At 46.1% G+C, this 72089-nt stretch overlaps 1 long non-coding RNA gene across 3 annotated transcripts; it reads right to left on the minus strand.

The window, feature by feature from the left end:
- Nucleotides 1-28783: 28783 nt before the first annotated feature.
- LOC144333611 (uncharacterized) lies at nt 28784-42188 on the minus strand. Of its 3 annotated transcripts, XR_013402499.1 has the most exons (5): nt 41711-42188; nt 38704-38914; nt 37502-37610; nt 31728-31825; nt 28784-30324 (listed from the first exon to the last, which is right to left on the minus strand). It is a non-coding gene; the product is annotated as an uncharacterized LOC144333611 (long non-coding RNA). The 3 variants fall into 3 exon arrangements; XR_013402498.1 differs by lacking the exon at nt 41711-42188 and having other exon boundaries at nt 38704-39001; XR_013402500.1 differs by lacking the exons at nt 37502-37610; nt 41711-42188 and having other exon boundaries at nt 31728-31850; nt 38704-39001.
- Between the last annotated feature and the right edge of the window lie 29901 nt (nt 42189-72089).

Raw genomic sequence — 72089 nt, forward strand, 5'->3', positions numbered from 1 at the left:
AGATGGGAAAGCTGCAGAGATTCTGCCTCCACCTAAGATTTCACAAGCTCTCCCTCCTTGAGCAATTGATTTTCTTCCCAGCATCCCTACCTTGGTTTAAATTAACACTACTTCACCGTACCAGTTGATCATTGAACCATTTTTTTTTTTCATACTTTGCTACATTTGTAAGAAATCAAGTGGTCCACTGGGGTCTGGAGGTCCACTGTGAGGTCTCAGCAGTAAAGTTACAGGACTCAAGAGAATGGCCCCTTTCATCAGCCTTGTGGTGCTGCTGTCTTGAGCAGTGATGTCTGTTGTGACCCCCTGCAGAGCTGCCTGTTGCGTGGCTCTCTTTGGATCTCTCTCCGCTCTGTCCCATACTCTGTCTTTCTTTTTGTCTTCTATGTTATTAATAGTTATTATTGTTTTTCTTGATTAACCTTCTCTTTCTTTACTCATCTCCATGAGTGAAGGTTTATGGAGACTTTCCTCATTTGTTCTTTGATTTTTACTATGTCTGTTCCATTTTCTTCACCTGTATAGGGGAAAAGGTGCTCTGCATTGGTCACTCCTGCAAAAGGGGAGAGCTATTTTTGTTATTTAAAGTCCTTGGCTTGGTGCCTCCTTTTGAATATTTTTAATGTAGTTTTAACATGTCCTAGTTCTTCACGGCATTTTGAAAAGGGAGAGAGTCTCCTTTCCCCTTAATGATTCCTATTTATTGTTTTAATTTCTTCCTGTTTCAGTAGGAATTTGCATATTCCCTATTTGATCTTGCCAAGTTTCCGAGATTTTGAGAATTCCATTTCGATCGGGAAAGAGAATCTTGGTCATCACCCCACTCCCATGAACCATGTGTCTTTGGGTCACTTAGCTCTGTGTACCTCAGTTTTTCCACTTACAGCAAAAACATACTTTCCCTAAAGGCAAAGTGCTGGATAAGATAACTTCTCAAGCATCTCTACTGCTTTAATATATGATTTTATTTTATGTGGCAAATTTTAAGGATGCAGGAGGGTCAAGGCTCAGTAGTTACATGTGTGAGCAATGGAACCAATCTAGATAATGCATATGAAAGGTATTTGAAATTGTAAAGTGCTGCACAGGTTTTTTTGTTTTAATCCCAATAATGTGACATAAACTTACTAAAAGAAGAGAGAGAAATGGGCTAATAAGAGGCACAGGATATGTACGAACTAGAGGTTGTTACAAAACAAAAACCATCCCTTTTCTGATCATTGCAAAATTAACATATGTACATTTATCTTTTTCTTTTTAATGGCTATATAATATTCAACTTTACGAATATGTATGTATATATTCATATATGTATACTCAACTTTGTGGATATGTGTGTATATATACATATATGTATACTCAGCTTTACGGATATATGTGTATTTACAGATATATGTATATTCAACTTTACATATATACACAAAGGAGAATATTATATAGCCATTAAAAAGAAAAAGTAAAGCTACATGTGTTAACTTTGCAATGGGTTCCTGATACAATGTTATGGGAGAAAGTGGAGTGCCAGACAGGAAGCATAGCTTGATTCATTCGTTGATGATTTGTTCTCCTATCTACATATCTACAAAATCATTCTCCTGTATAGATATAATCGTTCTCCTATCAATGAGATAATTAAGTTGCTTTCACTTTTTTCTTATAAATGGTACCACAATGAACATTCTTGCACATATATATATTCATGCAATTATTTCTGTAGCATATTCCCAGAGGTAGTATTGCTGGCTTCTAGGATTTGCTCACTCATAGTTTAATAGCAATGAATCCTAAATCCTTTCATCCATATGTTACTTTTCATTTTTAACATCTGTCCCTCTTCCCCATGATGACTGAATTTCTCTCTCTTCCTTTAAAATATGACATTGCTCTAAAATATTTACATTCTTACTTTGATGCGGAAATTCTATTTCTGGAAATTTATCTTATAGATATAATTAAGGATAAGTACAAAGATTAGCTATATTTATTATTAATAATAAAACAATATAAGCAGTAGTAACATTACTATTATTAAATATCATAGTATTATGATGACACCATGTAAATCTACAAGTACATTATTACTTGACAATGTTGTCCTTATTACTATGTACCTATTATATTCCAGGCATTGTATAAAGTGTTTTAAATACATTATTTTACTTAATTCTAACGATAGGTTTTGGTGTAAGTACTATTAGTAAAACCCAATGCCATGGATTAGGAAAAAGGCTTAAAGAGATTAACTTTCCTGGAGATATACAGTCAATAAAGAGGAAACCTGGGGACTGAACTGAGATAGTTTGGCAGCAGAACACACAGGTTTAGCCAATGCACTAACTCCATATATATGTAAGTGAACCCAGTTCCTTCTATGTGCATGGAAGAGTTAGGAGAGCGTTTGGAAGATTGCCTTTAGGTTCACAGGTTTGAGAATATTTTTAATTATCTTTTTGGCTTGTTTATTTCTTCTGATTTTTTTCTATAATGATAACATGTTACTTTTTAATAATAAATTAAAGCAAAGGCTTGAAAAATAATGAGATCCAGTTTGACCAGAGTTTGTTTACATATTGCAGAAAGACATTTGATTATTGAAATTGTTTTGAGGCCGGGCGCGGTGGCTCAAGCCTGTAATCCCAGCACTTTGGGAGGCCGAGACAGGTGGATCACGAGGTCAGGAGATCGAGACCATCCTGGCTAACATGGTGAAACCCCGTCTCTACTAAAAAATAAAAAAAAAAAAAACTAGCCGGGCGAGGTGGCGGGCGCCTGTAGTCCCAGCTACTCGGGAGGCTGAGGCAGGAGAATGGCGTGAACCCGGGAGGCGGAGCTTGCAGTGAGCTGAGATCCGGCCACCACACTCCAGCCTGGGTGACAGAGCGAGACTCCATCTCAAAAAAAAAAAAAAAAAAAAAAAGAAATTGTTTTGAATTCTTCCAAAATTTATTCTACATATTTGATATTTTAGCTTGTTTCAGATTTTATCTGTAAATTTACATAAAATAATCAGCTTTTGGGGGGAAAGTCATGAATATTTGCGAATTCATTCTCCTGCTTTTTCCTGTTTCTCTTTCACCTTTGTTCATCTTCCCACCAACCTCCCACTGCTTTTGAAAATTCACATTCCTTTCCGTACTGTATTGCCATTTATGAGCTGTTGGGCTCTGATATACCTTTGGACTATCAGCCCTGTCTCCTGACCCTGCAGAGTTCTATGGAACCCTTTTGTTCACTTGTTAGGAAGGTAATTTTAACAACTTGACATATTTAGCTAGGGCTTTACAGTTTAAAAGTGCTTTCACATGCATACTCTTATTTGATTTCCCCATATTTTCCTTTACAGGAAGCAGGGATAATCTTATTAACCCCATTTTACAGAGGAGAAAACAGCTTTACTAAGTTTCCCTTCACCAAGGCTACACAGCTAGCAAGTGCAAGGCTGAGAGCAAATCCCAGACCTCTGCTTTCCAAGTCCAGTAGTCCTTCCTTCCATTCTCTCATACCACCTCTGAACAGTTATCAAAGGCCACCAGATAGAGGACAACTATTCCCCAGACCCAAAGACTTCTATCTTAAATAGGTGGGCAGATCCTTTTAATATCCAAAATAGGACCCAGGCAGTGAAACCAATCAAGGTAGCATTGGGTTAGGAGGCCAGCCTTTTCCCAGACGTGGAGCAGGCACAGAGCTATCCATGGTCCTGAGATCGCCTGCCCTGAGCCCGTGCTGACCACTGCAGCCACCGCCCATCTGACTTGCTCTTTACTTGTCCACTACTGCATAACTTAGTCTTTTGAATCTCACTGACTGTTCTGTCTCGTGTGACTTCTCTTTTTTTCTTGGTTATTATTTCAGTGGGTTTCAGGATCAGTGGTGTCTCTTGGTCCAAAGTTTTACGTATGCTCTATAAAAACTTTACCCTGCATGATTGCCATCCTTAAAGCAAACAGTAAACTCAGTTCCTTGAGAAATAGTGACTGTCTCTATTCATCCCCAGCTTTGAAAAGTGAAAATCAACCTATGTCCAGTTTTTCTTTCTAGCCTTCTGCATACTTATGCACTTGTTTCCTGTGTATCTGGCTTAAGTCCTGCTTTACCAATACTTTGTTAACATCTTTTTCCCTCCAAGTCTTTTTTTCCCCCTCTTACCTTTGCCTTCTTTGTCTCTTTCCTGTTTCTTGGGCTGTATGCAATACATTATTTCTATTGCCACTTACCTATTTCTGAGGTTTTTAATTCCAACAATAGTTAACAAATATGTTCCTTAGCTTTGATTTGTCTTAGTTTCTCTGGCTCAGGGTTTCTCAAAGAATGTCTCAGAGTATATACGAATCAAAATCCCCCATGGCATTTAAATTTCTGGATTCCATCTCTGAGCAGTTCTTCTGCTTTAACTGGGGCCCTTTTCCATCTGATTTCCCTTCTTACGGACTTGGAGACTCCTGTTCCAATGAAGCATTGGCCAGCACATGAGAAAGTGGATCTGAGCTGTGCCTCTCCAAACCCTCACATTACCATCGCTATCAGCGTCTGTTCCTGCTTCACAGCCCTCTGCTTCCCACTGGACTGCGTGTGGTTTGTGACTGTCGTATGCTCTTGTATGTAGGCCCTCCAGCTCCTCCTTCCCTCCTCTTCATCTTCCACCTCAACCCTGCTTTTTCTTTATTTCTCTTTTTGGATAGCCTGCTTGAATTTCTCTAGTGTTTCCTATAGCTCTAGTATCTAGCTTGAATATCCCTGGTAGTCCTATAGTATATTCTTACTCTTCTCTTTTTTCTCATTTTTTTGGGGAAACATGTGCTTTCATCTCAGGAAGTGCCATTTATAAGGTAAAGCTGGTCTAGCTCTTATGATAAAATTGTGGGGAAAGTAAAATATGTATCATAATTTCTTTTTACAGATAAGGAAACTGAGATCTGGAAAACTTAAAGTTCAAGATCACTGACAGAGGTGGTACTAGAATCCTGGTCTGAAGACTTTTATATAGCAATTTAATTCCACAAATACTTCTTGAGTTTCTTCTCTATGCAAGGCACTGAATCAGGCACTAGAGAAGCAATATGGAGAAAAACTTCCCTCTCTGGTTTTATGAAGCTTCCAGGAGTCATTAGGAAGTTAAGAGATGCCCAAATGACACAGTACCAGGTGCTGTGTTCAGTACTTCAAGCTCTAATACATTTACCCATGAAATATAATGAGATCCAAGAGGAAGGAGGGAATACCTGAATGCTTTTAACTAAGGGGTAGGGAGAGATGGCACAAAGATGAATTACTGGGCATGTGAAGTTTGAGATGGGCATCAGAAAATGTGTAAAATTTCCAGTGGAAATACACTGCATGTTTGGAGAATACCCTAGGGATTTCAGGCTTCAGGGCTGAGATATTTGAAAATAAGTAGGTTTAGGAAGGTAACTTGGGGCTGCATCATACAAAGACTTTAATGTCAAGCTAACGGAGGTGGGTGATGTCTAAAACTCTTATCATTCACACTATTGCCTTCACACATGCATGGGATAAATGCAGAATCCTAAGTATCACTTTATAAATAATGGCACAAATTCAGGCACAATGGAGAATGCACCAAAATGACAAGACCAGCACAAGAACTCCAGAGCAGCGTGGTGACAGCACTTCTGAACATCAAATGGGGAACCAACCCTCAGAGTTGCTCAGGAGGGGACAATCCTTTATCTCATAAAGCTGACATCTGCTACTCAGGGCTTGTATTGGCTTCCCCTGAGTGTTCTACACCTGAAATATAGTGTTTACAGCTGCATCTTGAGGTCTTTGTCGTATCTTTCACATTGTGATAACAGTGAATACAAATTCCCATAAATGCTTTAAGCCACTTTAAAGAAATGGGGGAGTGTGGAGTAAGACAACATTTAAATACCAAGCAAAGAACTAACTTTTCTAAAGGATATAGTAAGCAGTGTGTGGCTAAAAATAGCCACCTGTTCCAGGTCAGATCCCAAATTGAAGAGCTCTTCACATACCAGATTCAAAAAGCATCTGTCACCAGTAGCCATGGCAACAGCCATCCCCGAACAAATGTAGAGAGATGTTTTTGGAATAGGGCTGGGAAAGGAAGTGGCCATGACAGTCTCCGCAGAAGGGGTGAGCCCTTCTGCTCCCTTCCTGGCTGAAGCTTCATCTTACTTTCCCATGTCCCAGGCCTTCTAATTTTCTACAGTCATTGGTTCTTGTTTTCTTCAAAGAAGCAGTTTATAGAGTTGGTTAGTGCCTATTTAATGGGCTGGACAGGGAGAGGAGACGGGAGGTAGGATCGGACATCCCACTGGCACTACAGAGATGGGATGGGAGGCCAGGCTACTTGAGGGGATTGGGGGAGGATGGGAACTTCTGAAGAAGGGGTTGGTGTGTGCTGTATTATTTTGCTGTTCTCATGTTTTCCTTGTCAATGATCCTCTTAAAATGTGTTTGTCACTTCATGTTGCAATATTAAATCCTGTATGTCTGGGTTTTTTGTTTGGTTTTGTTTTAATTGCTTTTAAGGAGTTTGTAAACTCCTCGAGGGCAGGTAGTCCTCTTCCTGGTTTTCCCCATAGCACTGAGAAACTCCTCCAATCTGTCATAGTGTTGCTTGCATGACACTGCACTATGAAATCTTCTTAGGGCTCGGAATGCCTACCCAAAAGCTGTATTTAGCCTCCCACCTGTCAAATCCTGGAGTCCCCAGTTTTGAAAAGTGGTTGAAATGTGTTAAGTAGTTGTGTTGTCCTTGAAGACATTTGTAATCTATGAATGAGATGACTCTGAATTAATGTGCACAATAAGCTCTCTTCAGTGTATGAATAAATGTAAACGAATAAACATGCTTGTGATGAAGTTGGTGATGAGGGCAGTTATGTGAGGATTAAGGAAAAGCCAGAATCTTCTGAGTGTGTCCTCCATAAAGTTTAATAAGGAAGACATCTGGCCACTGGAGAAAGAAGACTGAGAGCAGACTTCTCATCCAAAGAGGGGTCAGCTAGACTTTCTAAAGACAAAGTCAAGATTTCTTGGGCATTCTTGAGATCTTCAGTAGATGAAATCTGAACACTATCTGGGTTTCTTTAGGAAGAGCTCTTCTTAAGCACATAGCTCTAGATCTTGGTTATTTCCATGGTATTCTCCTCATTTTTTCTTGCTTACCTGATGAAGAAGATAATCTATTTATTAAGCACCTATACCCATGTGTCCTTCATGGTGCATGAAGTCCTAGGCTTAGCGGGTGCATGGGACCATTTGGTCACTCATTCATTCATTCATTCATTCATTCAACAAATCTGTCCTGAGGGCTACTGTGTGCCAGGAATTGTGCTGGGTGCTACATAGTCTCTGTCCCATGGACCTTACTTTTGGATAAGAATAGGAAATTTTTGGCCGGGCGCGGTGGCTCAAGCCTGTAATCCCAGCACTTTGGGAGGCCGAGACGGGCGGATCACGAGGTCAGGAGATCGAGACCATCCTGGCTAACACGGTGAAACCCCTTCTCTACTAAAAAATACAAAAAACTAGCCGGGCGAGGTGATGGGCGCCTGTAGTCCCAGCTACTCGGGAGGCTGAGGCAGGAGAATGGCGGGAACCCGGGAGGCGGAGCTTGCAGTGAGCTGAGATCTGGCCACTGCAGTCCAGCCTGGGCGACAGAGCCAGACTCCGTCTCAAAAAAAAAAAAAAAAAAAAAAAAGAATAGGAAATTTTTATTGTTATAATGGTTCTTGATGATGGTGATGATGATAACCATCCCAGCTATAGCACAGGCAGTTCTGGTTAGTGCATAAGTGTATTAACTATTTTCTATATTCTTGATTCTTTATTTTCTGTATTCCTGATGCTCTGGTGTGTAGAGCCTTGCTGATCCTGGAGAGACTGTTCCTCCAGAGCTAGCTAATTTCTAGATGTAGCACACCTTTTATACGCAAACCAACCAATCCAGACCCCATACCTGCCAATGCCTCCTTTATGCAGTTCTCAGTTTGAGCTACTATCCCCCTGCGATAATCGCCCCAGTCTTAGGAACCACGCAACTAGAGGCAGTCCCTCCACCCTGAGACCCCACGGAAACTATTTTATCTAGCCAATGCTAGACTTGTCTAGCTTGCTTACCCTGTCTCACCCATTCCTTCATGCAAAACTACAATAAAGCGGGCTGAGTGCGGTGGCTCACACCTGTAATCCCAGCACTTTGGGAGGCCGAGGGGGGGGCAGATCACAAGGTCAGGAGTTCGAGACCAGCCTAACCAACATGGTGAAACCCTGTCTCTACTAAAAAAAAAAAATTAGCCAAGCATGGTGGTGTGCACCTGTAATCCCAGCTACTCAGGAGGCTGAGTCAGGAGAATCACTTGAACCCAGGGGATGGAGGTTGCAGTGAGCCAAGATCGCACCACTGCACTCCAGCCTGGTCAATAGCAAGCAAGACTTTGTCTCAAAAAAAAAAAAAAAAAAAAAAACTACAATAAAGCTCTTGTCCATGCTTTCCCCTCACTTTCTTTGCCTTCTGACCTCATGTGGCTCTACATGGCCTGGCATGCACCTTCCTCTTGGGAACTGTGAGTAACAACATATCTTTTCAATAGCAGTCATCTTCTGATCTGTTGGCCTAATAATAATAATAATACAGATGCTTCTCAACTTACGATGTAGTTATGTCCCAATAGACCCATTGTAGGTTGAAAATATCATAAATAGAAAAAGCGTTTAATGCACATAACTTACTGAACCTCATAGCCTAGCCTAGCCTACCTGAAACATGCTCAGAACACTTACATCAGCCTACAGTAGGGCAAAATTATCTAACACCAAACCTATTTTATAATAAAGTGGTGAATATCTCATGTAATTTATTGAATACTGTATTGAAAGGGAAAACCAGAATGGTTGGATGGGTACTTGAAGTACAGTTTCTGCTGAAAGTGAGTCGCTTTTGTACCATTGTAAAGTAAAAAAGTTAAGTCAAGCCATTGTAAGTTGAGGAGCATCAGTAATAATAACAACTACATTTTAAAACAATAGGAGCTCAAGCTCTAGAGTCAGATCTCCTGGATTCAAGCTCATCTCCACCATTTAATGGTTATGGAGCATAGCCTTAGTTTTTCATCTCTAAAATAGAAACTATAATATCTAACTCATTGGGCTGTTAGGAGGATTGAATGATATAATTCATATAAAGGACTTAACTCAAAGTAACTGCCATAGGTAAATGCTAAATAAATGTGAGATCTCTCTCTTTCTCTCTCTAGGAAACAGAATGTGAGGCCTATGCCTTTTAAAAATTATTTATTTATTTTTGGAAACAGGGTCTTGCTCTTTCACTCAGGCTGGAGTGCAGTGGTGTGATCACAGCCCATTGCAGCCTTGACCTCCTGGCCTCAAGTGATCCTCTAATTTCAGCCTCCTAAGTAGCTGTAACTACAGATGCTCACCACCGTGCCAAGGTAATTTTTAAACATTTTAAAATTTTGCATAGAGATAAGGTCCTGCTTTGTTACCCAGGCTGGTCTCAAATGCATGGCCTCAAGTGATCCTCCTGAGTTGGCCCCCCAAAGTGCTGGGATTATAGGCATGAGCCCTCACACCTAGCTTACCCAGGCCTTTTTGAAACCTATAATCAAATGGAATTTTCTAACAGTCCTCATATTCATGATCTTATTTGGTACTTATAGCTCTTTGTAGGGTGGTGGCGGGTGGTAACTGTTTTATAGACAAGGAAATTGGCACTAAAAGAGTACTAGCTAGACAATGGAAAAGGCTGGATTGGGATGCAGCTCTCATGACAACTCATTCTTTCCACCTGGCTTTTCTACTGAGAGGCCAGATGTGGAGTGGATAAGGATTTGGCAATCAGACAGACCAGGTTTAAATGCCAGCCCTGCCACTTATTAACCTTGCACACACTGAGAAAAGTTGGAGGTCTCTGAGCTTTCATTTTCTCAACTGCTGAAAATGAAAATAATTTTTCATATGTTACTTAATTGAGGCTTTTAAAAAAAGATTTTAACCAAAGTTGGTTAGAGTATGGTAAAATAGCCCTCTCATATACGGGGAACTCTCGTTTTCTTATGAGGAGTATTTAAAATACAGAAAAAGCTTTATGCACAGGGTTGTTCATCACAATACTATCGAAGAAATGCAATTGGGAGAAAACAACATGTTCGATAGCAGCAAAATAGAAAAATAAATTGCAATATAGCCACACGATCAGGTAATATATAGCCATTAAAAATGACATTTACAAAGTTTATAACACACTGCGTTTATCGTTAGATCAATAAATCATGCCTTGTCTTCCTCTTTGAGGTTGTTTCATTTTAATCAAAGTTACACATGGATTGAAAAGACAAGTAGTTCAACAACACTTGTTAGAAAAAACAATAGTTCCCCTAGTCGCCTGTCTCCAGACGCAATAATAGTCTTTAACTCCTTCTGCTAAATATTTGGTATTTTCTTTTATGTATCCAAAATAATAAGACTTTATTGTTACTTCTTGATTTTTTTTTTTGACACCCGGAAAAATGGACCAGAAAGAGAGTAGGTTTCTGCCTCTGTTCTTTTCCGGATTTTCGTCATGCAGTGAATCGATCAGTAATGCCGGAAGAATCTCTCCCACAGTATCTGTATCTGTTCCTAGGGGTGGAGCACATATTCTCTCTCCACCATACAAAATGTACAAGGAAGAGACAAGCATTTTTCTGCTAAGCTTTGAAGCGTATGAAGCAGCATAGGAGAGATGTTTCCGGTCTAATATTGAGTGGAAAACGTAGCCAATGTGATTTCAATTAGGGTCACATGGCTAAAGGGCCAGGAGGAAACCAGCAACTGCTGTATTAGCAGTGATTCCTAAGGAGTAGAATTATGGGTAATCTTTTACTCCCCGCCACCACTCCATATTTCTATAATAATCATTCCGTTCTTTTATCATAGGTAAAATATTTAGTTCTAAAAAGCTGATGCAAATCCTATTTACTTTCCACAGTTGTTGTAAGGCCACCCCCGTAAAGAGCCTACTCCATATCAATTAGGTACCTTAGAGGTGGCAGCTTCCTTTCCTCCTTCGGCGCTGACCATCCCTGTGGCCTCTGCTCCTTGTAGAATGATGATGAGGTGAACATGTGCGGTTGGACCCAGGAGTGAATCATCAGGGTGCTATTGAACTGACATTGGTATTTGATTCTTCAGCAGTGTCACATTAGAGAACCTGCAAAGACATTAGGATCCATGATGAGGGTGGCCAGACCAGAGCTGGGCGCAGCTAACAGGAAATCTCAGCCTCTCACACCCAGGGCCACTCCCATCTACTGATGAGCCAATTCTACCCCGACCCAGCTGGGAAGGAAAAAACGGGTCCTGGGCAGACACGGCAGCTCATGCCTGTAATCCCAGCGCTTTGGGAGGCCAAGGTGGGTGGATCACCTGAGGTCAAGAGTTCAAGACCATCCTGGCCAACATCGTGAAACCCTGTCTAGCGATGCAAAAATTAGCTGGGCGTGGTGGTGGGTGCCTGTAGTCCCAGCTACTTGGGAGGCTGAGGCAGGAGAATTGCTTGAACCTGGGAGGTGGAAGCTGCAGTGAGCCGAGATCGCGCCACTGCACTCCAGCCTGGGCGACAGTGAGACTCCGTCTCAAACAAACAAACAAAACAAACGAACAAACAAAACTGGTCCTGGCAGGAGAAATGTGGAGGCAGGTGAAGGGCTGAGGCTTGTGGGGACAGGGATGGCTGAGAGTGGGGTGCACCAGAAGGGGTATGAAAGAAGGTAATACTAAGGAAGCTAAGTCTCCCAGTTTAGGCTCCCCTAGAAGCAAACTCCGAAGCAAGGATTCAAGAGCAAGTAGTTGATTTGGCAAGTGCAGAGGCATGAGGAAGTGGAACAGGGACGGGAAAACCAATAAAGAATTTATACCTATTGGCCCAGTGTAACTTAATAGCGCCCTAGGTTACCAAGCAGTTACTCCTGTGTGCAACCGGAACATAATCGTATGGGGAAATTCTGAGAAATTACATCAAACACACACCTCACAGCCATCCCATCTTAGGGGTGCAGTTGCCAGGCTATTTGTATACCTATCCTTTTCATCGATGAGTGAAGGCTGCTCCCAGGAGATGTCAATTCCCTGCCATTACAGCCTGGTGTGCACTTAGAGAGAACAGCTTTCTGTGGTTTCTCAAACACTCCTCAAGTGAATAGAGGCAGCTCCTGGCAGTCAGAAAACTCTAGGATCACACTGAATTGGTAAGGCCCGAGGGTGGGGCCCCACCACCTACCCCTGGGTCGAGGGTATCGTATCATTTCCCAGCTGGTGGGTCAGTAAAAGTTAGTTATCTTTGAGAGTGACCATGTAATTTATTATCAGAACTATGACACTTTTAAAAGTGAAGGGGACACTATTAACAATTATGCTGGGACAACAGGTATGAATGGGGATGGTTCCAGGCACGCCATGTGGATGGTCACTCCACCTCTCTGGATACCCTCCCTATGTAGGCCTGTAAACTTCCTCCCTCTTGCTTTTGTGTTAACAAGTTCTATAGTGATTAAAATAACTGAGGGAAAGGGCAGCCAGAGTCCTATCTGTGTGGTTGGATATATAACAAAGACTATGGAAGATGTAAGGGGTTCATTCATTCATTCATTTACTCACTCATCAAACACTAAATATCTACTCTGTTCCAGGCACTGTCCTAGACTTGCAGGCCACAGGGATGCTGCCCTAGGCAGCATCTAGTCAAGCAGATGAGACAAATGTAGAATCCAATAAATTACGATATAGTACTTAACTGCAATGCAAATGTTTTCCTAAATTATATATGGAACACAATGATAGCACTAAGAAAAGGGAGAGAAAGAAAACGTGTGGTGGGGGACTGTCAGGAAAGACTCTCTGGGGAAGGTGAAATGTGTGCTTAGAAGGATTAAAAACAGTTTCTCCAAGAGCAAGAAGGGGAAGAGTTTCTAGGCAGAGGTAATGGTATGTTTATAGGCAAGGATGAACAAAATGAATATTTAATTGAACACCTACTATGCACCAGCATTGTTCCAGACCATGGGGAATTACTGATGACAAGACTCCTATTTTCAAATAATTGTACACCAATGATCATTGAATGGATAAACAAAATGTAGCATATACATGGTATAAAATATTACTTAATATAAAAAAGAATAAAATTTTGATACATGCTACAACATGGATGAACCTTGAAAACATTATGCTAAATGAAATAAGCCAGTCATAAAAGAACAATATTGTATGATTTTATTTGTATGAATTACTGAGAATAGGCAAACTCATAAAGACAGAAAGTAAAAGAGGGATTACCAAGGGTGGAGAGAAGGGACTGGGGAGTTATTATTTAATGGGTACACAGTTTCTGTCGGGATGATGAAAATGTTCTAGAAATGGATAGTGGTGATGATTGCACAATAATGTGAATGCACTTAACGCCACTGAATTGTACATTTAAAAATGGCTAAAATGGTCAACTTCATGTCATGTATATTTTACCGCAATTTTTAAAAATTCCTATTTTGGTAGAGCCTACATTTTGGAAGAGGAGACAGACAATAATAAATGAACAGATAATAGACCAAGAAAATTCTAGATTATGGTAAGTACAATGAAGGAAAAAGACAGAGGGATAAGATGGAGGGACTAGGGGAGTTTATTTTGGGGCCCTCAACATGTGTTTATCAACAGCAGCTTGGTACCCCTAGAGAATTAAGACTAAGAGAAGAATGCTGGGAGACAGGGCTAGAAAAGTAGTTGGAGGCCAGGATCCACATTACGGAGAATCTTGTATATTAAGATGCTTAGGCTTTATCCTGAGAACCAATGAAGAAAGGCAGTCATGTGGTTAGCTTTGGCCACAGTGCACAGGAAGCATTGGTGGGTGAAGCCAGATGCAGAAACACATGTGTAGGAGGTTGTTTCTGCTATTCTGCTCTGTGGAGGAAGGCCTCAACTTGGGTGGTGGCAGAGGACAAGAGAGGTGGAGAAGTATTTCCCAAGGCCTGGGAATTGGTCAAATGTGGAAATCGAGGGGCAGGAAGGAATCCAGGTTTCTAGCTTGGGAGACTGGGTGGATAGTGATATATCAGCTAAGCTAAGGATCAGAGCTGAAAGAAAAGATGGCAAGTTTGAGATTTAATATGTTGAGTTTGAAGGGTTTGGGGAAGCTGTTGATAGAGGACTCTGGAATGTAGGAATGACCGGCATCAGAAATATAGATTGTAAAGCCAGTGCAGTGGCTCACACCTGCAATCCCAGTACTTTGGGAAGCCAAGGTGGGAGAATTGCTTGAGCTCAGGAGTTTAAGACCAGCCTGGGCAACATAGGAAGCCCCCATATCTATCAAAAAAAAAAAAAAAATAGCAAGCATGGTGATGTGCACCTGCAGTCCCAGCTAGTTGGGAGGTTGAGGCAGGATGATTGCTTGAGCCTGGGAGACAGACATTGCAATGAACCAAGATTGTACCACTGCACTCCAGCCTGGGCAACAGAGTGAGACCCTGCTTCTTTATATATAATGGAATCACATACACTGAAGAAGGTTTAAAAATCACAAGGATAGCTGACAATTTCTCAGATGTGAGTACAGCGTGAGAAAAGGCCAGAATCAGGACCCTGGGATACATCTAATGGAAAACAACGGAGATGCAGGGGAAAAGAGAAAAATGATCAGCAAGGCAGGTCACCAGGAGACAGAAGTAGTCAACAGGCAATCGCTGTCCTATTGAGCAGTCAGGAGGTCGTCCAAGATCTTTGCCAGTGCAGATTCCACGAGGTTTCAGCTTAAACATGCCTTGCTCCAGAAATTCTTTCCTGGCCCATGAAAGGATAGGCTGAGGCTACTAAGTGCTTCCATGTTGCCGGAACTCCTGGTCCTGGCAGTGATCAATCTCCATTGTAATAATCGTGAGGCTAGGACTGTCTTCCCCACTAGGCTGTGGGCTCTGTGAGGACATCCCAGGCTAGTTGCTTTCACCATTGCTTCCCTGGTGCTCCACACAGTACCTGACATGCCATAGAGGCTCAGTGCTCTGGTAGATGAGTGCATACATGAAGGCATGATTTAGTTAATTATTTTGGGGGGGGTGTGTGTGTGGTGTGTATGTAAGGAGAATTGAGGGTATGTGTTACTGGAATTCGCAGGGACAAGTAGCAGAGCTCTGTCAGCTGACAGTTCCCCTTGTCCCAGCTTTAACTTTTCTCTCTAGCTTGGGAAATGGCAAAGCCAGCAATCCGTCTGTCCCTGTGCTGCTCCGAAGATACTGCGCGTCAACCTGTGGTGTCCCTGTGGCAGCACGGGCAGCTTCATGCGGGACACGAAGGGGGCCACTAGCTTGTTCTTTGTCCTGGCCCCGCAGAAGTTTTGGACAGCCCGCCAGGGGCTGAGCCCACGCAGCTGCAGTGCTGAGACACAGAGAGGCTGTCACAGGAGGTTTTGGGGTGAGCTCACGCTGCCAAACCTGGAGTGGGGCCTCCAGCTCCCCTCTGGCACCGTTTGTGTCTTCCTGCCTCCTCCCAAACCACTCATCCCAGCTGGGTCATGAAGAAGAGAACAGTATAGCCATATATTTATAGTCTCTGTGAATCACTGGTGACTAATTTTTCCCATTTTGTCACCCCAAATAGTTTTCTCTTTAGGCTTCCAGTGAAGGCACACCACCAACCAATCATTTCCATGAAAATGTACATTTTTATTTTAAAAAATTCCTCTCTTAACACAGAACAGAATGTTCACAAATGCAAACGTTTAACTGAACAATGACCAGCTTTCTTTCTTTAAAAGTGACCTTTTTATCTGCACCTAGTTCAGTAGTGGCAGAGAACTTTCTCCACTGAATCTCTGGACTAGGAGGACATTCTGAGGCTCTATGGTCTATCTTCTTACACTCAGGGAAGATTTAAAAAATGAAAAAAAAAAAAAGGCCATGTGCAGTAGCTCACACCTGTAATCCTAGCACTTTGGGAGGCCAAGGTGGGCGGATCACCTGAGGTCAGGAGTTCAAGACCAGCCTGGCCAATATGGTGAAACCCTGTTTCTACTAAAAATACAAAAATTAGCCAGGCTTGCTGTTGGGTGCCTGTAATCCTAGCTACTTGGGAGGCTGAGGCAGGAGAATCACTTAAACTGGGAAGGCAGAGGCTGCAGTGAACCGAGATCGTGCCACTGCACTCCAGCCTGGGTGACACAGCAAGACTCCATCAAAAGAAAAAAAAAAATTTCCCAGGGTGAAAAGTATCACCGCTATTTTCCTATTTTCCTCTGTGTTTGTTGGCTGGATCTCCTTAGCAAAGAAATGGTCTTTCAGTATTTTGGTTACATATCATTATGTTCCATTTAGCAAACCCAGCTTACAAAAAGGAGGCTGGGGCGGCCAGTTTCCAATGCCCCAGTGCCTGTGACAAGTTCTTATTTAATACTAATTGCTCCCTGTAAAACTTGGCCTCTTGAATTTTGTTTTTCCATGATCAGCATTCTTTACGTCTCCAACCAAAAGGCTCCATCACTCATGTATAACTCGGATAACTTATTGCATTGCCTGTGAGGAATTTCTTTTTTTTTTTTTTTTTTTTTTTTGAGACGGAGTCTCGCTCTGTCGCCCAGGCTGGAGTGCAGTGGCGCGATCTCGGCTCACTGCAAGCTCCGCCTCCCGGGTTCACACCATTCTCCTGCCTCAGCCTCCCGAGTAGCTGGGACTACAGGCGCCCACAACCGCGCCCGGCTAATTTTTTGTATTTTTAGTAGAGACGGGGTTTCACCGTGGTCTCGATCTCCTGACCTTGTGATCCGCCCGCCTCGGCCTCCCAAAGTGCTGGGATTACAGGCGTGAGCCCCCGCGCCCGGCGAGGAATTTCTTTCTATGGCATGTTTCTAGAAAACTCATTCAACTCCTAAATAAAACAATGGAAGGATGGATGGGATGGGACCAGGAGAAGGATCTGGAGAGAAGATGTGGGGTAAAAGGAGAAAATATCTAAGGATGGTGTTTAATCAGAAAACAAGATTTTCAGTTAGCACTTCTAAATTGCTGAGAAGCCGGGTGAGGTGGCTCATACCTGTAATCCCAGCACTTTGGGAGGCCGAAGCAGGCGGATCATGAAGTCAAGAGATTGAGACCATCCTGGCCGATACGGTGAAACTCTGTCTCTACTAAAAATACAAAAATTAGCTGGGTGAGGTAGTGGACGCCTGTAACCCCAGCTACAGCTAAGGCAAAAGAATCGCTTGATCCCAAGAGGTGGAGGTTGCAGTGAGCTGAGATCTTACCACTCCAATCTAGCCTGGGCGACAGAGTGAGACTCCATCAAAAAAAATTAATAATAATAATTGCTGAGAAATGAATTGACAAAGCTGTTTAGTATGGAAGAGAGTGTTCGGTTTTAGAGATGGCCCATGTGTGCGTAAGGAGGTGACAGAAAGTGTGCTGAGAAGGTGCAGCCAGCTAAGTGGTAGGACCAGGCAGGGGGAGGTGGGAGAGAGAGCGGCTGGAAGGAAGCAGAGTCAGGAGGCCATTGGGCATCTGAAGCGCAGACAGGATGGGTTCTGGGAAGCCCTGGTTTCCCCTGACGTGGCTGTGGCCCAACCAAGCTCAAGGCTCACATCCTGCACCTTTCCCCAAATTACTCCAGCGAGGGCTGGCTGCCTTTCTCAACTCCCATTGCGTGAATGTGTTTGTGCAATAATTTAAGCTGGCAACCCACAGCCATTTGAGGCATGCAATGTCATTTTACCCTTGAGAGCTCAAACCTGCTACTTTGGGTTTCATTCAGTTTGTTATTCCCAGAAGCAAATGACTTTTCACCTCTGGATCTCCACCCAAAGCATGTTTGGACCATGGACCCAGGCAGGCTTCAAGGAGCCAGATTTTCCTGCCTGCCAATTGAGGTTTGCCAGTGCTGATTTTACACATTCCTATTAGTTTTTAATGAGTATTTTGTTTTAGTTATAAAATAGCAACTGCAGAGCCATAAACTTACAGATCACGTGGTTGGAAGTGCATGCTTTAATTTTCAAAGGGTCTCTATGTAGAATGAGGTTCCTAACCCTTTATTAACTCCTATCTTTGGTCAACTACTACACAAGAATTAATTGAGGGCTTACTTTATTCAAAGCCCCAAGCTAGATACTGTATTCATCTGTTTTAACACTGCTGATAAAGACATACCCAAGACTGGATAATTTATAAAGAAAAGGGAGTTTAATGGATTCACAGTTCCATGTGGCTGGGGAGGCCTGCCAATCATAGTGGAAGGCAAAAGGCACATCTTACATGGTGGCAGGGAAGAGAGAATGAGCACCAAAGGAAAGTACAAAGGGTTTCCCCTTATAAAACCATCAGATCTCATGAGACTGATTCACTACCAGGGAACAATATGGGGAAAACCGCCCCCATGATTCAATGATGTCCCACCAGTTCCCTCCCACAACATGTGGGCATTATGGGAGCTACAATCCCAGATGAGATTTGGGTGCGGACACAGGAAAACCATATCAGATGCTATAGAAAGACTGAAAAAAATCCAACCCTCCTCTCAGGATTCGACACAGGAAAGGATTGAAGAAGTGAGTACCAACCGGTTGACTGCATCAAACCAGATGTACCCTCCCACCTGTTGCTGGTACTCTATTAATAACCTTCCTAGCCTCATTTTCCTTCACCCTGTTGCCCTCTGTTCTCCAACTATCAGAAACTGAGAAGTTTCTTTTTTTTTTTTTTTTTTTTTTTGAGACAGAGTCTCACACTTTCACCCAGGCTGGAGTGCAGTGGCGTGATCTTGGCTAACTGCAAGCTCCGCCTCCCGGGTTCACGCCATTCTCCTGCCTCAGCCTCCCGCGTAGCTGGGACTACAGGCGCCTGCCACCACACCCAGCTAATTTTTTGCATTTTTAGTAGAACTAGGGTTTCACCGTGTTAACCAGGATGATCTCGATCTCCTGACCTCGTGATCCGCTCACCTCAGTCTCCCAAAATTCTGGGACTGCAGACATGAGCCACCACGCCCGGCCCAGAAACAGAAGTTTCTAAAGAAAGTTGGGATGGGCCATGAAGAATAAGACCTTCAAGTCCAGGTGAGGGATTTGTGTTTTGTACTTACTATAGAGCCTTTGGATTATTTGATTTTGTGAGGTTTGTTTGTTTGTTTGTTTGTTTGGACACTATCAATTCCATATTATTGTCAAAGGCATTTCAGAACCTAGGACTAGCTCTGACCCCTTGACCAGCACTTTCCAGGGTCTTTGATACTGGAAGTGTTAACAGATGTGTGATTTTTTTTTCCCCAGTCAGGCAAAAAAGGGTAGTAGTCTCAAAGGAACCACATAACAAAGACACCAAATACTTGACTTTTGAGGCCCAAGGCCTCAATCCAGGTGTGAAACAGGAGTGATGGAAAAACTACCTACTGGGTACTGTGCTCACTAGCTGGGTGACAGATCATTTGTACCCCTAACCTCAGCATCACACAATAAACCCATGTAACAAACCTACACATGGAGCCTGAATCTAAAATAAAACTTGAAATTATTTTGAAAAGATGTGATATATAAAATCTTTACTTAATAGTTCTCCCTGTCCCCTGCCCCACCCCAGACCAATAGCCTCTAAGCTGGAGGAGAGGAAGAGAGTTTAGGGAATGAGATGCATCTTGGGAGGCCTGAGCCCTGTTTCCTTTTGGGTCCTGGCATGGAGGAGATGACAGAATACACCTATAAGGATGGGGTTCAGGCAGGTGAGGACCATGTCTCACTTCCCTGGGAAAGCCCTGAGTGGTGCTGAGCCTCGGAGGGTCCTCTGGCCACCACGGTGTGGCAGCTACAGAGCGGAAGTAGAATGTGGCATGCCTAGGCAGAGAACGCCTGGCCCCCACCCTCCTCCTACCCCTCCTTCTCACCCCGAGCATCCAGGTGTACGTGGCTCTTCCAGGGGCTGGAGGTGAGCATGGAGAGACACCTCCAGGAAGCTGCCAGCCTGCAAAGGGGCTTTCAGCAGGAATGGGGGCAGGGAGCAGAGAGCATGCTGCCGCAGGGATCATCTGCCAGGGATTGAACAAAGGCAGCCCCTGTAATGGCTTGGAAAGGGAACGTGTTTAAGGACCAGACAGGAACATGCTACATCTCAAAAAAAGAACTCGGGGCAGATTGAGCAGAGACGTAGCCTCCCTTTTCCATGGATGCTCCAGATCCCACCCTTGGCATCAACTCCAGGGAGTAAGAATGAAAATCTTAAATTTAATAGAATTAGAATACTGAAATGATTGAGAACATGACTTAAGGGACTGTTTTACTTGGAAGTAACTACACTAGTTTTTCTGCATCAGCCAAAATAAGAGCTTGAAATGAAAAATAAGACCAATTACAGAAAAATAAAGAAAATGGCCTTGAACATAGAGGAGCCTCCTGACTAGGGAAATCAAACCCTTGCATTGATCAGGGGTTTGGGGGTTCTCTGCCTACACATGCCACACTCCACTTCTGCTGCCATACCATGGTGGCCAAGAGGACCCTCTTTCAGCCTGTACCCCATCCCATCAACTGAAACATGCTGAACTGTGCTCCTATTTACAGAACTGTGAGCCTTGTAAGAAAGCCAGGAACTGGCCAGGCACGGTGGCTCACACCTGTAGTCCCACCACTTTGGGAGGCCAAGGTGGGTGGATCACGAGGTCAGGAGTTTGAGACCAGCCTGGGCAACATGGTGAAACCCTGTGTCTACTAAAAATACAAAAATTAGCAGGGTGTGGTGGCATACGCCTGTAATTCCAGCTACTCGAGAGGCTGAGGCAGGAGAATTGCTTGAACCCGGGAGGCGGAGGTTGCAGTGAGCTAAGATCGCACCACTGCACTCCAGTCTGGACGACAGAGCGAGACTCCATCTCAGAGAAAAAAAAAAAAAAAGAAAGCCAGGAATTTGTAGCCTAAAAATAATAAAGCTAAAAGGGACTTTAATGATTGTTTGATCCAACTTCTTCATTTTAACAATGAAGAAACCAGGGCCTGAGAAGGAACGTGACTTGCTCAGGGTCCCAACACAACTGAATGACGGAGCTGAGAGAATCTGGTTCCTCAGGTGTTCTCACCACCAGCTCTTTTCCCACACCAGCTCCGGTCCCTCCTGGACCCCCAAGTGCACAAATCTCTCCATGGACGAAGGACTTGGTCTTGCCCCATAGCCATCAATCACTGACAGCCCTCTCTGAGCTCAGGCATAAGCCCAGGCCTCCAGCAGGAAGGCAGCTGTCCAGTCTCCCGGGCTGGACCTGTGATCCAGAGCAGATGGCGCCGAATACAGGGAGCAGCGGAGTGAGGGACATCACTGGGGAGCTGCCCAGCATGTAGTCTTATGGGTGACCCTCCTACAGTGTGACCTCTTGGCCCCGGAACAAAGCACTTCTCCAACACACTATGGATCATGGCTTGTGGGGGACGACATGACACATGCCAAAGATTCTTTCCAAGCCACAATTGCTTTGGAGCCATGGCAGAAAGTCTCTGTCTGCTGGGGACTAAGAGCTCCCCACAGGCCGTGCGGAAAGGAAGGAAAGTCTCAGACCTCACTAAGCTGGGACCACTGGCTGCCAGGAGACCACCCCAAACATCAGAACTCAAGAGAACAAGAGGTCAAGCCTCCCTGCCCTAAAGGCAACACCAAATTAATGAGCAACTTTACAAAGCGGGCAAACACCAGTGTGGAGTTTACTCTGTCAGCCCTGTGCCAAGAGTTTTGCTTACTGTTCTCATTTAATCCTCACAATCTAGTAGGCAAGTATTATTATCTTTTTAAAAAGAGATGATATAAATAAAGTTCAGAAAGGTTAAGTGACTTGCTAAGGCTACACAGTCTTTAAGGGGAGGACCTAGGATTAGAACCCAAGTGTGTCTCACTCACTGGACACCGTGGCCTTTCAAGACTTTGTGTGTCTTCAGCTGCAGAGTAGCCCTTGGTCATGCTTCAGAGCCTCTGTGAGTCTTTCTCCCAGGAATCTCTCTCTTAGTTCTTTCCACCAGAATCTGGGGTGCAGAGAGGGAATAGAAACAGCCTCACCCATTCCCTTGCAACTTAGGGGTTGAGAGCCAGGACACCCGGGCACTTGCCTTCCCCTCTGCTGACCGGGCACTTGCCTTCCCCTCTGCTGACCACATCTCTGAGCAGCCACTTCTTTCTTGAGAAGGCTGTTTTCTGGACAGTAACTGGAACTGGTTCTGAGGATCTCCCACATTCCCTTAGGGGTGTTTTAAGTTAGGAGCACAGCAGCCCTATATTAGGAATGACACTGAAGGCTGATCTATGAGCTCTTAAAGCAACAAATAAAACCTACAGTGGGCCAGTCTCAGTGACTCATGCCTGTAATCCCAGCACTTTGGAAGGCTGAGGCAGGAGGATCGCTTGAGCCCAGGAGGTGGAGGCTGCAGTGAGCCGTGATTGTGCCACTGAAGCCTGCCTCAAAACAACAACAGCAACAACATCCACAGTAAAGTTAATCTCACACAGGGTTCAATGACAAGCACAATCATGGAGCTATATAGAAATTAGACCTAAATGATGAATAGTCCCTGAATGCGAGTATACCATTACTCAGCCAAAATGTTAGTTTCTCTATTCTCATTTGGTAGATTCTTTAGTTATAATCTGTCATCAGGGATGAAAGTTTTCTCGGGTCATTATGAACAGTTTTATCATCATTCTACTCCCCAACCCATATACCCACATGCACACTGATTCCCAGACATATTAAAGACGGAGGTTTGCGCTTCTGCTCACAGGGACCCTACCAACCCCTACTGTGGTCCAGGCACAAGGTTCCTGGTGTTTTCTCATATGTTTGTTGATGGTTCTAGTTTCTTCTGCACCTACTTACTCTCACCACACACTCTCTCTCTCTCTCACACACACATATGCGCACATACACATGTGCATGCATGCACACATGCACATATGCACACGGGCCCAAGCATGCCTTCTTACATGAGCAGAATCCTCGAGACACGCTCTATTTCCCAGTCAAGATTCGTGTGCTGGGTGGGCCCCGGGTGCAGGAACTGGGATCCTGAGGCTGTAAAGGGTCTGTTCCCAGGGTCTTCCTCCGTTTGGGCCCTCAGCTATGTCTCCTCCTACTCCTGGCAGGGTTAAGGTGTCCCGCAGTGACTAAGAGGGGCTCAGAGGCCACCAGCCCTTGCTCAGCACTGGCGGCCTGACTCAGAGCAGTGTGTGGTCCCCGCTACATCCTGTTGTGAAGGATGCTGTTCCCTGTTTCAGAGGCTCCTGCTCTAATCCCCGGGCAGACAAAGGAAGTCAGTAAAGGGAAACAGCCGTGGGGTTTGTAGAAAAGCCCGCCCTGGCCTCCTTCCTGAGTGACGGCTTTCCTGGGCCTCTGTCAGCCCCCAGGAGCAGCGTGTGCTGTTGAGGAGCCGTTCTGGTCAATACCGGAGATCAAAGGAAAGGTAATTTCAGCAGCACTAAAAATAGGCCCTGCGGTTATTTCAGAGCTGTTTTGCTAGCAGCGCAGGAGCAAATCTTGGATTTTGCTCAAACTTCCTGTCCATCCCACGGCCTCTTCCTCCGCTATGCTTACTCCTCAGTCTAGTGGTGTTCAGAGGTTTTTGACTATGGCCCACGGTCATTTTCCGTTTCTACTTTGTCCACACATAGAAGCATACACACACACTGAGAAGTGCCATCAACCATGACTGGCTGGAACAGTGTGCAATGCACTCTCTTTTCTATTCTATTCTATTTCTTTTTTTTGGTAAACTCATTATGATCCACTAAGTGAATTCAATGACCCACTGCTGAGTAGCACCCACAGTTTGAAAAAACATTAATCAATCTATTCTTCCTTTTTTATTTTCTTTGATGCCATCACTACTCAGTTATGTGGCTTTGAGCCTTTATAGAGCCTTTGTGTTTTTCATCCAAAGAAAGAGGGTTGGTCAATAGTCCCTGTGTTAGGCTGTTTTCACATTGCTATGGAAGAATACCTGAGACTGGGTAATTTATAAAGAAAAGAGGTTTAATCAGTTCATGGTTCTGCAAGCTTTATAGGAAGCAAGGTGCTGGCCTCGGCTTGGCTTCCAGAAGCTTACAATCATGGTGGCAGGCAAAGGGGGAGTCAGCACATCACATGTCCAGAGCAAGAGCAAGAGAGAGGGAGGCACTATACACTTTTAAACAGCCCCATCTCTAGAGGACTCACTCACTCTGGTGTGAGGACAGCAGCAAGGGGATGCTGCTAAACCATTCATGAGAAACCCCGCCCCATGATCCAACCACCTTCCACCAGGCCCCACCTCCGATACTGGGGATCACAATTCACCATGAAATTTGGGCGAGGACGCAAGTACAAGCTGGATCAATCCCTTTGACTCTCAGAAGTTGTGTGGTTCTGGCTCCTTCCTTTAAAAAGAATCACCTGTAGCATTTCCCAGGCCAGCCCAATCTGGGATTGAGAACAAAGGGGAGACTGTTGCCTTCCTTCTACTGGTCTGGCTTTAACACTGTGGTAGAAAGATGAGCTTTGGAGGTGGACATATAAAACCCCAGCTCCCCACAGATGGGCTGTGGGAGTTCCTTAACTTCTCAGTACCTCGGTTTTGTTACCTGTACGGACATTGATGCTATCTCATAGGGCTGCTGTGGGGGTTAAACATGACAAAGGCAGTGAAATCCTAACCACAATCTTTGGCTTGCAGCAAGCGCTTAAATTATAGTGGCCATTGCCATTACTGTAATTATTTAAATGAAAAGAAAAGTCATTCAAAGATGTGTCCAGTTTGAAAAGTCCTGGTGGTCAAAATACCTGCCTAGTTGCCAACTCTTTCCTTCTTTTGCCTCTTCAAAAAGCCGTCTTTGCCAAGTGTGACAACCTCCAGTGCCACAGAAAGGCCAGGTAGGATCCCCTGGGCCAGCCGTCTCCACCTAGCTGGCCTGTTCTAGTGGGAATTATCTAAACCTCTTTGGAAGTCGCTGGTATTTTCCACCTGTACAACCTCTGGGGCAGTGAATGGCACTTATTATAGAGCACCATGTAGCTTCTCCAACAGGATCCCTCTTCCTGCACCCTTTCATTCTCTCATCTTAGCTGCCAAGTGAGGAAAAATTTACCATTCCAGCTTTTCCTTCTCCTCTCTTCCTCTCCCCTGCCCTCTCCTCCCCTCTTCTCTTCCCTCGACCACTACTCTCCTCTCCTCCCACTTCCCTCCCTTTCCTGCCCCTCCCCTCTTTTCCCTTCCTCTCTCCTCCCCATTTCCTCTCCTCTCCTCTCTTCCCCCTTCTCCTCTCCCATTCATTTGGGGAGGATGTCCCCTTCCCTCTCAGACTTGCTAAACTTCTTTCCTGAAAAACTTTATCAACAGCACCTCCTTCATTTGGAGTGTTACGTTTTGCAGAGAATTTCTGCTTTGGTTTTCCTTGGTTCCCACGAGGACCCTGTGGTTTGGTAGGGTAGGTAGGATGCTAATTTTACAGATGAGAAAAATGACTTGCTCGGGGTCACTCAGCTATTAGATGCCATAGGCTCACAGCTTCTCCTGCTGGAGTCAATGATTTCCCCTGCACACCCGATCTTAGCTCACTGCAACCTCCGCCTCCTGCATTCAAATGATCCTCCTGCCTCAGCCTCCTGAGTAGCTGGGACTATAGGCATGTGCCACCATGCCTGGCTAATATTTATTCTTTTTTTTTTTTTTGTATTTTTAGTAGAGATGACATTTCACCATGTTGGCTAGGCTGGTCTTGAACTCCTGACCTCAAGTGACCCACTCGCCTTGACCTCCCAAAGTGCTGGGATTACAGGTGTGAGCTGCTGCTCCCGCCCTACACCTGTTTATTTAATAAAGTCTTGAGGACAGCCCTTGACCTGAGAAAGGGCTTGTGGCAGCAATTAGACAAGGAACCAGGTAGCTGGGAAATGGGACAATTGTAGATGATCAAACTTCACTCACAGGTGTAAATTGTTTTTGTGGGCTATTACCAAAAATTACGTACAATAAGCGTTGAAAAATTGTGACTCATTCTGATCTGCATTATAATTTCTAATCATTGCATTTGTTCATTAACTTATTTTTGTCTTTTTCCCTTACCAAAATATATGCTCCATCTGGGCAAGGGCTACATTCGCTTTAGTCATCATTGTGTTCCCAACATCTAGCACAGTGTCTGGCACCGTAAACATTTGCTGCTTGAAAAAAGTACTTGTTGGTTACATGACTCAATGTGCCACCTGTGGAGAGACTGGGCTGGTGACCTCTATCTCTATTTATGTGGCTTACTTAATGTATGTGTTCTTTGACCTGGATGATATGGATGCCATGTCTTATGCACACAAGTGAATGGGAAAAGTGAAGTAATTATACTGGTAATTCGAGCAGAATGGACCACCCACTCCAACCTCAATTATCTTATTTTAAGTGGAAGTAGTTTAAAACCCGAAGAACAGGAATAATTACCTACTTTCTCCATTGCACTTTATTCTTGCAGTCCTAGCTACAGACGGATGTGGAAATGCTGCCCTATTAAGCGAGACCTACAGCAGACACACAGCAGCCAGGCACACGCTGCACAAGTAAACACACACACACACACGTGCACACATGCAAATATACATATGCAAGAGTGAGAAGCGTAACAGGAGTTTAAGAGAGAGCCAGAAAGCGACATTGAGGAGGCTTACTTTCCACAAGGAGAAATCATCCATGCCTGGCTTTCTGTAGCACCCAATTTCTTTTCCCTGAGTGTGCATTGCTGGAGCCAGGGAAATTGCTCCTTGACCTTGGCAAACCTGGTTCAGCTCTGAGCCGGACCATCATGGGCAGAAAGGACTGGGCTGGGAGACATAGTTCTAAAGAAGGTACATTCTTCAAATCTGGATTTAAAAAAAGAACAGAAACAATTGTAGCCTAAGCCAAGAACTTTGGCTTTGTCACGTCGATAGTATTTAAAGATGTTATTTGGCCGAGCTGTGAGCTCTGCAAATGAAAAACAACTTGGCCGTCTCTTCTCTCCCTTCTCTCCTCTCCCTGTTAGCTTCCCATCTATCCCTGGATCTCCACTGAAGCTTCCCTCCTGCACGGAGCCTAAAGGCACCTTGTCTTGGGAGAATCACGTGTACATTTGATACCAACTTAGTCCACAGTCTGTCTTCCTTTGTGCTGTTTGCATCTGAGGCATTTGGAATGTTTCAGTCATCCACTGGTCTCCTAAGCAAAATGGCACTGGGGTGGGGGCAGAGTGGCTTCCTGTCATTTCAAGGAAGAGGAAATGGAGGCCCAAAGAAGGAAGGAAGGAAGATAAGGAGACACCCAGTATTTCCCGAGTGTCTCCCATGTGCTAAGCAGCCACTAGCTAGTTGTTTATGTGATGATATATTTGCAGTTCAGACCGCCCTGTGAGATGGGTACAACAGGTAGAAATAGTTTCATTTTACAGATAAGAAAATGGAAGCAGAGAGCGGTTAAGTGATTTACTTAAGGCCATATGTTTAGTAAGTGGCCAGATCTTTTGGATTCCAAAGCTCATGTCCCTTCAACCATGTAAAGGGAAGTGCTTTGTTCCGGGTTGGTGAGTCACTTGAGGTACAAAGCGACCTGTCTTCCTCCTTCATTTGTTCTTGCTTCTGAGCTTTTGCTGACAGTGTTCCCTCAGCCTTCTGTCAACATTCTAACCAGCTCTCAGGCCTGGTTTGTCTCTTCCTCCTTTGTGAAGCTTTCCTCAAATCCCCCAGCCAGAATCCGTCGCTTCCCTCTGTGTCCTCACAGGGTGTCTGTTGGTTAACACCTGTGCGTTTGTCAGGAGCTGACCTGTGGTATGGTGGCTAAGGGGTGTAGGTGGCACTTACCAATGTGGGGGCATTTGGTTCAGCCTGGCACCAGCTTGAGAAGGCACAGAGTGGAGATGAGGCACCGGGGGCACAGGGAAAAGGGGAATCTTCTTTACTCTGCTGTTCGCCAGGACATGCCAAACTCAGAGGCTGCAAACCCTGCCTTCCCCTGGATTTGGCTAACCTGAGGCCAGCCCACATAACACTCAGATTCCAGAAGGCTTCCTTTATCCTGTTGGGAAGTCAGTGGTGTGGAAAGCATTGGGGGTGGGGGGCATGGAGAGGGAAATAAGCTTTGAGCTCCCCCAAAGCAGGGTGTAGGTCTGCATCAGAAGTGGTTGTGGGGTGAATGAATAAGTAATTCAAAGATTCAGTGTTGCTACTCTCAGGAAGCCACCATGCTTGGTCCTGGGTTGAGAGAGCCATGGGGAGAAGATCCTGTAAATGTGACTCCCTGACTCCCCCTGGTTTCAGCCCAGGCATCACTGTGTGACTCGGGCACTGGCTGGTCTTCCAGGACCTCCCTGGGCTGAGTCCAGCTTTTTGCTCACTCTGGGCTGTATCTGAGGGTGCAGGAGAGCTAAGGCCCTTGTACCCCTGCCTCCTGCCTTGCCCTAGGATGATTCCACATCCTCCTCTTTTCTGTTGCATTCTCCCTGGTGCAACTCTGTAACTTGCTACTGGGATAATATACAGAGACCAGACCAGTGAGTAGGCCTGGGTCTTAGTCCTTCTCTCAACCTGGGTGAGGCCTAACAGCCACAGGAAAGATGTGCCTAAGCCTGGAACCCATGGCTATCCTCAACTATCAGCTAATTTGAACCTCTGTAACAAAACGCGAGTGTGTGTGATTGTGCATACGCGTGAGTGTCTGCCTGTGTGCATCTACACAGGTGATTTCTCAGGCTCGGGGTATCTAGAGACACCTGGGTGTATTTGGACAGACTTGAAGTGCTCTTCATTTTATAAATAGGGAAACAGTTTATTTCAGTTCATAGAAGTTGACATCTCCACCTGATACATGGGATATATGTGTGGCAAACCCCATGATTGCCAAGGAAGGGGGAGGGTCCCTGCTCATCTGCTCTCCTCCCCTCCACCCATGAGCCCCTCTTCCACCATCCTGTGTTCTAGGCCCCTTCCTCTCCTCATAGCCTTTATAAGGAACAAACAAACAAACAAAAACTTGAGATGGGCCGGGTGCGGTGGCTCACACCTGTAATCATAGCGCTTTGGGAGGCCGAGGAGGGTGGATCACCTGAGGTCAGGAGCACGAGACCATCCTGGCCAACATGGCAAAACCCTGTCTCTACTAAAAATACAAAAATTAGCCAGGCATGGTGGCTGGAACCTGTAATCCCAGCTACTCAGGAGGCTGAGGCAGGAGAATCGCTTAAAGCCAGGAGGTGCAGGTTGCAGTGAGCTGAAATTCTCCCCTGCACTCCAGCCTGGGGGACAGAGCGAGACTCTGTCTCAAAAAACAAACAAACAAGCAAGCAAAACCCAGATGATATCATTGAGGATGCAAAGATGCTTTCATTGTCTGGGGTCCCCATCTGTCCTTTCCTCCCCTGGGCATCTCATGGCCCCGCCTTTTCCCACAGGCCCACCCCCTACTAAACAACTCTGTGCCCTTTGTATTTTTCCCCATAAAGCCTTGCAACAACCTTGTGAGGAGGGTATTATTACCCCCACTTTATAGGTGAGAAGACTGCGGCTCAGAGAAGCTGAATGACTTGTCCACAGCTCTCAGCTGGCCCCTAGCAGGAGTAGGGTTAGACCTCAGCCTTCTTGCCTCCAAGTGTGTGCTCTGAACTGGCAGGCCGGAGGCTGCTCTGGGGAGGACGCACTGTGTCCCATGACTCTCCAGCCTCCTCGGAGCTGCTGAGCTTCCTGGCAGGAAGCCCATGGCTGCTTCTCTCCCTCTGCCCCCGTCCACACTCCAGAAGCACTCGGCTTGAGCTGATAACCACGGCAGGCGCTTGTGAGAGGGTTCTGACACCACAGGAGCTCTCTGAGGGGCCAGCCTGTGGGGAGGCAGGTGCAGAATCCACAGCTCCCATCCTCCTGCACCACGGACACCAGCTTCCATACAAGTGGCCCTGGAGTCCTGACTCCCAGCTGTTAGCACCAGCGATCCTTCTCAGGAGCTAAGCCTTGGCACTTCCCAGGTCTGTAAGAGGCCAGATTTCTCTTCCAGAGAAACTTCATCTGTGTCTGAGCCCAGGGCCTTGTCGCCTGGCCAGTGTCTTCATAGCTCAGATCCCTGTAACTATGAAGGGATTGGTCCTTCCAGCTACATTCCAGGAGAGAGGTGATGCCTTTTCCATTACATACCAGGCTCTTGAGTCCTTTTGGCCATTAAAGGACTAGAAGAAGTCCAAAAACTTCTGGTAGTCTCTGAACCAACTCAGGTACTTCAGGTGTCTCCTGCAGTGAAGCAGCTTTCCATCCCAGGCAAAGGTCTGGGTGAGGTCAAAACCTGGGGACAAGGGTCTGGAGCTAGACGGAAAGAAAACAAGGGAATGTCAACAGCAAATGTAGCAGGACCTGAGGAACTGCCCCCAAAGAATCCAGGGGTGTCTGCAACGTACACATATAGGGAGTAACATTTTAAACAGAGTTACTCTGTAAAGTCAGCAAACAAGGAAAGATCCCCTATGATCAGACTCACCCTTGACTCTTCCCTCAGAAGATACCTTGTTGAAGACTCTGACAAATTGGTGTTTCCGTCAGCTTGGGAACAGCTGCTGTGATTTTGGGTGCACATGCAATGGACTGACTGTCTTACATTTAGGGACCATGTTGTGTGGAAGTGTGTATCACTAAGCACTAGACTCACGCACACACATATGGGTGCCAGGGCTGACTCAGGCAGATGGCTGGCTTCTGGCTCCTGGGGCATATGCTCACTACACAGAACAGCAGGCTCAGTGGCTCGAATGACTGCACCTAAGCTGTGATCTGTGATCGCGTGATATGACTCCCCCGTGTTGACGCTCAGCATCTCCATGCCTGTTTGCGCTGGGCTGGGCAAGTAGCAGTGTTGGGACAAACAGCATAAAAGAACAGAGAGGCTGCCTCATGGACTTGAACCTGTGCACATAGGCCACCTTTGGTTTATTTTTGGAAAGTTTCTCCTCTTGAAGTGCTCCCTGTTGCTGCCTCCTTATGACATCACGTATGAGGCAGCCAGGGATGGGACCACTTTCTGGAACAAAACAATGAAGTTTCTCTAGCACAATTGTGTTTTAGAGCCTCTGCCCTCTCCTGCACTGAAAGTTATCACGTATTAAGGGAGTAATTAAGGGGTAATTAATCCCACGAACTGGAGGCAGGTGTCTTCTCTGTACTGGGGAAAGGTGGATACACATGTGGGTTTCTGATGTGGCATACCTGACAGAGCACCTGGGTGTGGGGGTGGTGGGGAGAAGAGCGGGGGTGGCGGGGAGAAGGGCGGGGGGGCTGGGAAGAAGTGTGGGGGGTGGTGGGGAGAAGGGCGGGGGGTGGTGGGGAGAAGGGTGGGGGGTGACGGGGACAAGGGCAGGGGGTGCTTTAGGTGCCCAGGCAAGAGCAGGGACAGAGGAGCTGCTTAGGTCAAAAACTCTTCTGGTTGGGAAAGTGAAGGGTAGCCCCAGTGCTAAGGAAGCTGCTCTGAAAACAGAAAAGATAAGGAAGAGGTCACTGAATCGTGCCTAGGTTGCAATGATTTGAAAATCTTTCTCCAAATGACTGATTTTCCTTGAAAGTCCACTGAAAAACATAGGTAACTGGTGTTCTGCAAATATTTATACCAGTATTTAAAAATGCATTACTTTTTATGACAAAAGCAGTACAATGGTTCCTATGAAAAAGCTAAATATCAAAGCGAAATACAAAAATTAGTTGGCTATGGTGGCACGCACCTGTGATCCCACCTTCTCAGGAGGCTGAGGCAGGAGAATCGCTTGAACCCAGGAGGCAGAGGTTGCAGAGAGCCGAGATCGTGCCATTGCACTCCAGCCTGGGCAACAAGAGTGAGACTTTGTCTCAAAAAAGAAAAAAGAAAAAGAAAAAAGAAAAGAAACATGGATTTGGTCTCAGCTCCTGATTTCTGGCTCCTAAAACCCTGGTAGATAGGGGTGCTAGGAGACTCTTTTGTTCAGATATTTGGTCTTTGACCCCAGTTCCTGACGCAGAGCTCCTAAGACCTCTATAATTTCCTGGGTGATAGAAATGTCCGACACAGAGCTCCTAAATCCCTTGGAATTTCCTGGGTGATAAGAGCATATTATGTTCTAATGAGGTGGCTCCTAGTGGGTTCCTGGATAGGCTCAGGATGGAGACTGGTTGCCAGGGAAACCACCCATGTGGTTAGAGCGTTGAGACTTTCAGCCCCATCCCCTAACCTCGACAAGGGGACAGGGGCTGAAGGTTGAGCAGATCACCAATGGCCAATGGTTTAATCAATCATGCCTACGTAATGAAGTCTCCATAAACACCAAAAATGGCTCAGCTTGGAGAGCTTTTAGATAGCTGGACGGGTCCCTGGAGGGTGCCGCACTGGGGAGGGTGTGGAAGCTCCGTGCTCCTTCCTACATGCATGTGCATCTCTTCCCCCAGGCCGTCATCTGCATCTTTTGTAACAATCCTTTATAATAAACTGGTAAACATAAATAAAGTGTTTCCCTGAAATTCTGTGAGCTGCTGTAGCAAATTAATTGAACCCAAGGAGAGGGCCATGGGAACCCCAATTTATAGCCCGTTTGGTCAAAAGTACAGGTCACAACCAGGACTTACACTTGGCATCTGAATTTGAGGGCAGTCTTGTGGGGCTGAGCTTTGAGATCTGACACCGTCTCCAGGTCTGCTGGAGAATCGCTTGCTTGGTGTGTGGGAAAACAGCCCTTGTTCATCTGGTGTCAGAAGTGTTGTGCTGAGTGTTGCGTGAGAGTAGGAAATACACTGGTCTTTCCTATCACACAGAGGTCCTTTCCCAGGACTCCTGTGGGCAGGCAACACCCCCAGGGCACCCACCACCTGCCCTGTCCTTACAGTTCAGCAATAGTCAGATTCTGAAGCCCATCCTTTCTTGCACTCTCCTCTACTGCTGTGTAGCAGAAAGAGGGCTGGATTTGGGGTGGGGGAAGGGTAGGGAGAAGATTGATGTTTCTTGCCCATTTAACGCCATCCGAAGAGTTTACGTACATTTAAGTCTTTCATTGTGAGGTTAAATGACGTGCCCAAGTTTACAGAGCTAGGAACTGGGAGAGGTGTTTCTGAAACCTGTTCTAGCTGGTGGACAACTAGAAGACCTTGGTGTTCCAGTAACTCACCCTTGGAAAAACGGCTTCACCTCTGTGAGCTCAATGTTTCTATAAAGTGAGAAAGCTGGTTCTCAACCTTGGCTGTGCTTTAGAATCACCAGAGAAGCTTCAACACACTGACACCTGGCTCCACCCGGGGCTTCAGACGTTACCAGTCCAGGATGAAGTCAGCCTCACCTTCTCTGGCTCTGTGCTGAGCAGTGAGTTCAAGGGGCCCAAACATGGTCAGGCCAGAGTAGGACTGTCCCTTCCAGGAGTATGGATGTTGCGAGTCCCCACTTTCTTTTCTCTCTCTAGATCTGGTTACCCAGACTAAAAAGTTCCCTTGCCCAAGAGGGTGTCAGGGTCCAAAATCTGTGGGGTCACATCTCGGATGCCTCACTTGGTGATTACAGGCAGATGGCTTAACCTCTGTTTCCTAACCTATCAAATGAGGATAAAAATAATGCTTGTTTCACAGGACTGTTGGGAGAATGAAATGAGACAACATGAGTAAAGGGCCTAGCGCAGCGGCTGGCGTTCGGTGAGGCCCTTTCTCCATCTCCTTCCCTACTTCCTCGAAGGAGCGCCCTCCACCATGGTGGCCCAATGGAATGATCTCCATTCACCCTGTGTCTGTGAGGCCTGAGTTCAAAGGATCACGTGGAAGAGTCCTTGATGTCCAAATAAAGGGAAAATAAAGGACAGTCCAGAAGGGAGACAGGTAGAAGCACCAGAGGAGATGAACCCATTTTGGGGGCTGATGAGGGAGCTGCCTCCATGACCCTAACTCTAACCCCAACCCTAACGCTTCTCTCATTCTCACGGGATCTCTCACTGAGATGCCCAGATGCACAGCTGGCTTCTCAACAAGGAATTGGGCTTGCTCTACCCAACTGCTCAACCATTAGTAGAAGTTGGAGGAGCTCACTCTCTGAGATCCAGAGAAGTCCCTTAACATGAGAGCCCCAGCCAGGTGGTAGCACTGACTCCGTCCCTGTCCCCTTTCAGATGGTCCAGAAAAACTCTCATGACACCTCACTGTCTGTTTTTTCTCCCAAGGGCTGGGTTGTGACTCATTGTGTCATTATGTCCGGTCATTATGTTTTGTGACCTGGTGGTTGAGCTTTCCAAGGCTTAGCCAGGGAGAGGCCAGGCCCCCTTCTTAGGACCCAACCTTCGCACTATCTCTGGGCCTAGCTCTATCTGCTGTGGCTGCGAGGCTGGAAGGACCTTCATCTTCAGGGAGGGAGGAACCCTGAGCACTGTAACCCGATGCATCTGGGGTCCCTTCTTTGCTTCTTTGCCTCGCCACTGGTTAGCTTTTTGATCTCAGGCCAGTGGCTTTGCCTCTGGAGAAGAGCTTAGCACAAGTTATCCTGTTTGCCTCTATCCACCTTTTGTCAGGCTTGATCATGGGGCACGGTTACTTCCTCACAGCTGGAAATGAAGCTGAGGAGACGAAGGATGCAAAATTCTGGGCCTCCCAGGTCAGTATCTTGGAAAGAGCACTGCACACAGGGCCTCATGTGCTGTCCTGGCAAAGCCACCCACTGACTGCCACCTTGGACAAATCAATAACTTCTCTGGACCTCATTTACACAGCTGTGCTAGAAGGCAGTTGGTTTAAATCAGTCATTCTCAAAAGTGAATTATTTAGTACACTAGTTTTGCAAGCTGCTTCTCAAAAAAAAAAAAAAAAAGAAGAAGAAGAAGAAGAAGTCTCAAAGGTCAAATAAGTGAGGAATCCTGTAAACTCCACCCCCAATTAGCACATGATATATATATATACACACACACACACACACATATATATATATGTCAGCTTATTAATGGTTCTGAGAAATCCAGTAACGAAGAAGCCAGTCTGGCTTTGTTTAAGTCACTTTTTCCTGAACTCATTTGGCCATGAACCTTTTTTCTCTTTTAATTCCTATTAACATCCTGGCGTACTAGCAACGGAAGAAAAACAGGTGAGAAATGATGCTCTAATTTGGAGCTGGGTCTCTCAAACTTGAAAATGCATGCAAAACACCAGGGGATCTTGGTGAAATGCTTCTAATTCAGCAGGTCTGGGGTGGAGCCTGAGAGTCTAGATGTCTAACAAGCTCCCAGGTGATGCCCGTGATGCCAATCTAGGGACCACGCATCAAATTGCAAAGGGCTGATTCCAAAGGCTTTGTTTGGCTTCAGTATCGGAAGTAGTATAGAAACAGTGGCTCAGGGACTCTGAAATCATAAGGACCTGGGTCCGGGCCCTGACTCCACCACTTACCAGCAGTATGACCTTGGACAAGTCATTTTACCTCCCTGACATTCGTTTTCTTATCTGTAAAGTTTAGATATTGATCATGTCTGCTCCATGGGATTGTTTGAGAATTAAATAAGACTATGCAAATAAAACACAATGCAAGACCTAGCCCATGATAGGAGCAAAATATATGCTGGTCATCACTGATGATGAGACACAGTTCAAGCCTCTCCTATCTGTGGGCTGACACCTACAGATGACACCTCTTTCCCTGCTCCCACTGTTACTTGCATCACTGACTGCTGCTCCCAACCCTCCTTCCTCCCCAGTCCCAAGGCCCTGTTGTCTCTGTGTGTGTGACTCTACATGATCTCTCTTCTCTAGCACATTCTGGTAACCTCTCTTGCTTTCAGGGCATCAGAGGAGCTGAGGGATCATGGCTTCTCCTCTGATGATTACAGACAAACTGTACTAGCAGCCCACTAGTAATAGTACAACCCACTCAGGCAGAAGCTGGGCTAACACAGATAGGTCTTCCTAACCCTGTCCAAATGGGGTCCTCATTGACGGGTGAAGCGAAGCATCAGGGTTAGCACGAGCCCATCACACTATCCTGGGCACAGGCCCTACTGACTGTCATAGAATTTGTTGTATGTCACATGCAGCTACTTGAGAGTATAACTCTCACTATATTCACCTTTGTGTTCCTCAGTAGTGTGTCTGCAATGGAATTGTATTAACATGTTCGCCTGGTAAAAAGAAATCCTTTATGAGCTAGCAAGAACTGTATTTGGGCTCAGTTAAACTCCCTGCTTAATTGCAATTATGCTTAAACAATGGATTAGGACCATATCACTCTGGCTGCCCTTGATCTTGGAAAAGGAAGGGAGAGGGAAGGAGGATCTCCATTTATTGATCACCTCTAGGTGTTTTGCTTTTGATACATATCATCCAAGCCTCTCAGCAACCCCACGTGACAGGTATTCATATTCTTATTTATCAAATTCAGAGAGACTAAGGAATTTCCCTAAATACACACAGAGAGTAAGCAGCGGAACTGGGATTAGCATTTTGGATAATTTGACTTTATTATCACTATAGGCTTTCTCTCTTCCCAATTATCATGGCAGAAGATGGCTGCTATCGACTTCCACGTTTTACACGTTATTGGAACACCTGGAAAGAAAATAAATCTCTCAACTTCACCCTGGTCTTGGGTCAAGTTCTACATCAGGACCAATTAATGTGTTCATAGAGACCGTGTCACATTGTGCAAGCATGGCAGCCTCTGATTGGACCATGTGGATGGGAGGCAGGATAAAGGAGAGTGGGTTAATCAACGCCTAGATCAGGGTGCTGGGCAGGTCCCCAGTGACTTCCAGTCTATGGCATACCCCTTATTAGGGGGCGGCGACTGGTAAAGGAGATATTAACAGGCAGATGGGGATGAAAACTCCATCTTGATCAGATCCAGGTGCCATGCTGGCTGCCCTGTGGCCCTGGTATATGTTGTCACCACCAGCTCCCCCACTGCAGTAGCCTTTGTTTTCTTTGGCAGCCTCCTCCTTGGAGGGCTGAGGATGGAAATCAATCACATCCTCACCCCTTACCTCTCATCTCTCTGTCTGGTTGCAGAGGCTGGTGTGTGTGGGGCATGGTGGCAGATTCCACAGCTGCACACATCTGGGAACTTCTGGACCCCTGAGTCCCTGCCACACCATATTACATGCCCTTCCATTTGTCCAGCATGGAAGGGGGTAGTAGAGAGATGATGAGCCTATGCAAGAGACCATTAAAACCAAGACTTTCCGGAATTTCCATGGAGTTGCAGGGTAAAACGAGGTGAAGTGCAAGTTGTTAACCATTCCTCCAGACTCCCAAAAATGACTTTAGAGAGCCTCCCTGACCCTCCCCGCCAACAAGCCATCCAGAAATGCAAACACCATTTAAAGCTGACAGCTCCAGCTTGATCATTGTCCTCTACACCATGCAAATGTGAGCACACTTAATTAATAACCTGGGATGCCCTATCTCCTGCACACTGGGAGGGCTCAGTGCCTTTCTCTTGGTCACCACTGCTAGCTGATTTTTAATTATCTTTCGGGACTGTCGCCTTTTGAAATGCCGCAAAGGAAATGCTCACCCCAGCTGGGCCAGGGCCAGGCCTGTTGGAGAACAATGTCCATCCCAGAGTCCATTGTGCTGATCTCTCGGCTGGAACGACAGCCCTCAGACGGGAGAGGAGCGCTTCCCTGCAAACCGAGAGAGGGCTTGGTGCCTTTTCAGCATTCTGTGTCTATGGAGCTGACATGACTTAAAATACTGACCTCTTTTTAAACTTTTAAAACTTTGTTTCTGAAAATACTGCCTTGAACAAGGCAACTGGGGTCTTTTATTATGTTTTAATCCAACAATTATGATGATTTCCCCTCTAATTGTAGCAGCTGGTGTTTATTGAGCATCTATTCTGTGCCAGGCACTGTGTTTACAACAATTTTATTTTAATTTTCTTAAAGACGAGTGTGGGGCTGAGCATAGTGGCACATGCCTGTAATCCCAGCACTTTGGGAGGTCGAGGCGGGTGGACCACTTGAGCTCAGGAGTTCTAGACTAGCCTGGGCAACATGGCGAAACCCCATCTCTACAAAAAAATACAAAAATTAGCTGGGCGTGGTGGCACACGCCTCTAGTCCCAGCTACTTTGAAGGCAGAGGTGGGAAAACTGCTTGAGCCCAGGAGGTCAAGGCTGCAGTGAGCCGAGATCACTCCATCGCACTCTAGCCTGGGTGACAGAGCGAGACCCTGTGTCAAAACAAAACAAAACAAAACAAAACCACCAAAAAAAACCCCAATGTGATACTATAGGCACTGTGTTTTACATGCATTGCCTCATTCACACCTTGCAACTGTGTGAAGCAGGTACATTTACTGCCCCCCTTTTACAGAGGAGGGGACTGAGGCTCAAACATTTATATCCCCCTCCCCTCCCTGAGGTCTAAGTGGCAAGTAGAGAGTGCTGGGATTTGAGCTCAGGGAGTCTGATTTCAGAGCCTACCTTTTAGCCATGACCTTCCTCTTCCCTCCTCAGAATTGAGTATATATTCCATTCTGCCCAAGAACAGGTCCTGGCAAAGCACCCACAAACCCCAAGCCTTGGTCTTTAACTTTTATTTAATATTTTTATAAGACAGCATCTCACTATGTTGCCTAGACTAGTCTTGAACTCCTGAACTCAAGCGATCTGCCCGCTTTGGCCTCCCAAAGTGCTGGGGTTACAGGTGCGAGCCGCTGTGCCCGGTCTGATTTATATCTTCTACTCACTCCATCCCAGTAATCTGTGCTTACCTGCTTCTGAAAAATAGAAGGACTGTGTATGGTCAAGGTGCCATGTTCTTGTCACCACAGTGAGTGTTGAGAGCCAGGGCCTTGGTGGATGAAGACACAAAGTCTGCTTCCAGGAATGGACGGCAAAGCTCCTGGGTTTGCCGGCTCTTGCAGGTTCTCCAGCGAGCTCCACTGGATGTTTCAGGAAAGATGTGGCTCATTCTCTCCTCAACTGGGATGTTGCAAGGAGAGGAGTGAGAAATGGGGCAGGACAGCAGCAAGGCATTCCAGAGGGCTTTCCTGCTTCCTGCTGCTAATGGTTTTTCCATTGCTGTGACTTTGGGCCTGCAATCCTTCCCCTTTACTTGGCTCTAGAACTTTCCTCTCTAGCATTTTTTAAGTCACAAAGCCAACAAGCCCGAATTTTAAAGTAACCCCAGACCAAACATGGTGGGTTGAACTGTGTCCCTCCGAAAGACACGTCCAGGTCCTAACTCCATGTACCTATGAATGTGACTTTATTTGGAAATAGGGTCTTTGCAGGTGTAATTAAGGATTAACATTATTCTGAAGAGAAGACCCTAAGGATCTCTCAGGTGGGGCCTAAATCTAACGACTGATGTCTTTATTTAAAAAAAAAAACAAGTGAGAGGAAGACTTGAGACACACAGGGGAAAGCCGTGTGAAGATAAAGACAGAAATGGAGTTAGGCCACCACAGCCAGGGAATGCCAGAAGCCACAGAAGCTGGAACAGGTGGGGAAGGATTCTCCTCTAGAGCCTTTGGAGACAGCATGACCCTGCTGTCACCCTTTATTTTGGACTTCTAGTCTCTAGAATGGTGAGAGAATAAATTTCCATTGTCTTAAGCCAACTCAGTTGGTAGCAATTTGTTAAGGCAGTCCTAGGACACTAACACACTAAGGCAAGACGTTGTCATCAGCCAGGTCGCTGGGAACTACTGAAGAGCAGAACCTCCCTTTCATGACATCAACGTGCCCGTGGAGATTTGAGGCTGGCCAAGGTGCCAACCTTAGCCCACACTCACGCCTGGGCTTTTACACTTGTCTGGCTTCTGCACCTTTGGGGACAGGTACTGTGTGGAATGGCTGGAAACTGTTGCTTATACCAGCTGACCACAGTCAGAACTGTTCTGGGAAATGACGGCCCATTTGGTAATGGAAAGCAATGCTCTCCTGCCCACTCTCTCCCAACCTCCAACCAGGCACAGCCTGGGCCTCACTTGCTGACTCAGGCAGATGCCCTAACCTCTCTGTGCCTGTTTCCTAACCTATAAAATGAGGATAAAAATAACGCTTCACAGCACTGTTGGGAGAATGAAATGAGACTGGATGTGCAAAGGACCAAACACAGTGCCTAGTACTCAGTAGGACCCTTTCTCCACTGCCTGTCCTACGTCCTCTAAGGGAGCTTCTTCCAGTATGGTGCCTTAATGGATCCATTTCCATTCATTCTGTATCTGTGAGGATTCAAAGAATTACACTGAGGAGTCCTTGATGGGAGAGGGTTGGAGCAAAGGCGGGTTGAATTGCTCCATATAAAAGACTAACAGAAACTTCCAAGAGTCCTTGGAAGTCAAAAGGAAAGAGGTATGATGGTGTTTCCTCTTGAGGGATGGCAGAGTCTGGAAGAGGGGAGAAGAGGAGACAGTTTCTGTGGACAGCATGGCAGTGGGTGGAACCAGGAGCACTAGAATGGCTGGCAGAGAAGGTCCCTGAGGAGGATTGGCCAAGGAAGCGCAGGGCAGTGGTGTGAACTGTGCCCTCTCCTGTACTTCACGGTCATCGGTCATCGGTCATCCCCTGCTCCTACCAAAGGGTAAATGTTGGTTCCGTCAGCTGTCTCGGGTCAGTGCTTCTTTAGGGAGTGTGGGGAGAGGGACACATCATGTGTGGGATGAGGCCGCATGAAAAGCAGGCGACATCTGCAGGGGACACACCTATGAGGGTATCTCTCACAGTTCTCCCAGTCTAAACAAGAAATGAGATTGGGAGACATGTAGCTCTGCAAAATTACCGGGGGTTGGAGCAGGAGGATGAAAAAGTCTTGAAATTCTGACTGCAAGTGGGAAGACAGCACCAGGCCGTTGACCTGGCCGCTAAAGGAAAAGGTGAGCTCAGCGGCTTGAGGACTTGGGGACAGCCAGGAGGCAGCTCTTGGGGGCCTGTTTGACTTAGCTCCTGATTCCCTGCCATGCTAGCGTGGTGCATTGCATTCAACAGATTCTCAATAAATCCCTAAAAATAAATGATGTCTCACAGGGGCCATAGAGAGCCAAAATAGTATGTAATATTCTGCATAGGAGGAGCCCATGCTGCAAACCAAAGTCAAACTATGCACAGGGAGCTTCGAGGGATCTCCCTTTTCGGTCCCTGCTGGCTCAGTGGACTTTACCTCTTTCCTTCTTCCCTAGGCCTTTCCTCTTGAGTAAATTCTCCCCAGTGCCTGAGAGCAGTTTATAAACTTTTTCCCAGATGACTGCTCTCTATAATCTATAATTCTCATCAATTATATATGAAAATATACACCTATATCTAAGGACATATAAGATATATATTTATATATAATTATATATTTTTTTATATAATTATATAGTGATATATTTTATCTTTCCTCTGTTCCTTTAAAGCAAATCGCCCCCACTCCCACTGCCTTTTTTTTTTTTTTTTTTTTTCCGAGACAGGGTCTGGCTCTGTTGACCAGGCTGGAATGCAGTGGTGCGATCATGCCTCACTGCAGCCTCTGCCTCCCCGGCTCAAGTGATCTTCCCACTTCACCCTGCCAAGTAGCTGGGACTGAAGGCACGCATCATCACGTCGGGCTAATTTTTGTATTTTTTGTAGAGATGGGGTTTTGCCATGTTGCCCAGACTGGTCTTGAACCCCTGACCTCAGGTGATCTACCTGCCTCGGCCTCCCAAAGTGTTGGCATCACAGGCGTGAGCCACCACGCCCCACCTACATTTTCTGCATGAGGATAAGGAAGCACTGAGAGGTTAAATGACTTGCCTAAGTCACTCAGCTAATGAATGGTGGAGCCCAGCACTTAGATCAGGCCAGGCGGCATCACCGCTCACTGTAAGCTATTCCCACGTGGCGAGGCGCAGGGTCTTTCGGCCTCATCACCGATGTGGGGACTTGAACATGGCTCTTCCTTTTCCTGCATCCTCCATGTGCCCTCCTGGTAAACCAGACACCCACGGCCTCAGCCGCTCTTCATCAGCCTGACTTGGGCTTCCAGAGCCTACCCAGGCCACGTGGGGCTGGTTTGGCAAAAACTGGGCTCTAGAATTTGCTTTAGCTGTTTTCTTTTCCACTTCATTGTTTCCGTGGGATGTCTGCCTTCCCAAAATAACACCGGGGCATTCCAGGTAAACTCAACATCCGACGAAAATCCCCGTTCAGCTGCAAGTCCGAGGGGCCCTGGTTTTTGCTATTGTTTTCCTCCCTTCCTCTGATCCCTCTGGCTTGGGAGGGGTAGGCGTCTGGGACAGGTTCCCGGTGGAGCCTGGATGGAGGGGGAAGCCGGAGGAGGAGAGGCGGGGCTTGGCCAGCTCCAGCCAGCCAGCTGATACTCCCGCTCTCTGCGCTAGCGCTGGAGGTAGCCCTGAGCTTGCCCTTCTCACTTTTCTGGGGAATGTTCTGAGGCCTGGAGGAAAAGAACTGGGCAGGATTTTGTGCCTTACTTCACTTGTATCAGAGAAAGAAAATAAAACCAAGGTGGCCCCTAATTCTGCTCTGATTTCTGGAGGCAGCATGGACGGTATCATGGAGAAGCATTGGCTTTGGATTAAGCCAGATCTGGGCTGAATCCTGGCTCTGGTGCTTACCAGCTGTAAGCCATAGAAGCTGTAAGACCATAAACAGCTTATGTGTTCCTCTGAGCCTCCATTTCCTCATCAGTAAAATGGGGGTGATAGTGTCCCTATTAAAGCAATAAAGACGGATGAATGCAATGCCCCAAATAGGACCTGCCCCATAATAGGGTCTCAACCCATACAGAATAGTTTTCTCTCTACTTCTTAGGATATGGGAGGGGGGAGTTGCTTACTTCTTCATTGCTTTTTTTTTTTTTTTTTTTTTTTTAGACAGAGTCTTGCTCTGTCGCCCAGGCTGGAGTGCAGTGGCGCCATCTTGGCTCACTGCAACCTCCACCTCCCCGGGGGTTCAAGCGATTTTCATGCTTCAGCTTCCTGAGTAGCTGGGATTACAGGCATGCACCCTCACTTCCAGCTAATTTTTTTTGTAATTTTAGCAGAGACATGGTTTCACCATGTTGGCCAGGCTGGTCTCGAACTCCTGACCTCAGATGATCCACCTGCCTCAGCCTCCCAAAGTTCTAGGATCACAGACAGGAGCCATCGCACCTGGCCTTCATTGCTTTTTGATGTCATTATTACCCAAGTGCTGAGAAGGTGCTGTTTAGAGGCCAAGTTAGAGAAGTGGAAAAAACAGAGTGTTATCAGACAGGCAGGGCCCATGGCCACCAGCCTTGCTTGTTTATGTATGTACCCCTAACAGAATTTTGTAAAGCTAGCCCCTCTGTACCCCCAGCACATTTAAAAAATGAAGTTCAAAAGTTAAGTAGCTGCAAAAACTGTGGTTTCTGGCTTATTGTAAATATTGATATTTAAAACCTACTGTGACTTCACATTTTAAAACGTATCCAGTGGAACGTAACATGGACGATTTGATATCCCCTCTCATCCATTTTAAAATGTATGAAAAAGCTGGTTGGCATTCAGGAATTTTACATCTTTCTTTTTATCTCCTGGAACTCGTATTACTGTTTCTACTTCCTTCACAGATTTTTATCCTGACATATTATTTTCTTATGCTTCAGAGTATTTTATAGATCACATTTATATACATGGAAAAAGTCGTTTTTAGTATTTTATACTTTTTTCTTTTTTTTTTTTTTTTTTGCTCTCATAGGACTCTCCCCCAAGAGTAGGGGGAGCAAAGAACAAAGTAATTAAATGAAAATTGTTATTTTATTTTATTTATATATATTTTTTTGAGATGGAGTCTCATTCTGTCGCCCAGGCTGGAGTGCAGTGGCGCGATCTCAGCTCACTGCAAGCTCTGCCTCCTGGGTTTACGCCGTTCTCCTGCCTCACCCTCCCGAGTAGCTGGGACTACAGGCACCCGCCACCACGCCCGGCTAATATTTTGTATTTTTAGTAGAGACGGGGTTTCACCATGTTAACCAGGATGGTCTTGATCTCCTGACCTCGTGATCTGCCCGCCTCAGCCACCCAAAGTGCTGGGATTACACGCGTGAGCCACAGTACCTGGCCGAAAATTGTTATTATTCTCACCACCAGTACAAGGGTGCAGCAGGCCCTGTGAGCTATGGAATTATTCATGGAGTCATTCCCCACGTTGGGTCCCCTTTCTTTTGTAAAATGGAAAAAGCCTTAGTGTGTTAATTAATTCTTATTCTCAGGTAACTCCATTTTAGGGAAGAAGGCCTATGCAAGTTGCGGATCTGGAAATTGGTTTCCTGATTATTATTTTTGCCTAATTACCCTCCGGAATTGGATACATATCCCAGTTAGAGGACACTGAGTTCCCATTTGAAACCCAACTTTATTACTTAATACGGTCAGGTAACCTGAGGCAAGTTTCCAAACCTGTGGGTTTCCACAGAGGATTGCTACTAGAATAAAATGAGGTTATAGATATTATGCTATAAAGTTTAAGTTCCCAATAAATGGTGACTTCTCAGGGGACACATTTTTCAATATTTAGTATTTATGAAATTAGGGTGTGTATTATTATCAGTGTGTACATTTGATGTGGTAGGATTTTCCCCCCAAATCTGTTATTGAATTGTAATTGATAGCCACTTAGAATTAAAGATACAGGGTAGTTTGCATCCTTCCAGCCTGTCCTCAGTCTGCCTTCTTTTGGGTTTCCAGGCTGCACCTAATAACACTCTGACCTGGGCTCATGGCCTTGGGGGCTGAAGTCTACAGCAAAGAGCCGGCGATACCTCTTGAATCCTTTTCCCAGATTGTAACCGTGGCTCAGAGCTCATCAGCTTGTAAGTATCATTGAACAGTTTTCTCTAGATCCACTCCCCTAACTGCAAGCTCATTGAATTGCATCTAACGTTTGCTTTTCCCTCCACAGCTTTGTGAAAGTTTCCTGTAGTTTTCTTTGATCTATATGACAGTTCATTGTCCAGAAGAGCTATGTCGTCCTTGGATTTGATGGCTTCACTGTGTACTCCTTCTTTTCATTTGAAAGGAAAAAAGAAGCCAACAGAAAAGAGATCTGAGGGCTGATCCCCGTGAGAAAGGACAAAGTTACCTGCAAAGAAGCCATTATGCTGCCTTTGTTCCTGGACTCTACGGAGATCCGTATCCAGTGTGAAACATCTCTCTGATCACGTATTAGGGACTCAGCAAAATGTCGGTGAATGCATGAAATGAATCAATCCCATGGAAATTTAGTTTTAAACGATGCTTTATTGCGAAAGATTTCAAACATTGGGAAGTAAATAAACGGTGAAGTGAGTGTCCATGCAGCCATCACTGGTTTCAATAATGGTCGGTTTATGACTCATTTTGTTGCATTTACACTTCCCTTCTCCTACCAAGGTCATTTTGAAGCCGCTCCCTCACATCATATAGTAAGTGTCTCAGCATGCATTTCTAAAACATAAGGTTCTTTTTAAAGACCTTAAACACAATACCTTATGACACCTTAAAAGTTTAACAATTCCTCAGTATATGCACACAGTGCTCAAATTTTCCCAACTTTGTCTTTATGGTTTTATGATGTGGGGATTCATTCTAAAATATTGGTTTTGGTGGAGAGACTTGTCAAAGACTTTTCAACTATTTTCATAAGTGTTTCTCAGGTTTTAGTGTGCAAAGCATTCACCTGCGGAGCTTATTAAAGTGAAGACTTCTAAACTCCACCCAGGCACAGAAAGAGCCCCAGAAGTTGCCATTCATAACAAGCATCTCCAAGGAATGCGATGTGTGTATGCTATGTAATCCAACTCTGAGAGAAACCCCAGCCAGGCCTAGAAAAAGCCCCAAAAGTTCCCGTTCCTAACCAGCATCTCCAGTGAATGTGATGTATGCGGTGTAACCATACTCTGAGAAATCCCAATCCACATCTATTAAAACTCCCGTCCTTTTCCTTTCCTTGTCTTGGTTTAACTCCTTGACCCTCACCCCTTGCTGGGCTCCAACAGGCACTATGATCCAGTTACACTGAATTTATTTTGGTTCTTTGACTGTACCGTGCTCTCTCCATCTGGCCTTCGTCCAGGCTTTCGCCTCTGTCTCGAACATATCCCGGCTCCATTGTAGCCCCTCACCTCCTCTTCACTTAATTGACCCCTGTTCATCTTTTGGGTCCTGATATGGTTTGGCTGTGTGTCCCCATCCAAACCTCATCTTGAACTGTAGCTCCCATAATGCCCACATGTTGTGGGAGGGACCTGGTGGGACATCATTGAATCACGGGGGCGGTTTTCCCCATACTGTTCTCTGCGGTAGTGAATAAGTCTCACAAGAACTGATGTCTTTGATGAGGGGTTTCCCCTTTTGTTTGGCTTTCATTTGCTCTTGCCTGTTGCCATGTAAAACATGCGTTTTGCCTTCCACCATGATTGTGAAGCCTCCCCAGTCACGTGGAAGTGTGAGTCCATTAAACCTCTTTTTCTTTATGAATTACCTAGTCTCGGGTATGTCTTTATCAGCAGCATGAAAACGGACTAATACAGGTCCTTGTTCAGCATCCCTTCCTCCCTGCCGCCTTCCCTAAACTTCAATTCCAGGTCAGGTGTCCCTCCTACCTGCTCTCCCAGTGCCCCACGTTTCCTGTCATAACAGCCATCAATCTCCTTTGCCGCCACATCAGAAGCACTGGTCATGCTCTCCCAGCAGACTGTCAGTTCCCTAAGAGTGGAGCCCTCATCTGTCTGTTTACTCCTACAGTCCCAGCAGCCGGTGCCTGCCCTGCACACAGCCAGGATTCTGCGAGTCACCACTGAAAATGACAGAGTTCTGTTGAAAGTTCATTTTAACCATATGAACTAGGGAAAATTTTGCTAGCAGAAAATACCCATATTTTATTTGTGTACAGCCTAAAAATCTCAAGCATTAGCACGTATATGCAAAATACAGTCAAACTGGGCTAGGTGTGGTGCTCACACCTGTAATCCTAGCACTTTGGAAAGCTGAGGTGCGAGGATCACTTGAGTCCAGGAGTTCAAGACCATCCTGGGCAGCACGGCAAAACCCTATCTATGCAAAAAAAAAAAATACCAAAAAAAAAAAAATTAACTGGGTGTAGTGACATGTGCCTATGCTCCCAGCTACTAGGGAGGCTGAAGCAGGAGAATCACTAGAGCCTGGGAAGTGGAGGCTGCAGTAATCTGAGATCATGTCACTGAACTCCAGTTGGGGGACACAGTAGAGGGAGATCCTGTCGCCTGTCTCAAAAAAAAAAAAAAAAAAGAAAGAAAAGAAAAAGTGCAATCAGACTTGTTATAAACACCTATTTCCAGCATGTTTCCTATAACATATGTTTGCTATGTGTTGTCTTTTTGTCAGCACTTGCTGGTAGATACACAACTGTAGTTAACAAAAAATTTGAAAGAGCAAAGAAGTCTCCATCTACTTAGTTCTTTCCTCTTATTGAGAAGATAGTCTTTCTCCATGCCTATGTTCAGCTCAAGGAATGCCAGGTGAGTTTTGAGAGAAGTCTTTTCTTCCTCTTCTACATGGTCATTTACTCATAAGGCAGCATACGATCTATTCCTGCCCTGTTTGGTAGGGCAGCCACCAGCCCCAAGTGGCCATTGAGCATTTGAAATGCAGCTAGTACAAAATGATATGTGCTGGAAATATTAAGTACACACTGGAAGGTTTTTTTTGGAACAAAGTCTTGCTTAGTCACCCAGGCTGGAGTGTAGCAGCATGATCTAGGCTCACTGTAGCCTCAATTTCCTGGGCTCAAGTCATCCTCCCATCTCATCTCAGCCTCCTGAGTAACTGGGACTACGGGTGCACACCAACACGCATAGCTAATTTTGTTGTTTTTTTTTTTTTTTGTAGAGACAAAGTCTCACTGTGTTACCCAGTCTGCTCTCCCACTCCTGGACTCAAGCAATCCTCCCACCTCAACCTCTCAGAGTGCTGAGATTACAGGTGTGAGCCACCATGCCCAGCCCACACTGGATTTTAAGGACTTAGTATGAAAGAATGTCAACCATCTCATTAAAATGCTTTATACTGATTTCATGTTGAAATAACAATAATTTGGCTTTATTAAGTTAAATAAAAATATTACTAAAATTAATTTCACCAGTCTCTTTTTACTTTTATGTGGCTTTTAGAAAATTTAGAACTACATACGTGGCTTGCATTGTTTCCATAGCCAGCACTGATCTATACGACTATTTGGCCTCTCTGCTGCAGTTTTCTCAGCTCTAAAATGGGGATATCCATAATATCTGTTTTACGGAACGTTATAAGGATAAAATGAGTTAATATTTGTAAGGCATTTTGAACAATACCTGACATATAATAAGTGCTTTTAAAAATATTTGTGAAATAAAGAGATGGTGCTTAATATTTCTAGCATCTAAACTTCTTGGATAGGCCCAGGTCCCCTACAAAACTGAACTTGAGGCAGAGCTTAGGGGCTAATGTTTTATCAGAAGGTATAATCCCAGGGAGAGCACGACTGAGGGCAAAGGGGAAGTAAGGCAGGGGAGGAGGGAAGCCATCACAAGATGGTTTTTTGTGGAACTGGCCACAGCTTCCCAAGAAAACACATAGCTGATTGCTTGATCATGTGAGCCATCCAGAGAAGCAGTACGGGACCACTGCATCTTGGAAGAACTGTTGAGGGAAGGAAGGTGAACAATTTATCTGTCAGTTTCCTCCTATCTCCTGCTCACATTGGTTAAGGTTTGCCCCTTGTGGAGTTAAGTCCTTTGCACTTTCTGCTTATGTCACTAGGCCCTTTTGGAAAGCCACCAGGGAAGTCAGAGATGCCGCAGTCCAGGTGGCTGGACATGGGCTCTGGAGTCCCTGAGGCCCCTGACAGGGCAGGTGCCATGGAAGGCGTGATGAAGCCCGGCCCTCATCTGTGGGGCTCAGTCAGCAATGAGAGGTGAGGCCACAGCAGTGGCAGCGAGGTTCATAACCACGGGGAGGTCATTATACCACGGTGGGGCTGCTCCAGCTAAGAATCAGGGCAACGACTGAGCCTCGGGGGAGATGGGGCCAAGTGGAGCCGAGGAAGGAGATGTGTCCTATGAACCCCATATACCCTGCCTCTCAGAGCCTGATCAGATTTGCTTACTGGACCTCGACACTTACATGTCTCACTAGCATCTCAACTTCAGTGTGTCTGAAACTGAAGTTTTGGTTTCCATATTTGAGTCTATCCCCTGACCTAGTCCCTCTGTTTCCTATCTTCTACAGTTCAGTAAATTCACCCTCTTGCTTAAGCCAGAATACTGGAGGCCGTATTTGAGGACTTGCTTTCCTCTGCCACATGTGATCATCAGCAAGTTCTGTGGATGTAATCTCCAAATTGGATCTTCAAGCTATCTGCCTTTCTCTATCTCCACCAGATGGCGGGTCACCAGCATCTCTTCCATTACAGTGGATTCCAAGAGGGTCTTCCTGCCTCCTCCCTTTCCTCTCTCCAGTTCTTTATTTACACAGTAGCCAGAGTAATATTTCACAGTATAAATCAAGTCATGCCTCTCGGCTGCTTTAAAACCCTGCAGTGGCTTTTAGAATAAATCCTGAAGTCTTTTCCATGTTCTACGAAGCCTTCCATGATCTCACTCCTGTCTTTTCCACCTCACCTTGAAACCCTCCTCTTCCTCCCTGGCCCAGCTGGCCAGCCTCATTCTTTCCTAACACACAATGCATGCTTTATTGTTTCAGGGCAGGAATTGGCAGAATACTTCCTGCTTCTGTTTTATAAATAAAGTTTTATTGGAACACAGGCATGACAGAGATTGATGGACCATGAAGCCAAACATATTTACTATCTGGCCCTGCATAGAATGTTTGCTGAACCGTTTTTTGGGGCCTTTGACTTTGACTCGGGCTCTTTTTCCAGTTTGTAGCCCAGTTGATTCTTTGACTTTCAGCTCTCAGCTTATATGTTACCTCTTCAAATAGATCATCCTTGACAACATTGCTTCAGTAGAAGCCCCTGTCTCCAACCCCAAAACACGCTTATTCTCCATCACACCACTCTCCTTCTGACCTTTGTAGCATTTTCTCAATTTTAGATTACATATGTATGTATTACGTTACCTGTTTACTGTCCATGTCCTTCCCTGACAACTTTAAGCTCCACGAGGGTAAAGACCGTGGCTGTTTTGTTCAGTATTGCACTCTTTGCACCTCCAAGTGCCTTCTCTTGCTAATAAACCACCGGAATTCCTGCATCCAGTTGAGGCTTGATCCCTTCAGTGCAGCTCCTACTCTCCCAACCACTCCACTAGTCTGTACACTTATCCAGCAATTCTCCACTGCTGAGGACAGTTTGGGCTCAGGTGATGCTTCCAGAGAGCAGTTGAGTGTGGAGTCTGAGCCACGGGGTTGAATTTCCTAACAATTCTCAGCCATCTGGGGAGTTGTGACACCACCTTATTGGGTGTTTGATTTTTAAAAAATGATGTTACAGGCTGGGTGTGGTGGCTCACACCTGTAATCCCAGCATTTCGGGAGGCCGAGGTGGGTGAATCACCTGAGGTCAGGAGTTTGACACCAGCCTGGCTAACTTGGCGAAACTCTGTCTCTACTAAAAATACAAAAATTAGCCAGGCATGGTGGTGCATGCCTGTAATCCCAGCTACTCGGAAGACTGAGGCAGGAGAATCGCTTGAACCAGGAGCCAGAAGTTGCAGCGAGCCGAGATCGCGCCACTGCACTCTCCAGCATGGGTGACAGAGTGAGACTCTGACTCAAAACAAACAAACAAAAAAGATGTTACAATTCTCTCACTGTTTCGCACATGCTAGAAAATAAAAAATGATCACAGGGTATCGTGCATTTATCTTTCTTTTTTTTTTTTTTTTTTTTTTTTGAGACGGAGTCTGGCTCTGTGCCCAGGCTGGAGTGCAGTGGCCGGATCTCAGCTCACTGCAAGCTCCGCCTCCCGGGTTCACGCCATTCTCCTGGCTCAGCCTCCCGAGTAGCTGGGACTACAGGCGCCCGCCACCTCGCCCGGCTAGTTTTTTTTTGTATTTTAGTAGAGACGGGGTTTCACCGTGTTAGCCAGGATGGTCTCGATCTCCTGACCTCGTGATCCGCCCGTCTCGGCCTCCCAAAGTGCTGGGATTACAGGCTTGAGCCACCGTGCCCGGCCGCATTTATCTTTCATTAAAACAGCCTGAGAGTTACTTTGGGGCGCACTAATTCTAGAGGGCTGCCGGGAGGAGGTCCCACAGCAGCACTTGTAGGTGCCTCCTCTGCAGCCACCTTGGGCCTGTGCCACCTTCCAGGGTCGTGATTCCTTGCTAACTTCCCCAGAGCATGGGCTAGACAGGTGCAGTTGGGGCTAGGAGGCCAGGCAAGCAGCTGCAGCTCAGGGGCACTGAGGGCACGGGCCTGGAAACCCTTCCTGTGGAACAGGCCGAAAGAATCCAGGGATATGTAAACGCATCAGACTGAGACACAGGCCCAAGCACCACTGCTTTCAGATGTACACAGGCAGTCATGGGGAGGAGGGGCAGAGCAGGAAGTGGTTTAGAAAGCCACTCCCTCGGCTTTACAGATGAGAAAACTCCATCTAGAGAAGGGACCTACTGGGTTAAAATTAGAACCAACTAGAATGCAGACCTCTCTCCATTCCCACACTGTGTTCTTCTAGGCTGAATCAGCCAGGCTGTCCTAAGATTCTAAGGTGTCCTCCTGGACAGTATCTAGAATGGCTGGGCACATGCAGGATTCCTCTGGAAAGCTTCATGGAGGAGACTTGGAAGAGCACAGGACTTGGACTTGGATGAACTTAGGTTTGAACCCCGACCACTCAATAGCTGCAAGTCCAGGACTAATGTCCCAAACTGCTGTGAGCTTCAGTTTCAGAACCATAAATTGTGGTAAGAGTCTCTAAATTGCTGGACAGTTTTGAAGATTCAATGAAGTAAGACCCCGAGTGTGCCTCAGGAGTTCCAGACACATAGTAGGCATGCAGACATTCAGTCAATATTAGTTGGATTTTGAGCAGCCAAGCTAGCAGAGGAGGGGTAGGAGCAGGAAACCGTGTATCCATGGGGTATGGTGTCTTCCACAGTAATTACAAATGAGTTCCTCAAAGGAAGAGTCCATGACAAATGCCCCTTTCCCATCCCCTCAATCCCAACCTCCCGGAATACCATGTTTCAGGTAGTACAAGGATGAAGGTTGCATCTGTCCAATGTCTTCAGAGGAATCAGGGTTTGTACTCGTAACATCTTACATCCTGGGACATAGGTTTCAGTATGACCTATGCCATTGTCTTTGGATACCTGCTTACTAAAGGCATTCCACCCTCTCCAGGCCATTTTATAGATATCCAGCGGAACAATGTTAATGTTGTTGGATGGCTCAGTGCCCCACCCACTCTGGCAACAAAAGGATATCATTAATGTCCTCTGCGCAACAAAAGGATATCATTTGTCTTAATGTGGGGCATTTGTTCAGAGTCCTTTGAGACCTCAAAGCATTCCTCTTCCCCCAGATCCAGTTTGCCTGACTGTGCTCTGAGAAATTCTGAGTGTTCAACAGAGCCTCTGCTGTAGGAGAGGGGCCAGAGTGGGTGGGGCACTGAGCCACCCATCACCCTTCCTTCAGAGAAGTTTCACTTTAAGCTCTTTGCACATTGGGTATCTCTGTAAGATTATATTTGAACTAAAATTTTTGCAGCTAAAAACCAGTTTGCCAATTGTTCACTGGAGACTGAAATTAATGGCTGCCAGGTTCTGTCCTAGGTGGTTGTCACATGTCATCTTGCCTCATGTACTCCTCCTGATAACCATCTGAGTGGGTGTCATTAGCCTTGCTGCAGTGACGAGGAAACCAGGGTTCTGAGAAAGGAAGGAATTAGCTTTAGGAGCTAAGAAAAGGAGGATCCCAGGACTGGACCCCAGGCCTGCCTGGCTGGAAGCGACACCCTCAGACCCCGCAGAATACTATCATAGTGTGGTGCTAGTAACACGGATTTCCAGTTGGAGATCTGCGTTCAAGTTGTGTTTCTGCCTCTTCCTACTTGAATGATCCCTGACTGGACATTTCATGTTATTTGAGCCCTGTTTTCCTTCCTCAAAAAATGGGTATGATAATAACACCAGTCAGAAGATGCACACTCTTACGTCTCATCCCAGTGATGCTATTTGTGTGGCATCTTGGGGGAGAGCCCGACTGCCTCCTTCACAACCCCTCGCCCCCAGGCTGAGCTGGCCTGGCTGCCAGCAGACTCCCCATTCATAATGATCCCAGTCTTGGGGTCGCTGAACTGCAAGGGTGAAGTTTCCCTGGGGGCCCAGAAGCCCTTACTTATGCTTAGTCTGGGGCTGTGGGGCTCAAGATCAAAGTGTGTGCTCTGCTCTCCCCAGGCGAGACACATCCCTTCACCCTGCAGCCCTCTTTAATTAGCTCAGAGCCTTACAGCAATACCTTTTTTGGGTTCTTATCAGCACTTCCTGATAAAGTAATTAATGGGTTTCTCTTCTCCACTGAGCATCCTGCTGCCCCAGAGGGCTGAGCTGGGAAGGAAGGTGCTAATTAGCTCCTGTGTGATTATCTGGCTAAAGCAACTGCGCCAAGTCTCTGCAAATCTGTATGGAGCCCTCATCCTCCCCTGGGTGAGACTTCAGCTCTCTGACTGTTTATTCCTTTTGCTTGGTGCCAAGTCTGCCCACAAAGTTCAGCCCCTTCCACAGAGAGCCTCCCTTTCTCTCACCACTAGCATCTGCAGGTGGCACTGTGGGACCCAGGGTCCTGCCTTGAGCCTTGAAGCCAGTCACCTGGGAGCTCTCAGGGAGATCCCTGGAAACATGAGCATTCCAAAGCGAGTCCAGACTTTCCAAGACTGCTTCAGTGAAAAGCGCAACGGCAGCAGAGTGTTGTGGAAAGAGCCTTCTCTGAGGCCATAGACTGACTCTAGACTGCCACCAGCCACCAAATAAGCTGTGTGACGTTGGGTAAATGACGCATTCTCTCCAAGTCCCAGTTTCCATAGCTTTTTAAAAAGGGAGTGGGGACAGGGAGTTGGTATATAATCAGGGATGGCAAATATGTGTGGCAAATGTGTAGTTTTGCCAACTGTGATGAATCTGTCTTGACCCTGCACCACGTTGACAGCGATGAAGCCATGTCCAGTTCCAGTGGGGAGACTGGAGAGGTTGACCATGATGTCTGCCATTGTTGATGTAGGTGCAAGGCTTCCCATCAGCAGCACTATTGGCATTTGGCGAGGGCTATCTTTGCTGTGTTTGACTGTGCTGTACCTCTCAGGATGCTTAGTACCTTTCAACAGCATTCTCTGAATGGCAAACAAATACTTTGCATGTTTCCAAAGATCCCCTAGGGGCTATGCTATCCTTGGTTGAGTACCTTAGGTAGGCAGATGGTGGTAAGAGTCAGGATTTTTTTGGCTACAAGTGACAAAAACCATACTTAAATTAGTTTAGCTAAAATGGAAATACAGCCATTTATGTAATAGAGAAGCCATGGGAGAGACTCGGGCTGCCTTTCTCCATCCAACATAGCTAATTAATCTCTCCTTCAGAAGAATCTGTGGTAGGGTAAGTTCTTTTTAGATCCTCTGCCTCCCCAATCCCTTTCTATCTGGGAGGAAATAATGGAAGAGATGAGCAGCAAGGTCCTTCCAAAGGTAGGGGACAGATCACCCCTTTGCTCAGCCTGGCAAGCTAGAACATTAGCAGGGACTTAAGCACAGCCAACTGTGGGTGCCTGCCTGGGACTTTGTCCTAGAGAGGGCACACAAAGGCTCTTGGCTCTATCCACGGTTATTATTGGTGGTGGTGGTGCTGAAGTTGGGGTTTTGGGGCAGGGTACTTGTGTCCAGAGGTGATGGGGTCCAGAGGGGCAGTGATGGCTATAGCAGCCTCCTATGCTGACTTCCTGTGATGAGGACTCGCCTGGGCCTTTGCCACCCTTAGCTTCTACATGTACTTTGTTCTTTGGCCTTCCTGTTTATCCTGTAGGTGACCCGGGACCTTTCCAATAAATTATTTTCCTGATTAAGTTAACTAGAGCCAGTTTCTATTGCTTGCAACCCAGACCTCGCTAACACAGTTGGAGTGGGGCGTCTGGGTAGGACAAAAAGCCAGTAAGCAGGTGAGTTGCTCCAAAGTCTCAGGGGGCTTGTGGGAGGTGGTTTGGAATCAAAAGCCAACAGGACCCAAAGGCCACAGAGGCAATTTTTCTTGGAGACTGTGCTAGTGATCTCACTGAAGACTGGAAATTCCTCCCCACAGGGAAGACTCACTTCTATGCAAGGCTCTGTTTTTGGGGGCTAGTTCCGGGCACCCCATCTCATGATCTACCTCTTTGCTAAGCTCAGGTCCCAGTGGCAGACAGGATGAGTCTGTGTTGTACTTCCTACCCATCATGCCCCTTTCTTTACCACATGGGGGTTCAGTAGATAGGCGTCTCCACACTTGTCACTGTCGGTTCTAGAAAACAACATAAAGCAAGTGCCTGAGCTCAACGAACAGCCGAAGCAGGGCCTGGGTCTTTCCCCGCTCCCGGATTAACTCAGACACAGCCAAAGAAGGGCTGGAGGTCTTGCTATGAAACCTGTGGGTGGGGAGAGTCCGCTTTGCAGTGGAGCTGATTTAATAACCTCCCCCTCCTCCTCCAGCAGGAAATGGCCAATGTAAAACCCTAAATGAGGGCCGGAGTCTAGAAGAAACTGTAATAGGAACAATGACAGCATCCTCTGTAGGAGCTGCAAAGAGAACAGACCAGGATGTGAACCTGGTTGTTTTCCTGTGAGATCCTCTGCTACATTGTTTGACCAAGGTCAAGGCTCTTTGAGTTAGCCTAGTGAATTGTTCACCCCCAGCCTCTCACCTCGCAAGTGCTCAGAGGGTCAAAACCATACAGTAGAGATTGGGGGCTGAGACCATGAACTCTAGACTTTGGAGCCAGACTGCCTGAGTCCAAATTCCAACTCTGTCACAAGATGAGTATACGTGGGCAAGTTATTAAATTTCTATGCCTCCATTTTCTCCCCAGGAATGATAAAAATAGGATACCTACTCCTGAAATTTCTGGGGAAGAATTTCCATTCTTCAATGAGATCACCTCATAAGATTACTGTGAAGAGTGAAAGAGCCTGGCACAGAGCATGATCTTAATAAATGTCAACATCTTAGTGCCCTTGTGTGGCACCTGACCCTAGTGGTTCTCCTGATCAGTTGAATAGATGACCCAGTTCTCCAAGAAATTCCTGAATGAGGCCAGGAAGTAAGAATAAAGTCATTATGGTCTGGGAGGACCCAAAGTTTATGTTTGTTCCTTAAAACCAAAGAGATAGGGTGCTCAGTGGCCACTGTTGGTGAAGTGGCCCTGAAATCCGTCCTGAACTCTGTCACCTCAGGAATGCTGTGACAGGCTCATGGGGACACGCAGGCACACATGGATACACACACATTCACAAACATGCACACATGCACAGGCACACACACAGACACATGAACACAGGCACATGCACAGGCACACACACATGAGCACACATATGGATACAAAAATATGCATACACACACATGCACACAAAGGAACATATGCACACATGGACACACAAACATGGATACACATGGACACACAGATGCATGCACGCATGAACACATGCACATGGACACGAACATGGATGTAAAACACATGCACATACACACAAACACATGCACACACAAGCACACAAACACATGCACACACACAGACACACATACACACACAAATATGCACATAAATGGTGCATTAGTCCGTTCTCACGCTGCTGATAAAGACATACCTGAGACTGGGTAATTTATAAAGAAAAAGAGGTGTGATGGACTCATAGTTGCACATGGCTGGGGAGGCCTCACAATCACCGTGGAAGGCAAAGGAGGAGCAAGGCACCTCTTACATGGTGGCAGGAAAGACAGCATGTGCAGGGGAACTCCCCTTTATAAAGCCGTTAGATCTCATGAGACTTATTCACTATCACGAGAATAGCATGGGAAAGACCTGCCCCCATGATTCAATTTCCTCCCACCAGGTCCCTCCCATGACACGTGGGAATTATGGGAGCTATAATTCAAGATGAGATTTAGGTGGGGACACAGCCAAACCATATCAGATGGGCACACATGGACACACACAGACACACTTGAACACATGCATACAGACACATGCACGTACACAGACACATAGGCATGCACACACAGACACATGCTTGTGCAGAGACACACATGGAGACACACGAACACACACACCTATGGACACATGCACACACGTGGACATGCAAACACGTGCATATGCATAGATGCATGCATACACATGGGCACACATGGACACATGCACACATGGACACATGCAGACATAAACACAAAATGTGCACACACAGACATGTACATACATACACAAACACATGACATATTCACATACACGAACACATGCACACACAAGGACACATGCACACATTCACACCCAGACACACACACACATTTGGGCACACGCATGCTTGCATGGGAACTCACAGCCACATGGATGACGGCTTCAGACAGCTCAGTCACAGTCACTGAGCGACCTAACATCCCCTTCTTACATCCCCCTTAGCAGTGGGGGATGCCACCTCTGACCTATCTTCCTCGGAATCAGAGTCCTCTAATTACTTTTCTAGCCTACAAACACCTTTGGTGGCCAAGATCAAGACCCTGGAAGAGGAGAAGCAGGCACTTGGTATAAACCAGTGTTCTTAAACTCCCCACACCCAGAAACTCTCGTTTCTTCTTCTCAACTCTACCCACACAGAATTCAGAAACCCCTGAGCTGTTGACTCCCTCACAGGTCTGGGAGCACACAGCTATGCTGTTGTTCCCATCTTTGTCCTAGGGCCAGAATAAGATCTCTACTGACAATAACAGTAACAATATTATTATTAATAGTAGCAAATGTTTAGAAGGCATTTGCAACATGCTTAATACTGTTCTCTATGTTTTTTAATATATATTAACTCTTTTTAATCTTATTTTTTCAGAGACAGGGTCTTTCTCTTTTGCTCAGGCTGGAGGGCAGTGGCACAATCATAGCTCACTGTAGCCTCCAACTCCTGGGTTCAGGCGATCCTCCTGCCTCAGCCTCCTGAGCAGCTGAGACTACAGCCACACACAAGTATGCCTAGCTAATTTTTAATTTGTTTTTAGAGACAGGGGTCTTGTTATGCTGCTCAGTTGGATCTTGTACTCCTGGCCTCTAGCAATCCTCCCACCTTTGGGATTACAAACTGTTGGGATTACAGGTGTGAGCCACTGCAACTGGCCTAATCCTTTTAATAATCTTATGAAGTATTATAATCATCATCCCATTTTACAGATGGGGAAGCTGAATCACAAAGGAGGAGTAACTTCCCTGATACGGTTTAGCCATGTCCCTACCCAAATCTCAACTTGAATTGTATCTCCCAGAATTCCCACCTGTTGTGGGAGGGACCCAGGGGGAGGTAACTGAATCATGGGGGTTGGTCTTTACTGTGCTCTTCTTGTGATAGTGAACAAGTCTCATGAGATCTGATGGTTTTATCAGGGGTTTCCGCTTGTGTTTCTTCCTCATTTTTCTCTTGCCACCACCATATAAGAAATGCCTTTTGATGAATTCATGTCCTTTGCAGGGTCATGGATAAAGCTGGAAACCATCATTCTCAGCAAACTAACACAGGAACAGAAAACCAAACACTGCATGTTCTCACTCATAAGTGGGAGTTGAACAATGAGAACACATGGACACAGGGAAGGGAACATCACACACTGGGGCCTCTCAGGGGGTCGGGGGCCAGGGGAGGGATAGCATTAGGAGAAACACCTAATGTAGATGACAAGTCGATGGGTGCAGCAAATCACCGTGGCACGTGTATACCTATGTAACAAATCTGCACGTTCTGCACATGTATCCCAGAACTTAAAATACAGTAATAATAATATAAATATACATGTATATACGAATGAAGTGCCTTTTGCCTCCTGCCATGATTCTGAGGCCTCCCCAGCCATGTGGAACTGTAAGTCCAATTAAACCTTTTTTTCTTTCCAGTTTCAGGTATGTCTTTATCAGCAGCATGAAAACTAATACATTTCCCAAAGTCACACAGCAAGAAGCAGCTAGTCTGGCTCCAAAGGCTGGACTATTAGCCTGTACGGTCTACTTCACTATGAGCACTAAAAGGCTTATGGCACTCCTGCCCCCCAACAGAGGTAGTTCAAAATAAAACCAGAAATAAATCATAAAAGAATGTGAGAAAGTGCCGCAGAACTCCGATCCTTTTTCTTGATGACAACCTTAATGCTTAAAAAAAAAAAAAAAAAAAAAGCAATCTTTCCAAACATACAATTTCTCTTATATCTCCGTTCGGCTGGTGCCCTAAGCATGGGTTGCTCAGCCTAGCAGATAGTCCAACTATTTCTTTTACCTGTAGCTAGAACAGCCTCTACCTGAAAGTTCAAGGTTGACCCAGCCTAGGTTTGGTTGCTGCCCTTCGTGGGGCATGTAAGTGCTTCTTGCCTGGAAGGGGAGTGGCTTTGGCCTCAAACCCGTAAATGGCAGGATACAGCTGCAAAATGTGCGCCTGTGCCTTTCCCTCAGCCATGGAGGACAACCTGTGTTGATCGAGGAGAAATGAGAAAGGCTTCCGCGTGTGTGTGTGTGTGTGTGTGTGTGTGTGTGTGTGTGTGTGTGTGTTTTGAGAGTGGGGCGTTGCCTTAGGGCTCCTCCCTGCTTTCCAGGACCCACTTCTGTGTACAGAATTGGTGCGTTCCTGGTCTCACTGACTTCATGAATGAAGCTGCGGACCCTCACGGTGAATGTTACAGTTCTTAAAGATGGCGTGTCCAGAGTTGGTTCCTTTAGACGTTCAGATGCGTCCAGAGCTTTTTCCTTCTGGTGGGTTCCTGGTCTCGCTGTCAGGAGTGAAGCTGCAGACCTTTGTGGTGAGTGTTACAGCTCTTAAAGGCAGTGCGTCTGGAGTTGTTTGCTCTTCCGGGTGGGTTCCTGGTCTCGCTGGCTTCAGGAGTAAACCCGCAAACCTTTGCGGTGAGTGTCACAGCTCATAAAGGCAGCATGGACCCAAAAAGTGAGCAGCAGCAAGATTCATTGCAAAGAGCAAAAGAATAAAACTTCCCCGCTGTGGAAGGGTACCACAGCAGTTCCCATTGCTCGCTCTGGCAGCCTGCGTTTATTCCCTTATCTGGCCCCACCCACATCCTGCTGATTGGTCCATTTTACAGAGAGTTGATTGGTCCACTTTACAGAGAGCTGATCGGTTGGTTTTGACAGAGTGCTGATTGGTGCGCTTACAATCCTTGAGCTAGACAGAGTCACAGAGTGCTAGTTAGCTAGATACAGAGTACCAATTGGTGTATTTACAAACCTTGAGCTAGACACAGAGTACTGATTGGTGTATTTACAAACCCTGAGCTAGACATAGAGTGCTGATTGGTGCATTTACAATCCTTGAGCTAGACACAGTCACAGAGTACTAGTCCTCCAAGACTCCACTAGGTTAGCTAGATACAGAGTACCAATTGGTGCATTTACAAACCTCCGGCTAGCTATAAAAGTTCTCCAAGTCTCCATTTAGTTCAGGAGCCCAGCTGGCTTCACTCGGTGGGTCCTGCACCAGGGCTGCAGGTGGAGCTGCCCGTCAGTCCCAAGCTGCACCTGCATTCCTCAACTCTTGGGCTGTGGATGGGACCCGGTGCCACGGGGCAGGGGGCAGTGCCCGTCAGGGAGGCTCAGGCCGCGCAGGAGCCCACCGCAGGAGGAGGGGAGCTCAGACGTGGCGGGCTGCAGTTCCGGAGCCCTGCCCCGCGGGGAAGCAGCTAAGGCCCCGCGACAATTTGAGTGCGGCGCCGGCGGGCCGGCACTGCTGGGGGACCCGGCGCAACCTCCGCAGCTGCTGGCCCCGGTGGTAAGCCCCTCACTGCCCCGGGCCGCGGCGCCAGTCAGCCGCTCCGTGCGGGGCCCACCGAGCCCGCGCCCGCACCCGCCGGAACTCGCACTGGCCCCCGAGCGCCGTCGGCAGCCCTGGTTCCCACCCGCGCCTCTCCCTCCACACCTCCCCACAAGCAGAGGGAGGCAGCTTCGGCCTCAGCCAGCCCAGAGAGGGGCTCCCACGGTGCCGTGGCGGGCTGAAGGGCTCCTCAGAGTGGACGCCGAGGCCGAGGAGGCGCCAAGAGCGAGGGCTACTAGCACATTGTCACCTCTCACTTCCAGTCACAGAAGCAATTTCTGGCTTCCTTTTCATTCTTGGGACCTGAGGTGTAGTGTGTTCTTGGTCAATAACTATTACCAAGAGATTGTTTCAAACAAAAAAACAAACAAACAAAAACTCCCACTTTTCATTTCTATTATCTCTAGGACACAATACAAACAGAGCTGCAGACTCTAACTTACTGTCTTTCCTTCACTTAACATGCAGTAAGGACTTGGGAATCCTCCCCTGGCAAGGGCCTATGCTAGGTCAAAAAAATGAACACAACTCACAGCTCCTGTTCTCAAGATGCTCAGAGTTGGAAGGGAGGAGCTATGTGCTTTATTGTCCCATTTCTATCCCCTTCCCCTGTTTCCCATCACGCTGTAGGGTAGGGACAGTATTTTCTCCCTTTCAGAACCTCCCTTTCCCAAACTCACAATGGCCCCATTGTCCTGCCCAAACCCTGGCGTTTCATGGACTTTCCATGGGTGTTTGATTATGAAAGGGCTGGAAGGAAGAGAACTGGAAAGTTTATCTGATCCAGTGGTCCCAAAGGGGCAATGCCATCCCTGGAAGTGTTTTGAAAAACGGGGGGGGGGGGGGGGGGGCGGGCCAGGCATGATAGCTCACACCTGTAATCCCAGCACTTTGGGAAGCTGAAGCAAGTGGATCACCTGAGGTCAGGAGTTTGAGACCAGCCTGGTCAACATAGTGAAACTCCATCTCTACCCAAAATACAAAATATTAGCCGGGCATAGTGGTGGGCACCTGTAGTCCCAGCTACTTGGGAGGCTGAGGCAGGAGAATCGCTTGAACACGGGAGGCAGAGATTGCAGTGAGCCGAGATCACGCCATTGCATTCCAGCCTGGGCAACAAGCGGGAAACTCCATCTCAAAAAAAAACAAAAACAAAAAAAAAGAAAAATTGTGAGACACTTTTGTTTGCTGGTGGGTGAGGCCCATGGATGCTACATGTCCCACCATGCATGGGACAGTCCTGTACAATGAATAATTGTTCTGTATTTCACCCGTCTTTCCAATGTTTCTCCAGGCATTCATGTATTGAAAACTCCAGTTATAATTTTCTGATCTTTTAAGCTGTAACTCCATATCACATAAAACCCCAAAGTATTTTTGCATGGTTTTAATATATATTGAATATTTCAGGAATACAACTACTGTGAATATTGAGGAAATACAGTACTTTATATTTCATTCTATACTTCAGTAAATAAGAGTTGTTTATTATTTTGTAAAATTACACCACTGATGGGAACCCGACTCAGAGTGGCCAAGAAGATAAACACATGGATAGATATCAGCCTGTGTGTGTGGCTATTGCTTTCATGGTGATTTTACATGGAGATCCAAACATCTCTCATTGTATCTTTTTTTTATGAGACGTCTCACTCTGTCACCCAGGCTGGAGTGCAGTGGTACAATCTCAGCTCACTCTGCCTCCCATGCTCAAGTGATTCCTGTTTCTCAGCCTCCTGAGTAGCTGGGATTACAGGTGCAGACCACCACGCCTGGCTAATTTTGTATTTTTTAGTAGAGATGGGGTTTTGCCGTGTTGGTCAGGCTGGTCTCGAACTCCTGGCCTGAAGTGATCCACCCGCCTTGCCCTCCCAAAGTGATGGGATTACAGGCATAAGCCACCACGCCCAGCATCACTGCATCTTTTAGTGTAATGGTGGTTAGACATTTACACACTGAATACATAACATATGTGTGTATATACACACACATATATACACACATACATGTATATATAAATTTTTTCCTTTATCTGTTTTAATTATTAACTCATTAAATGGATTTTTAAAATTATATGTGTAAGTAGTTTATATTTTTATAAATTTTGTTTCAGGATAGCATGGGGGATGTTATAAAATATTTGTTACGGAAAGAGGGCATAGGGCCTAAAACCCTGAACCCAAAGCTAGCTCAACACTTCATCTTTGGTCTCAGTTGTTTTGAATGCATGCAAACATACCTACATTGTAAAGATTTCAAGATTAAAAGTTTTTACCACCTCCCACAGCAATCTGTTCATTAAATTATTGATGTTGCACTTCCTTGTGGTGTGAATGAATCATCTGTCCAGTCTCCAGCAGAAATGGTGGTGTGCGTGGGACCATGTTAAATCTCAGTTCCTTCTAGAGGTATGTTTCCTGCCTTGGAAAGGACCATGGGGCAGTGGGAAGGTGGGTGGTGGGAATCTAGCAGCCAGAACAGAGGAATGGACGGGGCTGCAGACAGCATGGACTTCAACCACAGGGGCCTGGGTTCTAGGTCCTGTGTGGCCCCTAATCTGTGAATGGCTCTGGGCCACATGCACAAAATGAGGTGTCTGGACTGAGTCCATCTAGTACAATCTGTGATTCTGTGACTGGTTCCTTGCTCTGCAATGTAGCTCATGGTAGTCACCACAGTTAAATAAAAGTCAGAGAGTCTAAACTCCAAATCCTAGCTCTTCTGCTTAATAACCGGGTGACCTTCAGCAAACAACTTCTTTAAGGCTCAGTGACCTTGCCTGAAATATAAGGATCAAAAAAAGCGCTCACTTAATAGGGCACTGTGTGCATTGAACAAGACAAATGATGCAGTACGTCTGGCACGCTATAAACATGCACGGTACTGTGGCTGTGCCCGCCACCAGGGACTCCCAGCTTACTCGGTCAAGGTGCTTCTGTTCTGATATCTGCTGTGATGGGGCATGACAGGTGCCCACACTGATCCACAGTGGCACTCACACCACAGGTGGCTTGGACTAATCCTATACCAAGCAGCCTAGTCTGATATTTTTGATCTAAATAGCCAGCAAGCCCTGAACCAAAGTTGAAATCTTCTTACACGCCAGGCCACAGATGCTCACCTAATATTAAGATAAAACATCAGCTTTAAACAAAGGGGCTATGTTGATGGCATTTACCTATTAAAACAACAGGTTGATATGAGCTCACTGTTTGTCTTAGTTTGGCCTGCTATAACAAAGTACCAGTAAATAGGCTGGGTGGCTTATCAACAACAGACATTTATTTTTCAGAGTTGTGGAGGCTGGAAGTCTGAGATCAGGGTGCCAGCGTGGTCCTGTTCTGGTGAGGGCTTGCTTCCTGGTTGCAGATGACTAGCTTCTCATTGTGTGCTTACATGACAGAAAGAGGGTGACAGAACTCTCTGAGGTCTCTCTCTTTCTTTTTCTTTTTCTTTCTTTCTTTCTTTTCTTTCTTTCTTTCCTTCCTTCCTTCCTTTTCTTTCTTCCTTCCTTTTCTTTCTTTCTCTTTCTTTCTTTCTTCTTTCCTCTCTCTCTCCTTTCTTTCTTTCTTCTTTCCTCTCTTCTTTCTTTCTCTCTCTTTCTTCTCTCTGCTCTCTTCTTTCTTTCTTTCTTTCTTTTTTTTTTTTCTCTCCCTCTTTTCTTTTCCTCTCTCTCTCTCTCTGACAGAGTCTCACTCTGTCACCCAGGGTGGAGTGCAGTGGCACAATCTTGGCTCACTGCCACCTCCACTTCCTGGGTTCAAGCAATTCTCCTGCCTCAGCCTCCCAAGTAGCTGGGATTACAGGCACCCGCCACCACACCCAGCTAATTTTTGTATTTTCAGTAGAGACGGAGTTTCTCCTTGTTGGCCAGGCTGGTCTCAAACTCCTGACCTCAAGTGACCTGCCCACCTCAGCCTCCCAAAGTGCTGGGATTATAGGCATGAGCCACCATGTCCAGCCTTGGGTGTCTTTTTTCTTTTTTTGAGATGGAGTTTAGCTCTTGTTGCCCAGGCTGGAGTGCAATGGCGTGATCTTGGCTCACCGCAGCCTCCGCCTCCCGGGTTCAAGCGATTCTCCTGCCTCAGCCTCCTGAGTAGCTGGTTGGGATTACAGGCATGGGCCACCACGCCCAGCTAATTTTGTATTTTTAGTAGAGACAAGCTTTCTCCATGTTGGTCCTAGGCTGATCTCGAACTCCTGACCTCAGGCGATCCACCTGTTTTGGCTTCCCAAAGTGTTGGGATTACAGGCGTGAACCACCGTGCCCGGCCTGGGGTCTCATAATTTATAAGGGTACTAATTCCATTCCCTTGGGATCCACCTTCATGACCTAACTACCTCCCAAAGGCCACCGTCCTAATACCATCGCCTTGGGGTTAAAATTTCAGCATATGAATTTGGAGGGCAGATAAAGCATTCAGTCCATAACACTGTTCACTTATTTAACAAATAGTTTTCTAAGCTACTGTGTACTCAGAGCTGTGCTAGATGCTGGGGGCTCCGTAGCAAGAACAACAGACATCTATGTACAAAGCAGAGTAGTTGCTGCTGTCATCTGCTTGGCTAGCAAAGACACAAAAAGCTTCACAGTAATATCTGTGTGGCACTGAAGAGTTTTCAAGGAACTTGCACAACAAACCCATGAGGAGTCATTATAACCCACATCACACGGATCCGGAAACTGGGGCTCCCGAAGTTTATATGTGGTCCAAGGTCACCTGTCTAACTTGTAAGGGGCAGAATGGAAACTTACATCCAGGCCAGTCTAGCACGGTTCCTACTATGCCACACCACCTCCCGCACTGCACAGGGATGGTTTGGATGGAACATAATCTCCATGCCAATGCTAATAAAAACACACATGGCCAGGTGTGGTGGCTCACACCTGTAATCCCATCACTTTGGGAGGCTGAGTGGGGAGGATTCCTTGAGGCCAGGATTTTGAGACCAGCCTGGGCAACATAGAGAGACTTCGTTTCTACAGAAAAATAAAAAATTAGCAAGACAAGGGAAGGTGCACCTGTAGTCCTAGCTACTCTGGAGGCTGAGGCAGGAGAATCTCGAGCCCAGGAGTTACCACTGTTACCTCGAGGTAACAGTGAGCTATGATGGCACCACTGCACTCCAGCCTGGGTGACAGAGTGAGACCCTGTCTCTAAAAAACCAAACCAAACCACACACACATGCTCCTCCTGAATCAAATTGAGAGCAGCTTATCCTGGGGGCCTTAACCAAGCTAAACGCTCTTGGGATGGTTGGGATCCTGTGCCTTTGGTCCCGCCGCATCAGGTTGGCTCAGAGTGTATCAGGGAGTGAAGAGCTGGGAGAAACCCCAAGGCTGTGACACCCTCAGGAAGCAGCTGGACCCAGCAGATGTGCAGACCGGCTTAGCTTTGCTCCAGATGGAGGCTCTTTTGTCTCAGTAGCCTCATCAGTGCAACAGGCATGATGCCTTCTCTGCCTGCAAGCAGGGGCTGGGCAGGATGACCCTATGTGGTCCCATCTTACTCTGAGAACCTCATGTATGAGGCTGTGACTCAACCTTTCTTCACGGCTGAGAGGTGCTAATTGCTTCACACACTGTTTTCCAAGATGTGAGCTGGGAAGGGCTAGCTCTTCTGGCATGGCCCATATTCGAGTATTCTCTAGGGTTCTTCACAATCCTGGGACAGTGAAAAAGAGAAAAGTGGTAGGAAATGCGAGCAAGGCATGGAAATTACAAATCCATTGGCTACCAAAATTACTCAAGCTGAAGACAGCAGACAACTTTAGGGGATGAAAGCTCTAGGGAATTTTCCTTATCAATCTGGGGGCAAGTTTGTGTGTCTGCCTGTCCCTGACCGTCTTAGAGGACAAGTCCTGGTGGTTCCATCTTCCCAGGATTGTAGAGGGTAAGTACAAAGACCTAGTTACTTCCAACCAAGTGAGGCTGAGACCAGGTTTCAGGAGTCTCCAAACCCTCATAACCAGGAACATTTGGACCTCAACTACCATTTGTTCTTTCTTCTTCCCTTACAGGTAAGGCAGCACCTAGAAGACTCGATAGGCAAAAATTGTGTGTACGTGTGTGTGTTTGTGTGTATGTGTGTGTTGGGAAGGGTTTCTGGAGCGAATAGGTTCTGGGGCACATTTTATCTGGCAAGCTGGGGCCTTCCCAGGAATAAACGTCCCCAGCCATAAGCTGGCCAGGCCTGCGCCCTGGGAGAAGAGGGCTGAGGCACACACTCTTTATTAATAGCCTAAGCATCCCAGGACCCTTTTTCCCTAAGCCATTTCCATTTGTGGTTCCAGTGGGGTTTTGTTTTTGGTTCTCATGAGTTATTTTCTGCCCTCTGCCCTCTGCCCTCTGCCCCCTGGCCTTTTGCCGTGGATCAGTTGGAGAGCTGAGCAAAGGGCCCGACTGGTGGGACGGCAGTGCTCTGAGAAGAGAGAAGGCCAGGGGATGGGTGGGGGCTTTCTGCAGAAAGCCCATTTTGTGTTTGGTGGGGCCTCCAGGGTTATGGCTGGAGAGAACTGGGACTGATTGGAGCTAACTAAGCATTCAGGGAACATCTAAGTGGAGATGCAGGGGAGGGGCTTCTGGGCAAAGCCAAGGCCTAAGGCTCACCCCCAGGGGAAGGGACAAATGTGGTTCCTCTGCATAAGAAAAGCACTCTCAGAAGTCTGCAGCCCAGAATTCCCCACACAGACTGCTAAGGTTGTCAATGTGGGCCCAGCTGTGCCTAGTTTCTGTCTTCCTTCTCCCTGGGAGCCAAGGTTTTCAATATTGACAAGAGACTCCATTGCACCGGTTCATTCACAGCATTACAGCTAAACATCTGACCAACTTTAGGTCAATTTTGTTAAGAAAGAGAGCGTATTGGGCTGGTTGCGGTGGCTCACACCTGCATTCCCAGCACTTTGGGAGGCCAAGGCCGGTGGATCACCTGAGGTCAGGAGTTCGAGACCAGGCTGGCCAACATAGTGAAACCCCATCTCTACTAAAAATACAAAAAATTAGCTGAGAGTGTTGGCAGGCACCTATCATCCCAGCTACTCAGGAGGCTGAGGCAGGAGAATTGCTTGAACCTGGGAGGCAGAGGTTGCAGTAAGCCGAGATCACACCATTGCACTCCAGCCTGAGCAACAAGAGCGAGACTCCATCTCAAAAAGAAAAAAAAAAAAGAGAGAGAGAGAGTATCTTATGGCTTAATAGCCTCATTATTTGATAAGGGTGGTAAATATATATTATGCCTGTTCCTCACTACCCCTCAGGGGTTTTGGACAAATAAATATGTTTAACAAGTGTTTTCTTGCTTTGGAAGAAAGAGTACAGCTGACTGCAGGGCCTCCAGGGACAGAGGTCTCCAGGGAGTTGGGAATGGGGCATGACATCTAAGAGAAAAGTCAGCCCTAGTTTTGCAAGTTTGGGAGGGATTGATTCACTAGGAGTTGAAGCTTGAAGCTGTGAAAGTGGATGAGATCTTTGAGAAACAAAGCACTGAAAGTACAAAATGTGAGTGAGGATTAAACCTTGAGATCACATTGAGGAGGGAAAGAAGCAGGGAAATGAATCATGCTTCATTCAACTTGGAATCTCTTGAACTAGCCAGTGCCTTGAATGCACTTAATAAATGGTGCTGAAAGAAAAAAAGAAGAAAAAAGGAAAGAAGGGAGGGAGGAAAGAAGGAAGGAAACAAAAGCCATTACAAGGATGAGGGAACTAACATTTAAGTTCCACACCATGTCATTCACTTGAAATACATCACCAAGCTTAATTCTCCCTACAACTCTGTGAAATGGAAATGATTATTCTCATGCTACCCATGAAGGCCCAGAAGTTCAGAGACAGGTGCCCAAGGTACACAGGTAGTAAGTGGTAGAGGTCAGATTTGATGCCACCTTGTCTGACTCCCCTGACTTTTCTCCATATTCTCTTTAGGAGAAAAACCAAGTACAGTTTCTGAGAGTGTAAGGGTAGAGAAAATTGATAGCTCAAAGAGGAAGCAAGGGCAAACCAAAGTTTGTTCAGGATTGGGGATGAGTGGAGCATTTCTTTAGACAAAGTGAATGGCACCCCCAAGATAGGAAGAAATTAAAGATTCTGGGTAGGGTTGGGGGAAGTTGCATTTAAAAGAAGTATTGCTCAGTCCTACTTCACAGCATTTCCAATTTAATTCTACATTTAAAATATGTATTTAGTGTCCGCACTTTAGTGAGGCAAGGAAAGGAATGGCATTTTGGGCAGGGGGAGTCACACAGACAAAGGTATAAAGGCCTAACATGCATGACTTTGTGAACAAACGTGAACCTGAAAGAGCCAATATTTCAAGATGGATCCCCAATGGGTAACTGGGCCTAAATTCAAGTAGAGCAAAGTGGCTCCTTGATAACTAGAGGTCGCACACATACTCTGAGATTCCCCAAATCCCACACCTCTGTTCAATTTGGGGACTGACAAAACTCACCTGAAGCAATCAATCAGAGCCCATCTGCCTTGATCAATCAGGATTCAGCTGTATGGAACAATTAAAACTCAGTTGTACGGGCCAATCAGACCTAAGTGAGTGTAAATCCTTCATTTGTATAAACGGACCTGATTGGGAACCTGGGTGGGAACTTTTGATATGAAACCAGAACCTTCCCTTTGTTCTCTGGAATATACCTTGGTCTTATACGGGCTGCTGCATCTCTCAGGTTTACCACCTGTTCACTGGAATGAAGTCTCTTTCCTCCAAATTCCTTTTCAGAGAACTCTGTGTGTCAGTTGAGATTGTATTTAGCAGGTAGTAGCAGAAAACTCCAACACAGTGGCTTAAATAAGTAAGGGGCTCATCTTCCTCATTTAACTGGGAGACCAGAAGGAAAGAGCCCAGGGCTGGAAGACTCAACTGTTTGTATCTTCTTGCTCTGACATCTTGGATGAAGGCTTTTGTCTTCTTCATCACATGATAGTTGCTGCACCTCCAAACATTATGTCAGAGTTCCAGGCAGGAAGAAGGGGGAAATGATGGACAAAGCTTTGCCCATTTATTTTGGTGGGAAGCCTCTCTCTAGGACTTCTGCCTACCTCTAACCCATCAGAGTGATATCACTTGGTACCTTACCTGCAGGGGAGAGTGGGAATTTGAGTATTTCTCTTTTCACCCTTTGCAGTGAGGAAGGTAATATGGAAGGGGATTGGAATGGGTGTTCATCAAGCCAAACCATGGGTTCTGCCACAGTATGCTTAGAGGAAATGTGAGTGGTCCAGAGTAGACAGTAGACACAAGAAGCAACTGGGAATGGGGCTGGTAGATGGGAACTGAATGGTGAATGCCCTGCTACACGTTTGGCTAAAACCAATTCTAGAAAGCCAGGCCCTGGAAGCTACAGGAAGGTTGTCAGTCCATTAACTGTGACCCTGGGTTTGGTTTCCAGAAGAGTATATAATTCTCAGGAGAATTTCATGGGTGAATATGTTTTCTTTCTTTCCCACCATATTCCTTCTCTTGCTTATCCACCCATTTACTCATGCATCCATTATCCATCCATCCATCCATCCATTTATCCATCCATCCATCTATCCATCCATCCATCCATCCATTTATCCATCCATCCATCCATCCATCCATCCATCCATTTATCCATCCATCCATCCATCCATCCATCCATTTATCCATCCATCCATCTATCCATCCATTCATCCACTCATCCAGCATCTATTATCTTTGTACCAGATGTATTATCTGTGTGCTAAGCTTGTATATCCTCTCTCTGTCTCTCTTTTCCCCAGGCTAGGCTGAGACCTTTTCCAAATGTGGGAGCCTAAGGATGAAGAGTTATCTAAGACAGTTGCTATTTCAGTTCAGAGCTGGAAGCTAAAAATGTTCGAATGGAAAAAAAAGTTTAAAAATATAGATGTGTATTTTTCTAAAATCCCATTAAGCTGTCAAGGGCCCTCACTGTGTGTTTCCTTTCCCATCGTTGCTAATCGGCAAGGTATGTGTGTGCCCTAAACAGAGGAGTAGCCAGCCTCCTCCTCCTCTTCTCCCCACCTCTTTCTGCTGCTGCTGGTGCCTGAGCCTTGGGAACCCAGGAGCCAGGCCTCATGTCCCTGGAGGACTGCTATCTGGAACAGCAGCCCCGCTTCTCCACAGAGGCTGGAATGCCAGTACTACCCTCCTCAAATATGCGTCTAGACTGCCTGGGTTCTCCTGCCCTCATCACTGACTAGATGTATAACTTTGAGCGCTTTATTCCTCTGGGTCTCAGCTTCCTCAGGTGTGAAATAGGGATTGCAAACATTACCTACATCTTAGTGTTGCTGTGAGATGAAATGTGCAGAACACATAATGCAGGGCTTGCGTTCGTGTTTATCACTGCTCTTCATTCCTTCCCCAAATTTAGAGAGTCTTCGCATAAAAGAACGGGAAGACAGACCTCAAGGATTCTTTATCCAATCACATCATTTTAAGATGCGAAAATGAAATAGAAGAAACTTTCCTGTCACTTCCCACTTAGTAGGAACATGGCTCCAGTGTCCTTTCCGCAGGAACACAGCTTGGGTCGCTCAGCCTCCTCTCCTGTCAGCCTGCCAAACCCTTGCACAAAAATATTTTATATTTGCATTGTTTAAAAATGTGTCCCTTGGCCGGGCATGGTGGCTTATGCCTGTAATCCCAGCACTTTGGGAGGCTGAGGCAGGCAGATCACCTGAGGTCAGCAGTTCGAAACCAGCCTGACCAACATGGTGAAACCCTATCTCTATTAAAAATGCAAAATTAGCCAGGCGTGGTGGTGCATGCCTGTAAGTCCAGCTACTTGGGAGGCTGAGGCAGGAGAATCACTTGAACTTGGGAGGGGGAGGTTTTGGTGAGCCAAGATTGTGCCATTGCACTCCAGCCTGGGTGACAGAGCGAAACTCCATCTCCAAAATAAATAAATAAATAAAACTGTGTCCCTTAATGCTGTCCCATCCTCATGGCCTGTCTTGCCATGCTAGATATACCCATCCCCACAGCCACTGCAGACAGAAAGCCAGAGCAAGAACTGCTTAGGAGAGAGATTCTGATGGTGGGGACAAGAGCGGTAAGAAGAGTGGCACTGGGTTCTTGGCTCAGATTCAAAGCAATATCTTTGAACCCTCAAGCCCTGGGATTATGTGATTCTAATATTTATATAAATACAGGATATCGTTTCCAATAAGATGATA

This window comes from Macaca mulatta, chromosome 13 (assembly GCF_049350105.2).
Source record: "Macaca mulatta isolate MMU2019108-1 chromosome 13, T2T-MMU8v2.0, whole genome shotgun sequence".
NCBI lineage: Eukaryota > Metazoa > Chordata > Mammalia > Primates > Cercopithecidae > Macaca > Macaca mulatta.